At 40.7% G+C, this 72,089-nt stretch overlaps 1 protein-coding gene and 1 non-coding gene across 3 annotated transcripts; both read right to left on the bottom strand.

Annotated features, from left to right (window-relative positions):
• Positions 1–10,490: 10,490 nt before the first annotated feature.
• Positions 10,491–39,552, bottom strand: Ptp4a2 (protein tyrosine phosphatase 4A2). Of its 2 annotated transcripts, none has more exons than XM_063235972.1 (6): positions 39,368–39,552; positions 19,819–20,511; positions 17,851–17,943; positions 16,116–16,246; positions 14,671–14,745; positions 10,491–12,970 (listed from the first exon to the last, which is right to left on the bottom strand). In XM_063235972.1, exons 2-6 carry the CDS (start codon positions 19,912–19,914, stop codon positions 12,862–12,864), a joined length of 504 nt encoding a protein of 167 aa, XP_063092042.1. In that variant the 5' UTR covers positions 19,915–20,511; positions 39,368–39,552; the 3' UTR covers positions 10,491–12,861. The 2 variants fall into 2 exon arrangements, with proteins under 2 accessions (XP_063092042.1, XP_063092043.1); XM_063235973.1 differs by lacking the exon at positions 39,368–39,552 and adding an exon at positions 39,126–39,252.
• LOC111757224 (small nucleolar RNA SNORA29) lies at positions 14,342–14,480 on the bottom strand. The gene has a single exon (XR_002791602.1). It is a non-coding gene; the product is annotated as a small nucleolar RNA SNORA29 (small nucleolar RNA).
• Positions 39,553–72,089: the final 32,537 nt, after the last annotated feature.

Raw genomic sequence — 72,089 nt, forward strand, 5'->3', positions numbered from 1 at the left:
TGCCCTAAAAACAAGTCACAGGGCTTAGGTAGGAAAATGTTTTCAGAAAAGTGATTTATCTCTGCTGAATAAAAGCTGTACCACTGGCAGCTCAGATCCAGTTATGATTCCTCAAATATGTCCAGCCTGGTTATCTAATGCTTCTGCAAGAATGTAGGCCACGCATTAATGCACTGAAGATAAAATCAATTTGAAAATTTCTCAAATCAAATACCAATCCTGAAGTAATGCTCTGTGCAGGAGAAGCAGCCAACAGTAATAGGAAGCCAATTATAAACTATAAACCACTCCGCTCAAATATCCTGGTTAGTTACTGGCAGGGACCATTACACACCATTTATATAAGTTAAATCCACTGTCAAGTCAAAATTGCTATGGTATACACACACGCTGACACTCGAAGCTGCCAACTTCCTCCTGCCCCCCACTGAAAATAGAAAAGCAGCTCGATTAACAAGATCTCTTAATGAAGGCAAAAACCCACAGAAACATCTTGAGCATAACACTCCACAAATAACTTGCCACTCTACGACAACAGTACAGTGAGAAATGAGGTACTGAGTTTAGAATGGGCCCCAGATTTGAATACTGGTCTGCCATCCACTTGCTACTAATTCGCTTCTCAGTTTCCTCATCTGTGTAATGGGATTAGCAGTGAGGCCTATGTGGAAATCCATGACGATTGAATCTAACCAGCCACGTAAAATTCTGGGCACAGTAGTACTCAACAGATGTTGGCTAGTATTATGTCCTTGTTTCTCTATCTTCCTCACTCCATGGCTCCCAAACAGAAGAGGAGACACAAGACACAAGGCTAGTAACACATTGTTATCACACTTGCCACTTGCCAGGATGACTGGCAAGGGCCTGAGCAGTGAAGATTTCTAATTGCTTTCATTTGCATGTGTGACTTGCAGGGAAAATCAGAGGTAGGTAGTGATAGTAGGGTGCTTTTGAGTCTTTTCCGTGGCCTGGGTGGCCTGGCCAGATGATCCAGCTGATGCTACTCAATCCCCTGCAGTGTGAATGTAGGTATACTGAGGTCATGTTTTATGTAGATCTAGGCTCTACTGGCCGAAAGTCATGTCTCCTACCATATTTCTCTACTGCTCCCTTAGTTGAGGCTCCAGCATCTCTGTCCTGGATTACTGCAATCAATCATCAGCAGGCACCATCTATAAAGGATCTCTGGGCTGCTCCCTCTCACTCTCACTCATTTAATTAATATTTATTGCATACATAGCGCAAGTCCGACAAAGTTTGCAAGTATGGTCTCTAATTTAAGGAGGTTCTTGGAATAACTTTTTGAGGATAGATTTGACCATGTAACTGTTATGCTTACCAACATTTAGTGGCTCTTCATAGCTCAAAGCAAAAATTCACAAGTGATCTCAAACCCCACCCCTAGTGCTAGGAATTGAACTCAAGGCCTCTATTATGATTTAGATTTTAAATATTTCCCAAAAGTCTCATGTGTTCAGAGGTAGACTCTGTTTTGTTTTGTTTTGTTTTTAACGGTACCGGGGATGGAACTCACGACTGCCTGCTAGCAAGGTAGATGCTTATGCCGCTAAATCCCCAGCCCCCAGAAGTAGACTCTGTTGGAAAAGGTGGGTCACTAATGTTGTGCCCTAGACAGCTGTGTTCTTGTTTTTTAAATACATTCTCACTTTGTAGTTCAGGTTGATCTTAAATTCACTATATAGCCCAGACTGGCCTCAAACTTGCAACGATCCTCCTGCCTCAGCTCCCAAGGGTTGGAATTACAGGTGTGTGCCATACCTGGCCTAGAAGGGTATATTCTTGACCCCAGCTCCTTACTCGTGGTCTATTTCCTGGTTGCCACAGGTTGGGCAGTTTCTCTACCATGTCTCTCTGCCTTGGAGGCAATCAACCATGGACTGAATCCTCTGAAAATCATGAACCAAAATAAACCTTGCCTCTTTGAAGTTGCAGATGACAAATATTTTTTCCTAACAACAGGAAAGTCATCAATATAGCCTCAAACCTAGCTATATCCCGAGGCTTTTTATTTTTTATTATTTTGAAAGGTCTCACTAAGTCCTTCAGGCTGTCCTCAAACTTGTGATCTTCTATGTCAGTCTCCCAAACAGCTGAAGTTATAGGGATGTACTATCCCCCCAAGCCATAATGCTATTTGTAACCACTGTCACAATCCCCTTCCTTGCTTTATTTTCTTCCTATCCTTACAGCCCTGATCCCTACTGAAAAATAATTTAGCTATTTATTCTCCATATTCTCCAACAGAATTTCTTGCTTGTCACCATATCCTCAGTAGCTAGCATGCTGTGTAGTATGTAGCACTTGGTCAAATAACTTTGCAAATATGTCAGCACCCTTTCTGTAGACACCAGGTATAACACTTCACAGGATATCTGTATAATCCCTTCGTCACACCTTCTTAGTTATTAAGAAACTGACTAGAGGCTGGGGATTTAGCTCAGTGGCATAAGCGCCTGCCTTGAAGCAGGTAGTTGTGAGTTCGATCCCTGGTACCAATTAAAATGAAAAAGGCAAAAAAAAAAAAAAAAAAAACTGACTCAAGCTACCTCAAACAAGAGGTAAGGAAAGGGGCAGAACCATTGAAAGGATGTCAGTAGATGTGCTGTGGGGCTTTGTGGGAAAGTGGAACTCTGAACTCAGCTATACGCAGGACATGTTTCCTTACTCCCAGGCCCGTCTCACCTCTCTGCTCCTTTGGGCTGCTATTCTACCCTCCTGCATTGTTATGGTTTGTGTTGGGTTGTCCTCTCAAAGCCTCATGCAATCTTGCATCAGTGAGTTTTTTGGAGGTAGCTAAACCTAGAGTTTGTGATTGGCGTATGAGTGCTACACCCACCTTAGGATGGGTAGCCTGCATACAATGTAAGGGAGAAAGAGAAGCTTGCTTTGTTTTTTTGTTTTTTAATACCAGGGATCAAACTCACAACCTTGCTCTTACTAGGCAAGTGCTTGAGCCACTGAGCTAAATCCCCGGCACATTTGCCCCTCTCTGTAGCTCTTGTTGCTTTTGCTGTCTTCCACCACCATGAACTGTTGGCTGCCTGCCATGCCACCCTGCTTTGAAGCCAGCTGATTATGGACTGAAACTTCCACAAACTGTGAGTTAAATAAACCTTTCCCTCTTTAACTTTGGGTCTTGGATATTTTGTCCCAGCAATGAGAAAAGTAACTCAGACATCTATCTTTTATCTACTCATCTCACATGACCCAACTTAAGCATGAAAGCTACATCCAAGTTCCCCTCATGTGAAATAGATCTATTGGCCTGAAAATGTGCTGGTTATCTCTGGGGCAAATGCCTACCCCGATGCAATAAGTTATGGCCTGAGAACAGAGACACAACTAGTCTGATCACAACTGAATCTGCCCAAAACAAATCCATACTCTCCAAGACAGACCAAATTATGAGTACTCCCAAAAATATCTTGCTGTATTTCCATTCTCTTGTATTATTTCCTCTGCCTGAAATGTACCTTGCCCACAACTTTCCTGTATGTTAGCATAATAGGGAATAAACATGAGGCCTCATGCTAACTGTGCACTCTATCATGAGTTGTATCCCTAGCTGATAATCAGAAACAGGAAAACAGTGACCCACTGCCTTCTCTGCATTCAGTTGTGTGCACAACACCATCCTGGTGATTATTCATATTTAAGTTTAGGAGGTTGTGAATCCTGAGGCAGCATACCATTAGTTCCAACACCAGTGAAAGATGTAATGAGATACTTGGAGTCAGAGGCGTCTGACCACATGGGAGGCATGTGACATCAGAGGTGCCTGACCCTTTCAATACTGGAAGCCTAGTTGTATTGAGGCTTGAGAGTTCCTCTTGTTCTTGTTCCTGCTATCATTCCATGACTCTCAATAAACATAGCTACTTACTCAAAGGTCTACACTTGGCAATTCTTCCCCTATTGTATACAAGAAGCTGGTAGTTTGGTCCATTCTCTATAACATAACCTTTTAAGTGCACAACAAATGGCATTTAGAACACTCACACTGCTGTACAACCATCACCACTGTCTTATTCTAGTTTCATAACCTTCAAAAGAAACTCCATACTCTTTAGCAGTCACTTTCCTCTATCCCAGCAACATCTGTCTTTATCTAAGGTTTATACCTAGAAATGCATATTAAATATACTGGAATTGCTGGTTCATATGGCAACTCTTGGTTCAACTTTCAGAGAAACTGCCAAACCACTTTCAGAAATGGCTGCACTACTGTTCTGCATTACCACCAGCAACGTATGATTGCAATTTCAACACAGCCTTGACAAGAGATGATGTTGTCTACTTCTTTATTACAGTCATCTTGGGAATGTGAAGTTTTTTCATTGTGGACCAGCCTCTTCCGCCTCATTATTCAAAATCCAGCCCCAGCAGGGCGTAATGGCTCACGCCTGTAATCCCAGCACTCGGGAGGCTGAGGCAGAATTGTTTCGAGTTCGAGACCAGCCTAGGCTACAAAGTGAGCTCAAGGCCAGCTCGCTTTGTGAACTGCACAGCGAGACCCTGTCTCAAAAAGACAAAAAAAAAAAAAAAAATCCAGCCCTAATGTGACCATTATGGAGTTTTATAATGTGCTTCAAGACAGTTATCATTATCCCCTAATACCACAGTTTGCTTAGGCCTCTGTCGTCTCCATTCATGTCCTACAGTACTGGGCAAGCATCACCCAAGGTTCTAAAATAGGACAACCATCCCCTAATGGAGATTACATTCTGGTGAGAAAAGTACAAAGTCTGTGAGAAGTGCTATGGAGAACACTAAAGCACAGCAGGGCAGTAGCACACTAATGACATGGTAGTGGCAATTTTAAGTAAGATGATCACAGAAGCCTGACTGAGGTTCTGTCTGAGAGGAATTAAAGTGTGAGGTGTTAAGGAGGCATTGGACATGGATCTAGAGTCCAGGTAGAGAAATAAAGACACTCATGAAGAGTCAGCCCAAATGAAGTATCCATTAAAGTGTGAAAACTTCCACACTTGTTCTAGTTTTCAATTGTTACTTTAACAAGTTACCCTAAACTTAGTGATTTAAGACAAATTATTTTACAATTCTGTAGAAAACCCACACGGGATTAAAATCAAGGGGTTGGCAGATGAATCCCTTCTCAGACTGTTTCCTTGCTGGTTCCAAGTTCCCCAGGTTGCTCAGTCTTTCACTTGTGGCTCAGTCCTCCATCTTCAAGCCACCAGTGCTCCACTCTTCTAACCTTGGCCAGAAAATACTCTCCTCAGAGCCCATGCTATTAGATCAGCCTCTCCTCAATTGCCCAGGATATTCTTCTCATCTAAAAATCCTGAACGAGGTGGGAATATACCTCAGTGGTAGAGAACACCCTGGTTGCAATCCCTAGCAATGTAAGACAAAATAATCATCATCCTAAACTTAATCACATCCTTTAGATTTCTCTCACCATGTAAAGTAATATTCACAGGTTCTAAGGATTGAGGATGTGAGCATCTGGAGGAGAAAAACTGTGCAAATTAATCTAAGCATTTCAAAGGAATCATCAACTATGTTGTGTTGGTAAGCCAAAAAGTTATGAAGAACTGGGTGTGGGGGCACAGACCACACCACCATGTGATGTTCCACACTCAGGAGGTAAGGCACAACTACCTTGAGTTCAAGATCAGCTACATAGTGAGTCAAGGCCAGCTTGAACTACAGAGGTAGACCTTGCCTCAAAAAATAGAAAATTAACCACTAGGGGCGAGGGATTTAGCTCAGCAGTTCAAGCACTTGCTTGGTAAGCACAAAGTCGTGAGTTCAATCCCCAATACCAAAAACAAAAAAAGAAAAGAAAATTAACCACTGGACTAAGCACAGATTCTGGCAATCTATCAGCAGTCCCCATGAAGTAGAAATCCTCTCTGGAGTGGGTTCACAAGAGAAATGTAGAGCATATAGGTTGTGTTTTGCTATAAAGGGAAGCAAAATGGTAGGCAGATCTGGGGTCAAATGAGGTTTCTGATATAGAAGAATTAACAGCACATTTATAGGCTGATGGGGAAAATCTAGAAAAAGCTGATGACAAGACAGAAAACTGACTAAATCTGGGCCCTTTACACAGGTAAGGGGTGGAATGAGGTATACAAGTGGAAGAGCTTGCCTTAAATAAGGACAATCTGTCTGTTATAACTAGAAAGCAGCACAGATGCATGTGGGTTGATAAATGCAATGATAGGAGCTTTTTTTTCCTATTTGGCTTTTCCTATTTTCCTTTTTTTCCTATTTTCCAAATTTAAAAATAGGTAGGAAACTGAGTGACAATGGAAAAGGTGCTAAAAATTGTAAGTCTTAGCAGACATTGTGGAGTATGCCAATAATCCCAGTTACATGAGAGGCTGAAGCAGGAAGATCACAAATTTGACAAAGAAGAGATATCATAAATACATATGCAATACCAGTGCACCCAGCTATATAAAATGATTATTAATGGACATGAAAAAGCAAGTAAACCCTAATACAATTGTATTGGTAGACCTCCATACCCTACTGTCACAAAAAGACAAATCAAATAGACAAAAAATCAGTAATGAAATATTAGAACTAAATCAAACTTTTGAGCAAATGGACTTAGTAGATGTCTATAGTGTTTCACCTCCCACCATCAGAATATATATTCTTCTCAGCAGCACACGGGACATTCTCCAAAATAGACCATGTACTGGTTTATAGAACACAATTAAGTAAATGTAAAGGAGTTGAAATTATCCCATGCACATTATCGGACCATAGTACAATGAAATTGGAAATCCATGCCAAAGGAAACCACAAGAACTGTATCAACACATGGAAATTCAATAGCACCCTACTGAACCACAAATGGATCACAGATGAAATTGAAGAAATCAGACAATTTTTCAGAGCTGAATGGCAATACAACATTCCAGAACTTGTGGGACACAATAAAAAAAGTTTTAAGATAGAAATTTATAGCAGTAAATATCCATATTAGGAAAAAAAAGGCAAGCACGTATAAACAACTTAATAGTGAACCTCAAACTTCTAGAAAAAGAGCAGGCTAAACCAAAAGCTCATACAAGGGAAGAAATTATATAGAGATCAGAGCAGAAATTAACACACCTAGAAACTAAAAAAAAAAAAAGCAAAGAATCAATGAATTGAAGAACTGGTTCTTTGAAAGATTAAACAAAATTGACAAACTTGTAGCTAACTTTATAAAAAGAAAATGACTCAAATCCACACAATTAGGAATGAAAAGGGTGAAATCACAACAGACCCTGCAGAAATTCAGAAAACCTATACCTACTTTAAAAACTTGTGTTCTAACAAGATGGAAAATACAAAAGAAATGGGAAGAGCCTAGATACATATGAATTACCAAAGGTGAATCAAGAAGATAGAAAAATCCTAAATAACCCAGTATCAATAAATAAATCAAAGACGTAATTAAAAACCTATCAACAAAGAAAAGCCTAGGCCCTGATGGATTCCCTGCTGAATTCTACAAGAAATTTAGTGAAGACCTAACATCACTACTTCTCAAACTCTTTAATGGAATTGAAAGGGAAGCAATACTGCCAAAGTCATTCCTAGAAGCAAGTTCCAAAACCAGAGGAAGATCCAACTGAGAGAAGTACAGGCAACCTTCCTAAAGAACACTGACACAAAAATCCTCAGTAAGATACTGGCAAACAGACTGCAGCAAATCATCAAAGACTGTACACCATGGTCAAATGGGATTCATCCCAGGGATGCAGGATGGTTCAACATATATAAATCTGTAAATGTAATACATCACATTAACAGAGTCAAGGACAAGATCAATGGAATAGATTCGAAGATGCAGAAACTACTGCAGACACACTAAGCCACCTTATCTTTGACAAAGGTGCCAAACACATTCACTGAAAGAAAGACAACCTCTTCAATAAATGGTGCTCGAAAAACTGGCTCTTCACAAGCTGAAGATTAAAACTGGACCCGTATCTTTTACCATGTACTAAGTTAAAATCAGAATGGATCAAAGATCTTAATATTAAATCAGAAATATTAAATCTGCTGGAAGACAACAGGTAAAACTCTTGGAAGACACTGTTGTAGGCAAAGACTTAAACAAAACATAGGAACACAATATAGGAACACAAAGAATCAACAACTGGGATCTCACCCTATTGAAAACCTTTTGCACAGCAAGAGAATCCACCAACAGTGAAGACAACCCACAACATGGGGGAAAATGTTTGCCAGCTGCTCCTCAAAGAATTACTATTAAGAACATACAAAGAACTCAGGAAAAAAAAACTCAGTCCTTCCAGACTTAAAGACCCAAACCAAAAATGAGCATAAGATGAATACTCACTTCTCAGATGAAGAAATACAAACAGCGAGGGGCTGGGGATTTAGCTCAGTGGCATAAAGCGCCTGCCTTGCAAGCAGACAGTCATGAGTTTGATCCCTGGTACCGATAAAAAGGAAAAAGACAATAAAAAAAAAAAATACAAACAGCAAATAAATACATGAAAAAATGTATCACTCAAGAGATGCAAACTAAAACAGAGAACTCATCTCACTCCAGAAAGAATGGCTAAATTCAGGAAATCAAAAAATAACAAATGCTGGGGGGTGGGGAGGAACCCTTTTCCACTGTTGGCAGTAATGTGCAGACTGGTGCAACCACTGTGGAAATCAGTGTAGAGATTCCTAAAAAAAAAAAAATAGGATTGGAGTTCCCATTCAACCTAGCTATTCCCCTGCCAGGTATCTTCTCAAAATTAAAACCATCACACCACAGTGATGTATGTGCACCCACACTTATAGTAGTACAGTTTATAATAGCCAGATCTTGGAAACAACTTAAATGCCCATCAACTGAGGGATGGATAAAAAAGATGTGTTTTTATACAATGGAGTACTACTCAGCTATAAAGAATGATAAACTGGGCACTTTTATAGGTAAATGGATGCACCTTGAGAACATACTCATTAGAGAAATGACACATGTAAACATCGTAGTTTCAGTAGTGTGACAAACTGAAAACGTATACATTTATGTATATATAAAAAATTAAGATAGTTATACTACTTTCTCTGAGCTCACTGAAGAGAAAGATTTGCACTGATATTGTTTATACAACTGAAGGTAGATGCCTTGTGCTCTGTGTGATTTGGGGATGACAATGGGCAATGTAGGTACCATTGTTGATCCCTGATTGACATGCTTTGAAATTGTGGTGTGACTTGTTTTCTTTTTTTTTAGTCTTTGAATAAAATGGATTTGAAAAAAAATTTTTTTGAGGATAGTCTGGGCAATTTAGCAGGACCCTGTCTCAACTTACAAAAAAAAAAAAAAAAAAGACGATATATAGCTCAGCGGTAGAATACTTTCCTAATCATGCACAAAACCTAGGGTTTAACCCCCAGCACACATGTCCAAAACAAAACAACCCATGTCTTTTAAAAAGCAGCTAAGGGGGCTGGGGATTTAGCTCAGCGGCATAAGCGCCTGCCTTGTAAGCAGGCAGTCGTGAGTTCGATCCCTGGTACCTATAAAAAAAGCAAAAAGACAAAAAAAAAAAAAGCAGCTAGGTGTGGTGGCACATGCCTGCTATATAGGAAGTTCAAGCCAGCCTGAACTACACAAGAACATTTCAAAAAAAAAAAAAAAAGAGCAAACAAACAGGATACAGCTATGTAATAGGATGAGATGATTCTAAGGTTTATATGAGGTAAAGACATTAGAGATTGAACTAGCACATTCAGTTGCAAAACTGTCTCAAGTACTGAGAAAATGGAGTACTGAACTTAACTAAAACTGAAGTTTGGCAGTGAAATAAAGAGGCGAGGCAAGGCAATTTTCTGGACAGTCAAGATTATCAGAACAGACTATAGAATCTAAGCTTGGTAAGAATGAGGTAAAATAGGACAGGGGATTTAGCTTAGTGGCATAAGCGCTTGTCTGGCAGGCTCTAGGTTGTGAGTTTGAACCCCTGGTACCAAAAAAAAAAAAAAAAAAAAAAGAGTTAAGAACACAAGTTCAGAATCAGCAATAAGACCAAAGAACTGTAACGAAATACCGCCCATTTTTAACTACTTATGTCTATATATCTGATTACCCTCTCTAGACTGGGCAAGCTTCCCCAAAGTGGCTCATTATCTTAACCACATAAATTTGCTATCTGGGTGGGTGGGCGGTAAAATTAAAAAGGAATCCCCCAAGGTATTTCTAAAACTCACTTGGAATGAGATGCTGAACTCATACTGTATCCAAAACCTGAACTAGAGAATATACCATTTATATCTTAACTATGATAAAATTTGCCTTTATTAAACAACTGGGTAGCAGAATTCTGATCTTCCCAATCTTTATTTTAATTCCTTGAGGTAAATTTGCAGGACTCAAAACAGGGCTTGAGAATTAGGAGGCAGAGAAAGGAGAGGAGGCTCAAACAAGACTCAATTTGGGGGTAGAGGGGGGAAAAAAGGCACAAAAAGCGTGTAAAATATGTTTTATTGTTCTTTAAAAGGATTCAGGGTTTGGTTTTAAATCAGGCTGCACACCTTTCATCAGTCTGACATCTCTCTTACCATGTCAAACTGGCTCCAGCTAACAATACTTCATTTAAACCAAAAGAAAAAAATTGCTCTAATTTTTAGGGAAAAAATCCAGTTCTGAGGACAATTAACATTAGTCTGTAATTTAAGACAAAATGATGGCTAATGTTTCATGTTGCTTTCTACACACTCCTCACACAGAACCAGGAATGTAATTCAACTCAGGCAGGCATGGATACTGATGTGACACTATGACCCACACACACATGCATGCGCACGTGCGCACACACATGCACACACGCACGCACATATACCTCCTCCAAAGAACAAAATTCAGAGCATGTCAAATAGAAAAGGTTTGCGATGGTGTTGAGCAAAACCCTTGGAGTCAACAGCCTACCTGAAATTAGAGGGTATGCTGTTTTGATCTTGACTCTACGGTAAAGAAATCTACTGTCACATTCAGAAAAAAATATTTTGGATAGTACCATCATTTTTTACTTTAAAATTCTAGAAACAATGTCAAAAAGCATTATTTTGTTTTTCTTCCTGGGACGAGGAAGGAGAGAATCTACAGATTTGCATTTAGTTAAAAAATCAAATGAACTCCCGCAATAGGAAATAGGCAGTTCACAAAGCCGGCCAACGTCTGAGGTATCATCACAATGTGAGACAAGGTCCCAGTCCATTCTTATGGGTCCAAATAATGCTTACAAAATGGGACCCTTTGGTTCTGCAGAATTTCCAGCAGGACAAGATGACTCTAAGCCTGTATTCAGAACCTCTGAAGGAGGGCACTATTAAGTGTATAATAGTTAAGTGAAGAGAGTGCTTTTAAACTCTGAAGGTGATTCTCGGTTTGCTGTCAATACACTCTTGTTATAACTGCCTTCCACAAATAAGGACCTAAACAGCTCTTCTAGATCAACACATTGAATCCAGCAGGGACTTTTCAAGAAAAAATTCTACTACACCATTTCATAAACACTAGGTCCCTTTGCTACTCAATGCGTTACTTGAGGCCTCTCTTCTACCCTATTACAGGCTGTGGATACTTACACACCAGGCATTGATTCTGAACCAGTGATTTTTTTTTAAAATCTCAAAAAGAATCTAATAAGAAAAATAACAAGGCAATCTGGTTAGATTGAACTGTGCATATAGAGAAAAGTCTGGAAATAACCCCCACAGACATTTCTCAAGAACAAAATACAAATTTGCTGTTGCTCCTTTGACCGTTTCTGAAAATTCAGAATACAAAAATTTCTAAAATAAAAATTTTAAGCTACCAGAATTCTCTGACATCCTAAGACAGAAAATCATAGCAGTGCTATAGCCCACGGTTGGATGGTCTGTAGACAGTGTGCTAATTCTCTGCCTGGATATATCTTTAATGACGGCTTAGAGTCATCCTCTTCAGAAAACAAGTTTCTGCAATACCCACTGTTAGCTTTATTCACTGGGAAAGAAAACTCTACTCTTAGCTCAGCTCCTTAGGAGAAAGACTCAGCTTCAAATGCCATTCCCCCACTAATTTACCAAAACAAAAGGTGCTGGCTACTTTGCCTCATGTTAGATCAAAGCTTTGAAGAAAAGAAAGTAACATGAACACCCCATCATCAATAAAGACTAAAAACCACCTGGATCATATAATATAATATATATATATATATATATATATATATGCCATTGCTTTTTTTTTTTTTTTTTTTGGTGTTTTTGTTTTTTTCTAAAAGTGCCCAGGTGGGCTTAAGGCTGCCAGACTGCACGCAAATCTACAGCAACAAGGGCTTCTCCTATTCCATCTACAATGTATCAGGGAAGGGAGAGGACAGGAGAAAGGAGAGAAGGAGATAATATATCTTACTTCCCCCTAAAAAAAAAAACCCACCACAGAGAGATCTATGTGCCGAGCACAGTGGAAGAATGTACTCCTCCAAACAGATGGATATGCAAAGGCTAATATTTTGCTGGTTTTCTTTAGAGATCTATTTTTGAAAATGTTAAAAAAAGACAAGAGATTTTGAAATAATTCAATTCTGGCTGAAATTAAAACTCCGAAATTAGGAGCAAATCACCCTTCACTGAATTAATCCCTTTTCTTTGTCTTTTTCTTTTCTTAAACATTTTATTTATGTTATTATAGGATTTCTATTTTGTTTGCTTTTTTCCGATCATTAGGAGTGGTTGAGGAGTACTGAATCCATCATCACTACTTTGATGACACAGGTAAGATTTCAGATTCACATTTCCAGGTAGCAAGAGTCCCCTCTAAATGCCACAATCAAGTAAGCCTTCGTCTGTTTCTTCCTACTGAACACAGCAATGCCCATTGGTATCTCTGAAGCGTAATCGCATCTTAGGTCGGTATTTCTCCAAGTAAAGCAGCTGTTTGGAATTGAATGCTCCTCTTCTTTTTCTGAAAATATAAGAATGGCAAACTTTGTTTCTTAAAAAAAAAACTGAAAATGCATTATTTATGGTTTAAGGTTTTTCTACTATTTACCTTGCTGAAATGATCATATTTCCATAAGACATCATTCTTTAACAACCTAAACTGCAGTGTAAATAAAACTTTGTGCGCCTTCTTAGAAAGATTAGAAAATCTTTGTGTGCTGACATTAGTCTGTTCAAATAAACATTAGAATGGTTTATCCAGAGACATCTGACTATACCCTTCCCAATTAGATTAATGTATCTTCTGATTGGCAGCAAATATTTAGTAAAAAAAAAAAAGGACATTGTGGCATATACCTGTAATCCGAACACTTGGAGGCTTAGGCAGAAGGATCACTGCAGGTTCAAAGCCAGCCTGACCTACATAGCAAAACTTTTTTTGTTTGTTTGTTTGTTTTTGAATGGGGCATGCTGGGACACACCTTTAATCCCAGCACTCTTGAGAGTGAAGTAAAAGGATCATAAATTTAAGCCTAACCCACAGAATTTAACAAGATCTTGTCTGAAAACAAAAATTTTTTAAAAGGCTGGGGATGTAGCTCAGTGTGAAGACCCTAGGTACAATCCCCAAATACACACCCCCATACACAAAGACAAAGCAGCAGGTTTAAGATATATATTGAAATGTTGGGTCTGGGGATTTAGTTCAGCAGCATAAGCACCTGCCTTACAAGCAGGTGGTTGTGAGTTCGATCCCTGGTACTGATAAAAAGGAAAAAGACAAAAAAAAAAAATGTTAACTATGCTAGAGTTACTACCATCATGCCCTCTTTCAGTCTTTCCTCTTTTTTTTTTTTTTTCCTTTTGGTACTAAGGATCAAACTCATGACCTCACACTTGCCAGGCAGGTGCTTACAACACTGAGCTAAATTCCTGGCCCCTCTTTCCTCTTTTCTTAAGGGCTAAAAGAAAAAGGCAAAACGACAACTGCCAAAGAATTCTAGACAATGGAGCACGGCCTATTACGTCTGACCAATGCCAAGGTTTTGTCTGTACACTACCATCCAGATTTTGTGCAGGGACAGGTCCATTAGGAGTCCCAAGTGACTGAACTGCTCCTCTGCACATTCTTCTTGCCTCTTGGTAATACAAAGCTGCACGTGTAAAATACTCTGGAATCTCTTGAAAGGGGCACTAAATCAATGAGATGTTATCTAACTGTTCATTTTTCAAGATTCTCAGACATTCAAATAATATAATGGATATACCTCACAATGCCCAAACTTGACACCCATCTCTAAGCCTAGGAGTCAGCACACTGAGTTTCCTTATCACTTGCTCTACTTTTTCTCCTTTGTGGTGCTGGATCAAATCTAGAGTCTTTTTTTTTTTTTTCCTTCTGTTCAGCCATTTCATATAGGAGGAGGGCACGGAAAAGCCCTCCCTCTTCAGATCATGGCAACTTTCATCTATCCCATAAGCATAGACACTAAAATCTATCACAAGAGAAAATGTGCTAGTCAAATGGGAAAAAACCTAGAGTCTTATGCACGCTAGTGCTCTTCCACTGAACTACAGCTCAACCCTGCTCTACATTTTGTACTATCTTCTATCAAACAATATTGTAAGTTATTTTACTTGCTACAAATAGATACTTGCCATAAGTCATTCCTCATGTATAATCTTACTTTATGTGTCTCTGCACTAAAACCTCATACTCACTGTCTTATAAACTGAACTGCATCTTCATACTTCATTCCACATTCAATCAAAGCAAGTGCAACCAACACAGGTGCCCTGCAAAAAGAAACATATTTGTAATTATCCATAAACCTTTGAAAATGAAGAATTTCATAAAATCTGATTTTTTATGTTACCAAGACAAAGCAAAGTTTGTGCTTTTGTTTTCCCTGTATACTAAAATATCTGGTATTTTCCTATGCAGTAAAAATAGCTCTACAACATTTATGAAATTATCGTTTTTACTATCACAGTAATTTCTAAATTTGAGAGATCTTTACTCTTTAAAACATCACATTACAACTCAAACTTCTCATCATTATCTATCATCAAAAATGTACTGACTTTTAACCATTATTAAGGTAAAATAAATGGCCAAACATATCTCTCAAGGGTCTCAGAATATTCATTACAAATTGACTTTAGTGTCTCCTTAGCAAGGAACTGGGCTTTTACAACTGAATCCTCTTGATGAGCTAAGTGAGTGCCAGAAAATAATTACGAACAGTTCTTTCAGTATTTTCTTAAAATTTAACAAAGAAAATTATGTCCTGTGATGTTGTTTTAGAGATAAAGTCTCACTATGTAGTTCAAGCTTGCCCTGAACTCATTATTTAGCTCAGGCCAGCCTCACACACACTCCAATCCTCCTGTCTCAGCTTCTCAAGTACTGGGATTATAAGCATGTGCCATCATTCCTGGATTGGAAATTGTATTTTTTAAAAAGCCTACTTTTTAAAAACGTTGTGTACTACTTAACTAGGATAGCTACTGCTAATAAAATTTCCCCAATTAAAGTTAAAACCCAATGTACAGCTTTCAGGATAAGGACTCAAACTTCTGACCTTATGAAGCTATCTACACCACTTCAAAGGAACAAAACACAGCTAACAACCTGAGTCGCCAACACCTTGAGACAATGATAGCATATACTACTATTGTGGGTCAAACTGCACATCACAAAGTTGTATTGAAACTGCTACTAATAATTAATGCAATGCTATCCCAAAAATGCTTAGAGAAAAAGCAATTCTCATTGTCTATACATCTGCTTTGGAAAGTTTAAACTTTGGTGATCTGTCCTCTAGCTATTAACTATCCATTCATCTCAATCCAAAATTAACATGTATAGACTCATTAATCTCTAAAATGATTTTAATTTCCTTGCCAATTTTAATGACCTAAACCTTTGATTATTTAAAAATGGGGAAACATTTTCTAAACTTTATTAATATAGTATGACATCAGAATTAGACAATCAAATGAAACACAAAAGACTGTTTTGAAAAATCCTTACACTAGCTTTTGCTCTCTTTCCAGTAATTTAATATTATTTAGTATAATACAAGCAAGTTTCTACAAAGTGAAATTTTTAAGTGGCTTACTTAAGTATGATAAATGATCTCAGACAAAATATAAAAGTTTACCTTCCCAATCCTGCAACACAATGCACTGCTACACAGCAACCTGGCTCTTCACGAAATTTGGTTTTTAACAGGTTCAGCCAATCATCTACTATCTGATTAGGGGGTGGAGCTCCATCATCAAATGGCCAATCCTGAAAAGAAATGACGTTTTACATTAAATTGGCATTTTCTGTACTACTAATATCCTAATACAGAAGAGTTGTACATCATGGACAAGGCAGGCCTAACTGAACTATCTATACTATATATCTGTTATCACAAATCTGATCACTGCTGAAAAATTACCCAACTGAATTTAAATGTGTCAAGAAAATCAGTCTCCTCAATGAAATGCAATCTGTGTCACGTGTATCTAAATTTATTTTATAGAAATCCCTATCAGAGTCATTATGAATAGTAATTAGACGTAACAGAGAAAGCTACAATTAAAGCCAAAACCAAGTAAAACAGGACAAACACATGCTAATACAATTTTAACGTCCACTCTGGCAAAGAGGACCACCTGCCATCTCACTGGTCTCTACAAGTATTTTTGATTATCTACCAAATGACTCAAAATATTATGTTTTCTTTAGAGAAAGACTCATTACTATTTCCAAGAACTAGTGAATCTAGGCCATGCATGGAGGCTGAGGGAGAAAAACTGCCAGGAGTTCAAGGCCCACCTGGGCTACACAGTAAGTTCAAGGGCAGCCTGACCTACATAATGAGATCTTGGATCCAAAAACACCAAAAAACAAAAAATAAAAATAAGTGAATGTAACAGAAACACACTCTTTGTGTTTATTACATTAAAAAAAAGGCAGGTACCCAACCTTTAAACCTCTGCCTATGACATACATATCCCATTTAACAAAGACAACGCCACATGATGGAGGCCATTTTCTCAAGCAACCCTCTCTTTTTAGATTCATCAGTTTGAGTTGTCCTTCAACCCCATGTACATCTATTATAGGGACATAAACTTATCTTCCTTGCAAGAGATCCTAAGAAATCAATACAAATGGGTGGGACTCATTTTATAGATTCTCTTCTCTGAAGAACAGAAATACTAGTTGGAAACTTTTTAAAAACATAAAGTTACTCTACTGAGTCTGAATAAAACACTTTAAGATACTAGAGAAGGAGCAAGAAAGCAACAGTGCACTAAATTGATTCTACATTCATTATTGGAACCACTAGAACACTTCATGAAGCCCATTAGCCACAAAAGCACATTATGTTTCAATTGTCAACTACGCCCCATAATTAAAGAGCTGCCAGTGCTATTACAAATATCACTACAGTTTAAATAGCAATAAAATCTGTAAGCACCTTAGTCAAGAGTCTCCTTTAACACTTCCTAAAATGCACCTAAGAAACAATTTATCTAAAAAAAGGGGGGTGGGGGGGCTTTTTATTTGTTGAAAATACTCTGCATTTGTAGATTTTTTTTTTTTTTTTTTTGTCTTTTTCCTTTTTATCAGTACCAGGGATGGAACTCACGACTGCCTGCTTGCAAGGCAGGCACTTATGCCACTGAGCTAAATCCCCAGCCCCCATTGGTAGATTTTTAAAGACACAAGTGAAAAAAATTGTCAAAGCAGTAAGCCAAATAAATTTTAAAAGAGCATTATCAATACTTTATCTATCATAAACTTTAAAAAAAAGCAAAATTCCTGGGCCTCAAGTTACATAAATATCTTTGAGAGATACAACTTATTTGTAGTGAAAAACTACAATACTACACACTTACTAGAACATGGATTCCTTCTTTTTCAACTGGAGCTTTATCATACGTAGCATCACAAACTCGAACCAAAGTTGTCACTCCATACTTCTTGAGTTCCTTTAAAGAAAAACATCAGGGAACTTACTTTTGGAACCTGAAACCAAAGCTTCAGAAATGTACCATTACAACTTAAAACAATGAGATACCATTCTTATATGAAGATTAAAATTGTTTTCATTGTTGTCAGATATGGTGGCACATGACTATAATCCTAGCACTCGGGAGGATCACAGTGTGTTAAAGGCCAATCTGAGCTACATAGTGAGTACAAGGCCAGCCTTAACAACACAACAAGATCCTGTCTCAAAATCAAACAAAACAAAGTATCATTCTCATTAATTTATATATATATATATTCTCACAAGTTATTCTAATTGCTAAAAGACTGATACAAAAGTGACAATATTATATTGAGTTAAGAGTTTTGTTTTTCAAAGTGTAAATAAAATCATATTAAAATGGCCAGGTGTTTCTGCCCACGCCTGTAGTCCCAGCACCTGGGAACCAGAGGCAGGACTGTCACGAGTCCACGGCTAGCCTGTGCTACATAGTGAATTCAAGGCTATCCTGAACTATTCAGATGAGACCTTGACTCAAAAACAACAACAAAATCACACTAAAATGAACTTTATAGTTTTCATTCATTGAAAGGCTACTTTTTTATGGTAAGCATTTGTGACCAAATTAAAATCTCTTTTGGCCTCAGTTTTGCCTATGTGCCTTCCACCCTATCTCCCTGTAAAATGATAATTTCTAGATCTTCCAGTTTTCTATGTCAACTCCATAAATCAACAATCACATTTAGAAAAAAAAAATTAGGGGCTGGGGGTTTAGCTCAGCGGCATAAGCACCTGCCTTGCAAGTGTGTGGTCATGAGTTCGATCCCTGGTACCAATAAAAAAGGAAAAAGACAAAAAAAAAAAAAAAAAAAAAAAATCACATTTAGACTGAAAAACCTGGAAATGATTTACAAGTTTACAGTCAAATGTTTGCCAAATGAATAATTTCTCCAAAACTAATATAGGAAAAATACAATTAAGGATCTGACATGATGCTACCTATAACATGGAATAAAATGGTTCCCCCAAGTTTTCAGACCTTTGCATATAACTGAGTAGTTCTGGGGTGACTTTTCATCACAGGTGGTTAAAATCTTTGATGTGTACCATGACCATTAGTATGAGAGGACCAGATTGTCAGTTCTAATGCATATAATCTGCCAAAGGTAAATTACTAATTGGCTCAGAAACTCAGTTTTGTCATCTGAAATAACCATGGTACCTATATTTGTGACCTTAAATACAAACACTGCTTACTGCAATGTTAACTACATATTGTGCTCAATAAATGTTATTTTAATAAATGTAGAAAGAATACATAAAAATCATAGTACTAGATAATTTCTACAATATTCCCAAATTCCATAAGTGCTGTTTCAAAAATTCACTAACTAGGGCTGGGGATTTAGCTCAGCAGCATAAGCGCCTGCCTTGCAAGCAGGCAGTCATGAGTTTGATCCCCGGTACCGATTTAAAAAAAAAAAAAAAAATTCACTAACTCAACACAATGTGAGACAGGATTGGTGGGCTAGCCACCCATATTCCAATTACAGATTTTTTTTTTTTGGTAATGCTAGGGATTGAATCCAAGACCCACTGCTTAAAGTTAGGCAGTTACTTTACCACTGAACTACACCATAGCCTTCCAATTACAGGGATTTTTGTTCCATTATGGGGGATATTTTTGAGACAGGCTCTCACTATGTAGCTCAGGCTCGCCTCAAGGCCCTGGCAATTCTCCTGCCTCTGCCTCCTAAGTGCTGGGATTACAGGCATGAACCATCACAAACGGCTGAGATTGTTTCTAAACATTAATTTCCAAAGGATTTTTAGCCTAAAAATCAATGCCCAAAAGACTAAGTCACAATCTTACCTCTGTGAATTTGTTGAGAGTAGCATTGGTAGGGTTATGAGTTATCAGAAAACGCATGTTCTCATAGGAGATCTCCACAGGGGCTGGACGGTTCATTATGGCAAATAAAAAGTGTGAGCGTGCGTGTGAAGTGTGCGATGGGGAAAATGGGGGGAAAAAAATCAACAAATCTTGAAATGTTTCACAGCAGAAAACATTAAAAAGACCACTAAAATGCCTAACATCAATCAATATTTTATCTATTCAACTTGTTTATTCTTTACGAGGCTTCTCTTCAAGATAAGCAAAAGTATTTAGAATCCACTTGAATCCAAATTCAAATTAGGCCTCAATGTCTGCAGATGGATACCTTCAGACTCCAAAAAACTCCAACTACATACAAAACGTAAGCAGCCTTTACTACATTTAGGCACTAGTGAGACAAGTTAAAAGTGTAGGTCGTTTTCCACTTTTGTTTACTTGATGCTTAATTTTACTGGAGTCATTAAAAAGAAAATGTTTGCAATTAAAAAAAAAAAAGACAATTATTTCTGAGGCCAGTCTTGGTATCCAGAGTCTTCAAGGCAATGTTAATTATGGCACATAGAAGCCCCAAGCTCACTTGTCAGCGAAAACGCTGTGCTGAGCCTGGCAGAAGTCTGCCCTCACGCTCAGAATCGCCATAAATGTGCAACGTATATTCCAACGAAAAACCTGAGGGAAAAAAGCATAAAGAAAATGAAATAAGGTTGATAGCATAGTGAACACAATTTCTTAAATCAAGAATAAATTATTTAAGAGCCAAAGACATGTGAAATGTTACTAATTCTAAACAACTATGGAGAATAGGATAAAGAAGTATACCAACAGTTTTAAAGGATTAGAAACACAAAAGCATGTCTTTCTTTTTTTCAAAACTGGTTCAATCACCAACCATGGTGGTACACACCTGTAACTCAGGAGGCTAAAGCAGAGATTTGCTGCAAGTTCAGACCAGCCTAAACAAACTGAGTTCGAGGCCAGCCTGAACTGCATAGTAAAACCCTGTCAGAAAGAAAGACAGAGAGACAGACAGACAGATAGATAACTTTGTGGAAGGCAGTAATGAGAAAATAAATAATTTTTGTTGTTGCGTGTTGAGATATTGCTAATAGTCGAGGCTGGGCTTAATATTTTGACCCAGTAGGTATCGTGGCAAATGCCTATAATCCTAGCACTCAGAAAGCTGAGGCAGAAAGATGCTGTGAGACCAGTTTGGGCTACATAAGCAAGTTCAAAATCAGCCAGCACTACACTAAGAGACCCTGTCTCCAAAGGGAAAAAAAACACTGTCATGATCTTCCTGACTCATCCTCCAATATCCAGGATTATGGACATGCTCCACCACACCCAGCTCTTTGTGAGCTTTTATAAAAACAGGTCCGTGGAGGGAAGACTTCTTAAAAGTACCTTTTACCATTTTTTAATTTTTTAAATTTGGGTGTGGCCTGAGCTCAAATTCAAACTGAAGTTTGCCAAAGTATACACCAATACCTGCTGACTCAACTGGTATATAAATCCCACCTTCTCATTTCTAGTCCAATTTACCTTTATTATTTTTCACATTACTGCCTCAAGAGTACAAAATTATTCAAAGGTCACTGATTCACACAGCATTCTGCCCCCCTCCCATATAAACCCTACCAAGACACAAGGCAAGAAAAATAACAAAATTTTAAGTATTATTTTAGGCCTGCTGCTCTGAAACACAGTCATCTTTATAGCTGGCTCAGTCTGAGACTATCAATATAATCATAAAACTCCTCTGAAACACCAACAAGGTCTAAATTCTCACAACTTGCCTCTTCCTTAAACTACGGATAAATGCTTAAGTCATAGGGCTGGGGACATAGATCTGTATAGAACATTTCCTTTGCCTAATAAACCTAAGAACCTGTTTACAGTTGAGCGTGCCAAAAATAGTCCCAGGTTTTTATGTACGACAATCTAACTGTACTACCTGCATCTGATGACCCAGCACCACAAAAATAATAAAAAAAAGTCTCTAAAAACAATTGTGACCAGATACAAAGAAATGAAAGATATTGGCTATTTCAGTAAGAAACAAAATACAAACAAGCACCTAAGGCCTATCAACTTTCAAATCTATTCTAGCCTTATTTTAGTGATAACTTTATAGGTATTCTTGGCCAGGGATTTAGCTCAGCGGCATTAAGCACCTGCCTGGCAAGCACGAGGTCGTGAGTTCAATCCCCAGTACAAAAAGAAAACCTTATAGGTATTCTTAATGATATTCTTATTTTATAAGTGTGGTATTACCATGGATACAAACACAAAACTAAAACATTCCTAAAATATAGAAGAGACATATAAAATTCAAAAGAATTAAGAACTTAAATTGTGCTAAGGATACAGCTCAGCAACACAGTGCCTACCTGGCAAACTCAAGGTCCTGAGTTCAATTCTCAGTACCAAAAAAAAGAAGAGAGAAAGAAATAATACCAGCCAAACATGGGTCATACCTACATCCCAATCCTAGGAGGCTGAGATAGAAGGATCACAAGTTTGAGCACAGCTAGGGTAACTTTGGGATCTAGGGGAATCTTTTATCAAAACTCAAAAAATTTAAAAAGGGCTGAAGATGTAGCTCAATACAAAAGAAAAATTTCAATAATACCTCATAAGTTACGCACTACTGTAAAAATATAAAACTTTTGCTCAAAATTAAGATAAACAAAATATATGGTACTTCTCCTAACTGTAATTCCAACTATAACCCCAAAACACCGTAGATTATACACAAAAATATTTTAGAGTACTCCACATATAGTCAAGGAATTTCAGAACTAGGAGAAAGGTAAAGAACTACTCCTAGTGATGGAACATACCTATACTCCCAGCCCTCAGAAGGCTGAGGCAGGAGAATCAAGGCCAGCCTGGGCTGTTCGAAGTAGTAAGTTCAAAGCCAGTCTGAACTACAATGAAGTACTCAAACTTTTAAAACCCAACATAAAAACTTTCAGGGCTCAAAAAGGTTAAAGGTAGTTAAGACCATACTACTAACTATAGCAAATGCAGGACAAGATCTCTGGTCGTCTTCTCAAAATTCTGTTCTTTCAATTATGGAAGTAGCTATATATTTTTCAAGTCACAGTCCTTTTTATGTAAGCATAACTTTCTTCAATTATCTGTTTGGATGATCACATGCAACTCTGTGACCTTGTAAGTGGGCAAGATTACTAAAATAACTACCCAAAGAATGATGGTTTGTATGCACTACACAGCAAAACACAAGGAAATTCTAAGCTGTTTGAACCTTCTGGTTCGATGATGTTATCACACCTAATATGTGTCAGATGAGTAAAGGCACTGAACGACTCACACTAGAATGATGACCGGCCTAAAAAGTTACAGCTCTAGCGTTTCCACTCAACAAACAGAATAAGCTTTATCCCTTTTTGCTTCTTCAACCTCATTTTGGAAGAATGACTTTCTTTTCTTTTTTCTTTTTTTTTTTTTGGTGCCGGGATTGCGCTCACCACCTTACATTTGCCACTTAACACCACTGAGCTAAACTCCCAGCCCTGGAAGAATGACTTTCAAGGATAAGAATAATTCATTATTAGATTTTCAATTTCTAATACTGAGAGCACCAACAAACAATTTTTCTACCAAAAGAAAGTATGTCCTATCAATGATAAATACATGATAAAAAGCAAGGTTTATTGGGCATGGATGGTGTGGCACATGCCTGTAATCCCATGCTCGAAAGCTCAGGCAGGAAGATGGCCATGAGTTTGAGGCCAACCTAGACTACACAGTGAGATTCTGTATCAAAAACAAAACAAAAAAGAATCTCAACCAAACGCAGGGGGGGGGGGCAAGTCTTTGTTCCCTCCCCCCCAAGAGCGCCAACTATATAACAGTAAAATTTTTGCACCTGTCAGTTCAGCTAAACCAACTTAAGTGTGTCTGGTGACACATTTAAGAATACAAATTAAACAGCCTGTAAAAAAAAAAAAAACAAACAACCTACCACAGCTGGCAAGTACTCACAAGTTACAGAGTCTATATTTTAGTGTAAGTTCTGCACCTGCACAACATTCAGGAAAAACGTTCTTGTAAAGTTCTCTTTCTCCTCTGACGTTAATTTTGCTCTACCTATATAAGTAAAAACTGATTACTGGGCTGGCATGTGGCTCAGTGATGAAGTATGTGTTCAGCAGATTCAAGGTCGCAGACTCAATCTCCAGTATCACTCTCCCTCCCCAAACCACGTGGTGTTATACATTATACATGACATACAATGTAATGGCAATCAAATTCAAATATGCATCCAAATGTTCTTTTATCTTTCATAGAGCCTATCTTTTAAAAATGTTTTATTTGGGACACTTCATTTCCGAGGCAGTATTTCAAATTTCAATAAAAGAATGTAAAAAAAATAAATAAATAAAATAAAAGAATGTAACTTCAGTTGTGAGTTCGATCCCCGGTACCGATAAAAAGGAAAAAGACAAAAAAAAAAAAAAAAAAAGAATGTAACTTCACTGAAGATTAGAAAAGATAATCTGTGAGAGATATTAAATACTCCCTATTTGTCCTGAGTAGGTATCTGTCCTTTCCCTCTCCGTACTGCCCCCCCACCTTCAAATAAATTGTCCTTTATTTAGAAAAAAAAAGGGAAGACATAAAGAGAAAAAAATGAATAAAAGGAGTTGTAAGCACAGTCCCAACAAGCTGACATAGTGTACTGACCAATAAGACGAAGTTCAGTGACATGAGATTACTTAAAACTGCATAAGTATATGCCAGAGTTTAAACGTGTAATGTCAAAATTCTACCATTAAATCTACCTAGATAAGAATGTAAAATCAAATGCATGAAACAATACAATAGCTATCATTTAAACATGGCACAACAGACTGGGGATTTAGCTCAGTGGCATAAGTGCCTGCCTTGCAAGCAGGCAGGCGTGAGTTCGATCCCTGGTATCAATAAAAAGGAAAAAGACAAAAAAAAAAAAAAAAAATCTTAAACATGGCACAATCTTAAAATGGAAAACTATACAGAAGTTAAAAATAAAACAAATCTGTCAGGCCTGGTGGTACATGTTTATAATCCTAACTATTAGGGACCACAAGTTCAAGATCAGCCTAGGCAATTTCGCAAGACCTTATCTCAAAGTAAAAACTTAAAATCAGCTAGGGATATAGCTCAATGAGCACTTACCAAACATATGTGAGACCCTGGATTCTTAGTACCATATTTTTTAAAAACCTATAATGAACTAATATGGAAAAAGGACTAAAAGATACTACTAAATAAAAAGACCAAAGTGGCTGATAGTATGAATGGTATGTTTAAGAAATATCTGTGAGTACTATATATGCTTTCATAACAGTGAACTATCTGAAAGATTACAAAGATAGAGTAACAGTGGTTTCCTGGCAGTGGGGAGGACAGGATTGGAGAAGGAAGATCAGAACCCTAACTTTCTTTATGCTAACATATACTTTTAAAAACTGCTTTAATTTTCTCCATATATGTATATTACTTGTTTAAATTCTAAGTTGATAAGAAAAATCAATAATGATTTAACTTTTTTTTTTTAATCGGTACCGGGGATCGAACTCACGACTGCCTGCTTGCAAGGCAGGCGCTTATGCCGCTGAGCTAAATCCCCAGCCCCTTAACTATGTTTTTAACAATGCTATAATCAGAGTATTAACAAAGAGGCAATAGAATGGTTCTGTCCCCAAACAGGTTCCCAAGCTGACCCATAACTACACAATTCTATAAAGTTTTCATTTTGGTTAAAGATAATAAATAAAAGAAATTCATACCCTGCATTATCAAGCATTAATATAGTAAATTCAAAGGTATGAGGGAATTTTATAAAAGCAGCTCTAGTTAACTTAACTAAGCCTTACTGGGAATTCTTTTAAAAATCCTATCAATCCACTTTCACCAAGTTTTCCACAGAGAAATCACTCTGCTAGCTACAAATTAAAGGATATAACAAAACTCTTTATTTTAATGGAGTAAGCCAGTACTCATCAAATTAAAACAGGACATAATAGTAAAAATACATAATAAAGGAACTGTAAGTGTGAGAAAATAAAAGCAAAAGTCAAAGAAAAAGCAAGGGCAGGCATGGTGGCACACACCTGTAATCACAACACTCAGGACACTGAGGCAGGAAAATCTCTGCAAGTCTGAGGCCAGACCGGGGTAATACAGTGGGTTCAAGGCTAGCCTGACCGGAATACTGAGACCCTGTCTCAAAAACAAAAACCAACAACAAGCGAACAAAAGAAAAGCCTATGTTTATTGTATTACTTTTCTTACCAGAAAGTCATAAAAATTTGTGTCAGCTTAGTTTCTACAATCGGGCAACACACAAGCATAATATGCACTGCATATTAGACAAATCTTGCAACAATTTTTTCCTAAAACAACTTCATTTTACATCAGTACACACCTGTACTTCCTATCAAAATAAGTACAAATAAACTTTCAATAGTAAAGAATTTATCCAAATAAGGAGACACATATTTTCCTTGAAATGTCTAGTTAAGAACAAACTCAAGCGTCTACTGGACATATATATCACGTACTTTTAATAGGGACATCAAGACCAATTTAAAAAAAAATTCCTGTCAGATGTAGGTATAGGTAAAGACTTTCTGAACAGAACACCAATGGCACAAAATATACTGGAAATCCACAAATGGGGCCATACTGCTGGACACGGTAGCACATGTCTGTAATCCCAGCACTTGGGAGCACTGAGGTAGGACTGCTGCAGGTTCAAAGGCAGCCTGAAATGCATAGTAAAATCCTGTGTCAAAAAGACAAAAACAAGGGCTGGGGGTTTAGCTCAACGGCATAAGCACCTGCCTTGCAAGTGTGCAGTCATCCCTGGTACGATAAAAAAGGAAAAAGACCAACAACAACAACAAAAAAAAAAAGACAAAAACAAAAAACAAATGGGTCCGTATCAAATTAAAAACCCTGTGCAATTCAAAGGAAACAACCAACAACGAAGACAACCTACAGAGTGGGCAAAACTTTTCCCAGCTACTCCTCAAACAGAAGACTAACACCCAGAATATATAAAGACCTCAAAAAATTAGACACTCCCCAAAATAAAAGACCTAATCAAAAAATGGGCAACTTAAATGAAAAGACATTACTCAAAAGTTGTTCAGATGGCCAATAAATACATGAAAAAATGTTCAACATCACTGGTCATCAGAGAAATGTAAATTAAAACAACATTGAGCTACCACCTTATTCTAGAAAGAATGGCCATCATCAAGAAATCAAATAATACAGGGGCTGGGGATTTAGCTCAGCGGCATAAGGGCCTGCCTTGCAAGCAGGCAGTCGTGAGTTCGATCCCTGGTACCAATAAAAAAAAGAAAAAGACAAAAAAAAAAAGAAATCAAATAATGGGCTGGGGATTTAGCTCAGCGGCTTAAGCGCCTGCCTTGCAAGCAAGCAGTCGTGAGTTCGATCCCCGGTACCGATAAAAAAGGAAAAAAAGACAAAAAAAAAAAAAAAAAAAAAAGAAATCAAATAATACTACACTGGTGTGCAGTGGAGGGGGGGATTCTACACTGTTGATAGAAATGTAAATTAGTATAACCACTACAAAGATTCCGCAAAAACACTAAAAATAGAAATTCCATTGGACCCAGCTATTATCCTTCTAAGAATCTTGCTGTTAAAATCATATTACAGCGATACGTGCTTATCAATATCTACAGCAGCACAATTTGTAACAGGTGAGTCTACACACTCTGCCATAAAGAAGAGTGAACTTGAGGTATTTTTAGGTAAACAGATAATGTTAAAAACACAATTTTAAATATCACATGGTATTAAACAAATCACATGGTTTCCTTTAAATGAGAAACCCAAAAATATAAAGAGCAAAATAAAAGATAAATAATAGTAAATAGTTATTTTTGAACGGGAAGGAGAACAAGAGATGGGATGGCAGCAGAAGGGAAGAGAGGGGAGAGGGATTTAAAAAAGAGAATTGAAGAAGATAAAAATGGAAACAGCTTTCTCAAATTGGAAGGAGAACAAGAGTTGAAGGGGCAAGGAGAAACAAAGAATTAAGATGTATTATATACATGTATAAATTTCCCACAATAAATGTACTCTTGTACTAATAAAAATTAAATTAAAAAAACTCCTGTTACGACAGATCTTACATTTTGTAGGAAAAAGGGGGAGGAGGGGGCACAAACGTCACTACTAGGGGAAAAAATGCAAAGTAGGGGAATCAGAAGTGCCAGAGGGGAGGAAGGACCCTAAATTTAAATAAGCCTATCAGTAATGGCCTTGCAAAAACAAACAAAAAAAAGTGACATTTTATCCATGACCTGAGAGTGTGAGCCAAAAAGATACTTGGGAGACCGTTTCAGGCACCAGAGATTAGACAGAGTAGATTTTGAGGTGGAGACATGCCTGGAGGGTTCCAGGAACAAGGGGGCCACAGTGCTAGGGGGGCAGAGGACAAAGGAATGAAGAGTCAGAGGAGACAGCCTTATGGGCCACTGGCTTTTATTCACAGGATGGTACTCCACAAGATGCCAGTAGAAGGGTTTGAATCAACACTGACAATTTATGTTTTAAAAGGATCACTACAGCTGCTGTGAAAAGAGAGATTATAAAACAAGTAAGGGTGGTTTAGGGAGATGGGACAGAAGGTGATGCTATAATCCAAGAGAGATAATGCTAGCCTGGACCAAGGTAGTAGCAACAAACAGGATAAGAAAGGGTCAGTTTCAAGATAAATTCCAAAATACAACCCAAGGACTGTCCATGGAAGTTTGTGGAAGGAGACAAGGTCCTAAGTAACTGTAAGAACTCACAGATGCCTAATTTAACATTCAGAGCCTGTTCAAACAGTAGACAGTTGAGTAGGGGAACTTTAAAAAAGTATTACTATATTTACTACATTTTGATCCTTTGAAAAAGTATCTAAACGCTTGTAAACTGGAGAAAACTTACTTTTACTAATTAAACATTTATGTTCTGGTTAATCTCAAAACAAGTTTTGTTTGTTTTTTGGTTTATGGTTTTTTTTTTTTTTTTGTACTGGGGATCAAACTCATGACTTTGAATTTACACCACTGAGCTAAATCCCTGGCACAAAACAAGTTTTTTTTTCTCATAATTTACTCCCAACTCATCAGTGCTCTCCAGAAAAAGCTATATATCCTCTGTGTTATCTACTTTTTTTATCTTCTACTGTTGCACTGGTCAAATTAATAAAGAATACTTCTGGCTTCTTGAAACTTAGAAGTCTGACTCAAATTATGTCTTTCTCCTCCGTCACTGAATAGAGTCCTAGTGAATTCATAGTTTTTATTAGTTATCTGTCATATACAAAGATCCAAGATATCTATAAATTTGCTAAAAATAACAAGTTTTAGAGGCTGGGGATTTAGCTCAGCAGCATAAGCACCTGACTTGCAAGCAGGTAGTCGTGAGTTCGATCCCTGGTACCGATAAAAAACAAAAGGACAAAAAATAAATAAATAAATAACAAATTTTTGTTTTACCACTTAAAATTTTTTCCATTACTCCCTGGGGTATTTCTACTTTTCTACTTTCTCATTTAAGGAAAAAATTTGAGAATCAAATTCCAGTACAGAAATCAATAATCAGTTCTATAAAATAGAACTGTGACCTTGGTGTCTTAACATTTCATAATCAGCAGAAGACAACAGGGCTTGACACTCAGAAAGGAAAGCAAAGCAATTAACCAACAATCACACCTGCTTCTGAGACCAGTGACAGTAATTTACTGAAGTCCTGTAGGCCTCGATGCCACCCAAATGAAAAAGAGGTGTGTTCCCAATTTGTGTGTGTACCCCAGTGATTAGGAGTAGTCCTTTTCTAGAAATTTCTATCTTTAAAATTAGCTTTTTTTTTTTTTTTTTTTGAGGCAAGGTCTCACAGTATAGTGCAGGCTGCCCTTGAACTCACATATCTTTATAATCGCAGCACTTGGGAGGCTGAAGCAGTAACAGGCCAAGTTTGAGAACAGGCTGGGCTAGTGAGTTCAACCCAAGTCTGAACTAAACAGTGCGACTCTATCTCAAAAAACAAAAACAGGGCCAAGGATTTAGCTCAGAAGGTGCAAGGTCACAAATTCAATCCCTAGTGGGGGTTGGGGGGCAATGTAGATTCCTACAGACCCACCCCAGAATTCAGCTCAGTAGGATCTGAAATAGAGTTCAGGAATCTGCATCATAAAAAATAAAAAAAATTTAAAAAACAGGGCCAAGAATTTAGCTCAACAGCGTGAGTGCCTGCCTTGCAAGCACAGGGTCATGAGTTTGATCCCCAGCACTGTTAGAAAGAAAAGAAAACAACAAAAAACTGTATTAAGTACTTTTAATTCCGTACTTCATTATTTCCTCTAAAATTAGCAACTCTTCAGACAAATCTGTCCAAATGTCATTTCTTCTTTCATAGTATTTGTTTTGTTGTTTTATGAGCCAGGGTCTTGCTACGGAGTGTAGGCAGGCCTGGACTGGCCTCAAACTCAGTGTTCCTCCTGCTTGATTCTCTTGCCTGGGACTCCCAAATGCTGGGATTACAGGCATGTGCCACCATGCCCAGCTATTAAATAAAAATTAAATGAAATTAAGTGACACTACAGAAAACTTTCACTTTCCTAAACACAAAAATTTTTTATACTGGTTAATGACATTAAAATTTCTAACCACAACCGGGCGTGGTGGCTCATGCCCATAATCCCAGCACTTGGGAGGCTGAGGTGGGAGGATCGTTGTGACTTCGAGACCAGCCTGGGCTACAAAGTGAGCTCAAGGCCAGCCTGAACTGCACAGTGAAACCCCAATACAAAAAAAAAAAAAAAAATTTCTAACTGCACAATCCTAATAGTGGGTATTAATCTAATTGCTTTCAGTTAATCTTTTGAAAATTACACTGAGTCGTTCTATTAATTTGATTCTGTGTTGATAGTTCTATTTCCAGGCAAAGGTATCATGATTACCCCTCTTATGGGCTTTAAGTTTTAAAGACTTGAACATTTCAAGAATCCCAAAGCCAGGGATATAGCTCAATGGCACAGTGCCTGCCTGGCAAGCACAAGGTCCTGAGTTTAATTCTCAACATACATATACACACACAAGGAATCCCAACTCTCATTTTTTTTTTTTTTTTTTTGACAGGGTCTCATTATGTAGCCCAGGTTGGCCTCAAACTCACAGCAATTGTCCTGCCTCAGCCTCCCAAGTGCTAGTATTACAAGTGTGCACCATCATACCATGCTTCTTGCACATTCTTTTCCTAAACAACTGTGGTAATCTCCTTACACAGAACTACCACCAATTAAGGTACTCTCCCATGAATTAAATCTGTTTTCCCTCATCGATTTACACTTCTTTCTTAACTCTCAAAAGCTTATATAATTTTCCTGGGGAACAATTTTAAGGTTTTTTTTTCTTTTTTTTTCTTTTTCTTTTTGCCTTTTTCCTTTTTATCGGTACCAAGGATCGAACTCACGACTGCCTGCTTGCAAGGCAGGCTCTTATGCCGCTGAGCTAAATCCCCAGCCCCCTTCTTTTTTTTTTTTAATTTTTTTTTTGTGGTACCAGGGATTGAACTCACAACCTCGTGCTTGCCAGGCAGGCACTTATGCTGCTGAGCCAAATCCCTAGCCCCCAATTTAAGTTTTTTAATCTTTTTATTCAGTTTCAGCATCACTATACATACATACATTAACCCAAGAACTACTCAATGAAGCAATTTTTTCCTTAATAAATACATTTAAGATTCTAAATTTTAATTGTACTAAAGCAAATTCAGTAATAAGAATTTGAAAGGACACCTGAATTCAGCCTATCCACACTACTCTGAAATGTTTTCTCAACTAGGTCAGGACAGTTAGAATGACATTAACAGCTGCAAGTTCCTGAGGTTGCAAAATAGATACTTGGGAAAGGTTATTTGAATCACCTTTCAAAATAACCTACAGCACAGGAGCAGCATGCAAAGCAAAACTTTCCAGGCTACTGTTAGCATTATTTAAAATATACCATGGTTCAGAACTTAGTATTTTATGAGTCAACTTAACTTTCACTTCCCATTTTGTCCAATGTATAGAAAAATACATTTTGTCCATTATCTATCCCCCCAAAATGGAGAAGGAAACATGTACAGTATACAAAATAAAGCATTCCAAAACACATCTTGTCAGCATAAATTCTTTTGTTTTAGCCCCAGAAATTTTTCTGCTGTCAGGGCATTTTGGTCTAAATTTCCCCTAAAGCCAATTAACTTACATTTCACTTCCTCTCCTATACCTGCTTTTTATTAATCACAATTTATATCATAAACATCTCTGTATACATGCTGCTAGTGGCCTTTTAAATATACTATTACCTATTATGTTTATTTTCACAAAAACAGAAACACTGACCAACTTTACAACTCAGAGTAAATGTTTTCATGCTATACACAAAATGTACAGTAAAAATGGTAAAACATCTCTATAACATCATTGTCAAGAGATTATTATTCTTTTCTTACTAGCTTAGTTCAAATTCCTCTTCTTTTCAATTAAAGAATATAAAATTCTCCAGTCATGGTGACATATGTCTGCAATCCAGCACTCTGGGAAGCTAAGGCTTCAGAAGGATCAAAAGTTTGAGCCCAGCCTACACTATTTATCAAAACCCTGTCTCAAATGAAAAAATAAAAGGATTGGCCAACAGTTGTGGCGCATGTAGTCTGAGCACTTGGGAGGCTGAGGCAAGACTACTTCACGTTTGGGGCCAGCTTGGGCTACACAAGTGAACTCAGGGGCAACCTGAACTACACAGCAAGACTGTCTCAAAAACAAAACAGGAGCCAGAGATTTAACTCAATGGTATAAGTGCCTGCCTGGCAAGACTAGGTTATGAGTTTGATCCCTGGTACCAACACAACCTTGCAAAGAAAGCCGATACTGGATTGAACTAGTGGCCTTATAGATAAATATTAAAACACACACACACACACACACACACACACACACACACACAACTAAATAAATAAATAAAAGGTCTAGGCCAGGGGAATAGCTCAGTAGGAAAATCCTGGGTTCAATCCCCAGTACCTAGAGAGGAAAGGGGCTACAAAAAATTCATTCTCTCCTCTTCTTTCTCCAAATGAAATATGTAGCACATGTCCTCTTGAACAGGCATTTGCAGAGCTCTATGTGCATACCATACAAACATTATCTAGGATCCAGCTCCCAGAAGAATCAATAAGGGTGAAAAACACTAGACAGAAATAAATTTTCAGAGGCTGGGAATTTAGCTCAGCACGAGGTCATGAGTTCAACCCCCGCCCTCTTAACAAAAAGAAAAGAAAAGAAAAGAAAGAAATTAAGTTTTCATATTAATGGAATACACTTTGAAAAGACTAACCATGAAAAGAGCAGAACAGAATTAAAGCTACTGTTATAAATAAAAAGCAAAATAAAAGATAGGAAGTAGGGAGATAGAGATTTCTTAAATAGGAAAAGGATCAAGAAATTGAGGGAGGGGTCAGGAAAAGGAGGGCAAGGGGAGGAAAAAGGAATTAATTAAGGTATGTTATGTACATTTACCAACTTCACATGAGTAAAAATTATGCACTGTACACATGGACTTAATTAATTAACTAATGGATTAAGGCCTCTGCTGAAAGATATCTGTAGGGCAGAAACTGGCAGAAACAGTTGGTGGTATTTTAGTGTGACTCAAATGAGGAGCTTAACCTTTGGTTAGGTAACTCTGGGGAGGCCTTGACCACATTGAGAATTTCAGACCAACTCAAGTTACTAAACTCTTAGGAATTTAAATACAGAGGAGTAGCCATGAGGAAAAAATACAAATACTGCCCCCTTTTTAGGATATGTTACAATACTTAATAATTGTGATCATCTTGGTGAATTAGTACATGCTCATGTTACATAACGTTGCCATATTGGTATTGTCCCTTCTCATCTGAGCAGCTCCACAATTACCAAAAACCATAACAATATTAACTTCTTAAATCCTGTTTGATAGTTAAACTATTTTCTCTAGCAAAGAGATGAAATCAGTTTAATTATACTCTACTGACTGAAGACTTCCAAATGGAGATCCCGCCTCACTTGAAAAACAAAGGACAGTATAATCTATGACTTACATGTGAAGTACTTTTCACTCAGAAAAATCATAATTTTCATAATTTAAACTAATCACCAAAAGGAAACTTGTTTGTAGCCAACTGTGGAATAAAGAATAATGTCACTAGAATCTATTGTTTCTCTAGCATACCCTTCTCATTTTGCTGACAAATCCTACTGATGACTCATATCCTTCTGTACTAACTCATCATTCTGTTCCCTCATGATAGAAATTTCACCAATAGAAAGCAGAAAACACACCAATTTGTCCTGCTACTAAGAACAATAAATATCAAATATGTACATAAATCCAATTTACAAATACAGTACAACCTAGCAAATGTGTCCCATAAAACGGGAAAAAGGATGGACAAATTTTAACTAAAACTAGAGTACAATTAAAAGACAGCAGACCTGATTGAGAATTTGAATTTCTGTCAAATAACACATTAGTTAAGAGCCAACATTTTTGGCCACAGAAAAAATAAAAGTTAAAGTAATTTATCTGATATGCTAAAACAAATGAGTGCATTTCATGCCCAAAGAACCAACATTTTCTGAGAATGAAATTTTAACTCAAAAATACTGGGACAGAAATTAAATATACCTTTTCTTGAAGGGTAAAGACTATTCTAATGTCCCAGATATTTCTTCAAATCAGGATCAACTAGCAAAAAAAAGATCACAGGAAAGCCTAATTTTAAAATTCTCCAATTTAGACCCGGGCCTGGTGGTGCACCCTTGTAATGCAAGCACTTGGGAAGCTGAGGCAGGAGAATCACCACAAATTCAAGACCAATCCTAACCAAACAGTGATTTTCAGGCCCTGAGCCAGGCATATAAGTCAACAGACAAGAGTACCTGTCCAGCATGCATGAGATCCTGAGTTCAATTTCTGGTACCAAAAAAAAAAAAGAAGACTCTGACTCAAAGAAACAAAAAAATTTTTTTCTAGAGTTTAAAAAGCCAACATAGTACTTATAAATTTACATTGAATTTACATTGAAATCATGAAATGTAGTTTGTAGGCACTTAAACTTGTGGTGAGTTTTTGGTTCAGCCTCTACAATTCCAACAAGGTCTGTACACAACATCCACTTCAGCTCTACACTAAGCACTCCAATAAGGCATCAAGTCCCAAGAGAGTGGGCAGGAAGTCAACTGAACCAGAGAACATGGTTCGGATGATAAGATAAATATATATATTGGGCATATCATAATGGTTCAGAAAGTGAAAATGGAGGAGAGATGCTAATACCCCATGGATTAATATATTCAGGTCACCATTTATCAAATTATCCCTGTTCCTGACAAGAATTTAAGTACCATAAGCTTCTAGAGAAAAAAATTACAAAAATAACCATGGTTTTATCTACTGCCGTCTACTTACTGATATCCATTTACCTAGATTCTAAAACTTGGAATTCAACAATTTACCTATAAATCAATTTCCTTAGGCATGAAGTTAAAAGAATCCTTATAGATACTAAGTTTTAAATGAGATGACTGTGATCCAGCACAAAGATTCTCAAGAAAGAAATGTTTAAGTATTCAAATACTCTAAGATAAAGAGGTCTCTACTCCACCCTACTCATAAACCATAACTATCTACCATATTAAAACTATGGATCCATGTCGGGTGTTATGGTGTATTCCTGTAATCCCAGCACTTGGGAGGCTGAGGCATGAGGAGCACTGTGAGGTCAGCCTGGGCCACAAAGTGAGTTTAAGGCCACCATGAACTGCATAATGAAATTGTGTGTCAAGAAGACAAAAAAATAAAATAAAAACTAATGGATCCTGATTTCCAGCTACTCAAAAATTTATAAAGATCCCCAACTTCTATTTAACAACTCATATAGCTGATGGAATTGTACTTACCAGAAAAAGAAAGAAAAACACTATTTTAGGGATTAGGGTTAGTATTAAAACTCCAAGTTTTACTCTTCTAAGAGTCAAAACTTACGTGCTATTTCTGATTATTTGTAAATACTTTTCTAAAAAAGTTTTACTGATTACCAACCCCACAAACTACAACACTACTGCATTTCAACTGTGTTTCAAAACTGTAAAGTGATCTACAATTACTGCATAAGGAAATACTACCTTTAAAGGAGAAAATGAATAAAACTATCAAGAAAGGAGCTGGAGATAGTAGCTCAGTGGCAAAGCTTAACTAGGCTTCTGAGTTCAATATCTTGGGGGGGGGGTTCATAGGGGACCCTCAAGAAAAGTAAATCTAATTTTTAACTGTTCACAACTTTTTCAAGTAAACTATATGCATATGTGTTTATGTATGTGTGACTTTTGGACTTTTTAAAAAGTTGCATGCAAAAAGCATTCAAATATTTACTCTTCCCTAGTGCCACTAAAGCTCATGATGTTGTAAATGGTTTCTGCCTATAAAGTTAGTTCACTCGAATTAAATATTACTTGACTGACTCATGCAGGGAGTGGTCTAACTTTTGCTGTTGAATCAGAAAATATCCCGTTCAGCAGTTCTACACTATTTTTCCTTTGTAAAAGTGTTCTAAAATACTACTAGCCTTTTCTAGCTGCTAAATGTAACAACTAAACTGTTGCCTTAGGAGAAAAAGTCTTACTGGTAATATTACTTTGTGTCTGCAGTTCAGTTTATAATTAACAAAGTGCTTTCACATGTCTTCTCACATGCTCCTCACAAACTCCTGATTTAAGCATCCCACAAAGCTCAACAGAAACTTTCACAAAGTGGCAACTTCCAGGTGACTCTTAGTTCCAAGAAATACCCTTTGCCCCACCCTCTCCAAAATAAAATACATAAAAGGCTACTACATTTCTTTAATCAGACTTCCCTCATCCAGACATATCCCAGGTGCCTCATAAAAACTGTCTCAAATCACACACCCTGGGGCCCCAAGCCAGTTTCAAGACAAAATCTCCTCCCACATAAAAACATAGCTTAGGCCCCAGCAGGCCTAAAGTCAGCATTTCCTAACCCATCCCTTTGCCTCCAGCCACTATCTTCTCCTTTAACTCATATAGCTCTCATCTGTACCAGCTTCAAGAACACTGCACAAAGTGAGACAACACCAAAAGTACTAGAAGTCCTGCAAAAACAAGTGTTTTACAGTCAGACAGACTTCAATTTTTTAAATATAGCTCCCATCTTGTTAGGAGCCTGAGCTAGGACAAGTTACTTAACCTGAGGAGTCCACATCTTCATCCCATCACTGTTAAGTCTATGGGGTTTTATTACCATATCCCTGATGGCTGCAGACTGGAAACCAACTCAAAATGTGCCAAGTGAAAGCAAATGAAGATACCTACCCACTTGATTGTGGCTGTGAGAATTAAATGAGAACATAAAAACACCTGTAGCGGGGCTAGGGATTTAGCTCAGCAGCATAAGAGCCTGCCTTGCAAGCAGGCAGTCGTGAGTTCGATCCCTGGTACCGATAAAAACGAAAAAGACAAAAAAAAAAAAAAAAAAAAAAAAAAACACCTGTAGCATAGTAGGCACTTAATACTAATTAATCCCCCCCCTTCCACCAAGCATGACAACACGATTTCTGAAAGCACAACATATTAGTGATTGGGAGAAAAAGTTCTCGTAAGAAAAATGTAATTCAGACTGCTAATCTGAATTATTTCAATAATTTGCTCACACTTCTATTAAGTCCATTACCAAAAAAAAACACCTTTAAGTCACTTTGAAAGATTTCAACTTCTGAAACATCACTATCTTCTACGACAGTCTCACTGAAACATAAAATCCCTCTTCAGGTACTCTACTAAGAATCCCTACTTTTACAACACCAGATGGGAAAAACCAATGACAATGATTAGTCCATTAATAAGCAACTTTTAAAAAATCAGGATCAGCCAGGCACAGCAGCACATGCTTATAATCTCATCTATTCAAGGAGGCTGAAACAGGGAAGGTCAGCCTGGCAGGTTAACAAGACCCTATCTCAAAATAAAAATAAAAATAAAAAAAGGACTGCGCTTAGAGCTCAGTCTTACAGCACCCCTGGGGTGGACCGCTAATAGGCGATGGGGAGTGGGGAGGGTCAGAATCCTGGCAATTTCGTGCGGTTTTACTAATTCAATGGTATACCAGCAAGTGATTCTGAGATTCTGATGGGTCCTCCTGTACTCTTAATTCCCTTTCACACACTTAACAAGGCATAACTCCAGTCACTTCCTGTCAGAAACTCTACCGTAATACACAGCATGGCAACAACTACCATCCACTCATCAAGCAGTAGTTACAGCCTGGTGATTCCAAACTGACAAGCATTTGCTGAATGCCTACAGTGATGCCAGAATTGGTGTCTACTAATTCCTTGACAAATACCAGGAAATAAACTAACATATGGTTTTTCTTCATCAATGTTATACTGTTATTACTTCTTATGAGCTTTTCTCCAAAAAAATAGGAAGTCACTATCCAAAAGATACCACTTCACTTTCTCATTTGAACTTATCTAATAATACAAAACTTTTCACCTGAAAAATTAGTAGTACTTTACCAAAAACAAAAGGAAAAAAAGTTTATGCTTCTGAACACAGGCAACAGCACACTGGGCAAGAATCAAGACTTAGCTCTTAGAGCCGCCAGACTAAGATGGGATGACAATCATATCCTTGACAATTTCGGAAACTCATGTCAATTTCATGAAACGTGGCAGCAGGGATGGGGGGAAATTAAAGAAAAAAGTCACATCCGTTGGGGAGCGGAGATCCCAGCGCCAGATATCACTGTGTCACTAGAAGACTCAGATCCTTTCCTCGTTCTTGAACACAAGGACTCAGTGACAAGATGTGCTGCTAGAGATAACTACTTTTTCCAGGATACCTGAATTCACTATCCCCACACACAAAGACCAAGGAGCAAGACGTCCAGGATACCTGCTCGCACGCTGGACAAACGCAGGCACAACCTTGCACATTCCCCCATCTGCCACTCACCTCCCGGACGCTGTCCTCACGATATCCCCCCACGCCACACCCTCCTCCCCACTCGTGCCCACACGCTGCCCCCCTCAGGTTCCTCCCCGCTGGATTCGCTCCCACTCACTCTCTTCACTCTCCCACTCTCATATATGCCCCATCCGGCTCTCGCCCCCTTCCGCGCACCCACAAGGACACTCACCTTCTCCCGCACCACACACATTCGCGCTCTACCCCACGCGCTCAAGCACCCCACACTCCTCCACACAGGATCCTGTCCGCTCCCTCACTCCCCGCCCGCCCGCCGCCGGCCCAGCCCGGCCCGGCCCGGCCCTCCTTCCGGGGACGTGTCTCAGGCCTGTACTAATGGCAGCGGCGCCTCCCGCCCTCCCCTGCCCGAGGCCCCGGGCGCCGGCGCAGGCCGCCCGGGAGGGGCGCACTCACGCTGGCGAGCTGGGGACTGGGCATTGAAGTCCGGAGGGGGCGGGAGCGAGGAGGCGCCTCTCTCCTCAGTCACCTCGGCGGCGGCGGCGGCGGCGGTAGCGGTGGCGGCGGCGGCGACGACTCCCCCCCAGCCTCGGCGCGCGACACCCGGCCCGGCCCGGCGGCGGCGGCGGCGCGTGTCCACGAGTCCGTCTTGCTGCTGCTGCTAGGGCCGCCGCTGCGTCTCTTGCTGCCGCCGCTAACCCCGCTGCCGCCGCTCTCCTGTGGCGTCGCCTCGCGCCGTTCCCGGCCGCCCTGCCGCTCCAGCTGCTCGGGACAGGCGACGGTTACAGCCTGGCTGATCGCTCCGCCGCCACCACTACCACCGCTGCGCGCGCAGCCGGAACCAGCTCCCGCCGCCGCCCCTCAGGGGGCGCTGCGGGGCGCGGCGCGCGCTGCCGCTGGCCCGCCCTCGGCGCCTCTGACTGGCTGGCCGCCGCTCGCCGAGCAGCTCGCCCCGCCCACCTTCCCCGCGGGGCGCTGACCTACTGCCCTCGGCACCTCCTTCTCTGGTTCGCTCTGCTCCACGCTGCCGGCGACGGAAGGCGGGTCCATGTGACCGGCGAAAGGTGGGGGGGACGTGACCCCGGGAGTCGGCTGCCCTTGCGACGCCCAGCCGGTCCGCACCTGGGCTAGGGCAAGGGCGCGCGGCCGCTGGGTGACCCGCAAGGTCGTCTGGCTTATTCTGGCTCCCTCGCGGTGCGGCCTGCGGCCAGCTGCTGATGGGATGGGGCGGCGACCGAGTCCTGTGCTTGGGGATTTCCAACTCACAAGTGGAAACCATGCAGCTGAGTTCTTGGCTGCTTTGGAGGCCTCAAATGCCTTGTCGGGTCTTTGCGAAGGACAGTTTAGTGCTGCTCCCTGCCTCCTTCCTTAAGGCACACTCCCAAACTAAGAACCCTCACTGACAGGCCAAAATTCAGACTTCAGAAATTGCGAAGTTGGACAGATGATCTCCTTGCTAAGCATTCTCAACTAAAAAGTAGAAATAATAGCTATTTGATGGGCTTTTTTCACTTATCAATAATGTATGAAAGAAACGCCTGATAAAGAGAAGACTGTGAATTTCAAGGTTTCTACCCTCGTGTCCCCTTTAACGATGCTGATTATCCCAGAGGAAAGGTTTTTGCCTCTTGACTTTGGAAGCTGGCCCAAAATTTGCAAGATCATTAGTTGTACGTTTTGGTTTGAAAAAAGTGATCAGTAGTGAGTTGGGAGACTGATCTGAGCCACTGCGGGTAGGCAGCCAGAACAGGCCCTGAAAGGTGGCTTGGAAGAAACTGGGGAGACTCCTACTTGAGAGATAGGGGCAGCAGGGGTTATGTGTCCACACACACACACACACACACACACACACACACCACTCTACCTTAGGTATTCTCACCTACCCAGAACAGGCAGTTACCTAAAAAGAAATGAGGATGCCTCTTTCCCACCTCTCCACCACGTGTTCAACCTGACCTAGTGTGGAAAAGCAGTAGTCAGACACCACTAACCCTTTCCCACAAGGTTGAGTTGGGGCCTTGCTCCTGACCAGAGGCTTCCATTAGAGCTTCGTTGCTGAAAGAAAGGTCTTATGACTCAGCCACATGAAGCCATAGCACTGAACTTGGGCTGTTTACCACCAGGTGCCCCAGAAGGGGATTTTTCTACAGCAAGCCTGCCTGGCAGAGCTGTGTGGGAGCTGAGAGGCCTTGAGCAACAAGAAGCAGATCAGAGTCAGCCTCTGGAGTGAAGAACACATTTTCAGCAGCTGCATGTATTGTACTCTGCCTTTGGCAAGTAGCATTTTCCACTTCCTGGAAGCAGTCTGGAATTGTAGAACTACCTCCTCTGCAAAACTTTTGCTGTGTGGCCTGTTAACTGACTCTCCCTTTAAAGCCTCAAAACACCTATGCAGTTCCCTACCATAGCACTTATAGCATTAAGCTTTAAATGCCTGTTTTCAGGATTGTCCTTAGACTGGCCTACTTTGGATAATCTAGTAGACTGCTGAACAAGTGAATGAATCTTCCTTCCATCTGGCTGTTGATGTGGCCCTAAAATATCAGTAAATAACATAACAGCATAAGGATAACAGTAATGGTTACAATCATGGCCATTTTTTGAGCATCTCCTGTATTCCAAACCCTGAGGAAAATGTTAAATATACTATCAAGTTTATGCTTCATAATAACCCTGTGAAGGAGGTATTATTATCCCCATTTTAAAAAGGAATGGAGGCCAGATATATACCTCAGTGACACAGTACCTGCCTGGCTAGGGCTAAGTCATGAGTTTGATTCCTGGTACAAAAAAAATGGAGGCTCAGAGACATGATATGATAGAATCAGATTCTGTCCAGGTTTTGTCTACTTCCAGAGCCCAGTTGACCATGATGTTAGTCTAACGCCTGTCAATAATTGATATCCCTACAAGTAAGCTAGAAACCCTTCTGAGATGCTGGAAAAACATTAGCCTCTAAGAATGAAAAGCCTGAAACCCTGGTGGCACCACCTTCCCTTACACCATGACCAGCAGAGATACCCTTGCCCAGTGATAGCAATTATAGGGCACACATGCCACAGCCAGCTGTTTGTTATTTCTGAAAGCTCAAAAAGGTTTGGCATCCTATTAACCTATGCCGTCCAAATGGTTCCCAAAGAGGGCTATAAGGTAATGTGGTTATACTTCCTCTACACTTCAAATAGATCAGAAACTGGGCTTCAGGCCCCTTGTTAAGGCATGAACTGCCCTTGATAGTGTGTTTCACACTAAGTGCCCTGAGTTTATTCAGGGCCTCTGCTGAAACATACCAAGTACCACTGACAGTAATTTTCCTAGCACTCCTGTGAGGCAAAGCTGGTGGTATCCTTAGCTGATTTTACAGTGTTGGCTCCTTGGTAGCAGGAGCTGTGTAGACCTGCCATAATTAGGAGTTAGAGAAAGAAGTAATAGTAATATAGCAAAGAAACAGACCCTGAGATTGGGACTCAACCCAGGTGCCTGGTTCCTACCCTCAGACTCTACATCGTTTCATCTGCCAGCCAGTAGCTGTGTAACTCTGGGAAGTTACTTCATCTCTCTGCAAATGAGTTAACTCATCTCTAAAATAGAAAAGACAGCCACGTGTGGTGACACACACCTGTAACCTGTGCACTCTGGGAGGATGAGGCAGGATGATTGCAAGTTCAAGGTCCATCTGGGCAATTTAATGACTTAGACCCTATCTCAAAATGAAAAGAATTTCTTTTTAATTTTTTAAAGGACTAGGGATGCCAAGTGTGGTGATATATGCCTATCTATAATCCCAGCACCCAGGAGGCTGAGGCAGAAGGATTGACATAAATTCAAAGCCTGCCTGGGCTACGTAGTAATCCTGAGGCCAAGCAAGACCTACATAGCTTGAACTATATAGCAAGACCCTCAAAATAAATAGTATGAAGGATATAGCTCAGTGCAAAGGTCATAGACTCAATCTTTTATCCAGCACCTCAAAAATAGATTAAATAAATAAAATAGAAAATTTAACATTATTCAATTCATGAGATTTTGTTTTGTTTCTGTAACAGGATCTTACTCTGTAATGTAGGCAGGCCTCGAACTAACTTACATAGCCCAGGCTGGTCTCAAACTTATGGTAATCCTCTTGCCTCAGCCTCCCAAGTATTCAGATTACACAGGCATGAGCCACCACACCAGGCCTTATAGAGTTTATTTTAAAGTACAGGCTCGAAAAAAAAAAAAAAAAACAGGCTGTAGCTGGGCACAGTGTCATTTTTATATAGTTCCGGACATTGGAGAGACTGAGGGGCAGAAAGATCAGTTGAGCCCAGAAGTTCAAGGTTATCCTGGGGAACATAGCTATGCCCTGTTTCTTATGAAAGAAAGAAAGAAAGAAGGAAGGAAGAAAGGAAGGAAGGAAGGAAGGAAGGAAAGAGAGAAAGAGAGAGAGAAAGAAAGAAAAGAAAGAAAGAAAGAAAGAAAGAAAAAGAAAGGCAAGCTAGCTACAGGCTCTGCTGCTATTAGCTTTGTGCTCTTGGACAGATGTGTTCACAAATGAAATTTTGTTCTCGCTTAGCTATGATAGTATTTGATTGCTCTGAAATGAAGAATTTTGGGTTGTTTTTGTTTGTACCAGGGATCAACCTTGCACTTTCCAGGCAGGCACTTAGAGCACTGAGCTAAATCCCTGGCCCTGAAATGAAGAGTTTGAAAGTGCCTTAAATACTGTCAAGCAGCTATTCCCCTTCTTGGTATTTCCCAGAAAGAATGAAAAAGATTGTACCACAGCAATGTATGCACATGTATGTTTATAGCAGCGCAGATTATAATAGCTAAATCTTGGAAGCAGCGCAAATGCACATCAACAATGAGTGCATAAAGTTTTTTAACACGATGGAGTGCTATTCCACCATAAAGAAGGATAAGCTTGAGACATTTCTAGTTAAATAGATGCACCTTGAGACCACACTCTTAAAAGAAATAAATCAGACTCGTGTAAGTACCACATTGTTTCTCTGGTGTGAGAAATGAAAAGTGTAAAAAAGAATCAAAATGTATAATATGGAAAAATGGAAAGAAAATGTTCAAATGGGAAGGGGAACAGGAGAGGGAGGGGGAAAGAAAGGAAGGGACAGGAAAAAATAGAAGAGGGCTGAGGATTTAGCTCAGCAGGGATAAGCGCCCGCTTTACAAGCTCATGGTCCCAAGCTGATCCCCAGTACCCCCCCCCAAAAAAAGGAAATGAAGCTTTTGTAAATAAAGAGAGGAAGAGGAAATAAGAGAGGGGAGGAGAATGGGAAAAAAGAAAAATCAAGATAGATCATTTGTACAGGTACAAATTCTCTATGATGAACGTTACCAATATTCATATCTAAAATGTACCAATAAAAAAGCACTATAAAGACATTAGCTGTGGTTTAAAAAGAATAAAAGCATAGCCTTCATAGTATGACTGTCCAGAATTCTCCATCCTGTGCCTTAAATTCCTGACCTCTACCATTTCATCATCTTTAATGTAGAAATTGTGATCACATCAATTTCATGGCAATGTTGTGAAAAAATCCAGTGATTAAAGACAAAACATGCTGGATGTAGTAGCCCACACTGGTAATCCCAGCACTGAGGAAATCAAGAGTTAAAGGCTACCCTGAGTTACATAGTGAGAGGCTGTCTCAGAAACGGGAAAAAGAAAGTTGGTGTACATCTGTAATCCCACTCCTAGGGAGGCTGAGGCAGGAGTATCACCACAAATTTGAGGCCAATTTGAACTACTATCAGCCCACTCAGGGAGCTCCAGGGAGATTTTGCAGGTGAGATCCCAAAGTTAAGGAGCTCAGATGCAAGACATCAGCAACAACAGCATGCAGCATGGAGCAGAGCAGGGAGCTGCCTGTCTCTTTATTGTATGATTCTTATACAGGTTGTTATCTCATGTTTACATTCTTACATAGTGCTGTAACCAGCATATGCATGTTTACATGTGCTAAGGCATGATTACATAACTGTATCACACTGTATACTTGTGCTAAACAGGTGAAGTCACATACTCAGGTGTCCCTAGATGCCCCTGAGCTTCAAAGCAGTTTGAGTGGGTCCCCACAGCTACATAGTGAGTTCAAGACCACCTTGAACTAGATAGCAAGACCCAGTCTCAAAAAGAAAAAAAAAAGCATGGCAAGTGTATGGGTACAATACATTTATTTATTTTTGGCTTTTTGAGGCAGGGTCTCATCATGCAGTTCAGGCTGGCCTGGAGCTCACTTTGTAGTTCAGGCTGGTCTCGAATTTGCAACCCTTTTGCCTCAGCCTCCTGAGTGCTAGGATTACAGGTATGTGCCACCACACCTGGTTTGGGTATATTTAAAACAACTGGGACATACCAGGCATGTACATGTATAATCCAAGCACTCAGGAGGCTGAGACAAGAGGATCACCACAAGTTAAAGTCCTGCCTGACTACATAGCAAGCTGAAGGCCAACCTGAACTACACTGCAAGAACCTGTCTCAAAACAAAATGACAGCCAAAAAATACCTCATTATAAATAAGATGATTTTATTCAGTAACTAACACAGTGGGAAATGGCTCATAAGTGTGATATCCCTCACCCCTAACAAATTTTGTCAGCTGGGGAACGTGGCTCTGCACTTGAGCCCTTGCCTAGCACACCGAAAGAACTGGGTTCAATCCCCAGTACAAAAAAAAGTCTTGATTTTTAGTGACCTTAAGTAAAGGAAGTGACAGGGTGTGGTGGGAAATGTATGCAAGCAACAGAGCAAGAGCGGTTCCTGGCTCCCCAGTGTGAAACCTTGGGGAAATCACCCATCCTCTCTGAGCTTTCAGAAACCTTGCCTTTTATGCTAAAGATCTTAAAAGAGCTAGTGGTCTTACCTCATACTTGGGACTTGCTCAATAAATTCAAACTACTAACATGCAGATTCAAGCCCATGAAGCTCTATTAATGGAAAGGACCCAGTTGGAAGCGACAAAAAAAATTTCCCCACTTGAAACCAAATGGGGTCATGAACTGCAAATAAGCGGTACAGGCTCCCCAAGTTCTGATGCGCAGCGAGGTTCCGCATAGCACTGCTTAGCTGGTCCGCAAGCAGATGGTTGACTGTCAGAAGAAGGCGGGGAGGATCACCCCCATCCTCCCCCCACCCACCAGAGCATGATAACCGGGGTGAGGGAGGAAAGAATGTACTGATTCACCGCCCCGCCCATCCCCTGCCTCTAATCTCTCTTCCGGAATTTTATAGCCTCTTCTGCAGGGCCGAGGGCGGAGGGCGGAGGGCGGAGGGCGGAGGGCGGAGGGCGGGACGCAGGTTCCAGCCTGCAGAGCACCTTCCTGCCCCCAGCCCGGCCTCACTGATCCGGATCAGCCTAGAGGAGTCCCAGCAGAGCCGGGCGTGGGTGCTCGGAGCCAACCCAGATATCTCCCGTGCTCGCGATTTGGGGGAGCCCGATGGAGATCGAGGGAAGCTGTCATCTCGGGGGACATCTCGGTTCGCCTAGCCGAGTACTGGTGTCCTCGGGGTGCGGCGCTCCCGGTGTAAATGGGAGGGAGCTGGACAGCTTTAGGTGCAACTGGACTTGGGTAGGAGATGACTGCAAGGCCTCGGCCTCTCTGGGGACCCTCTCAGGCACTCAGCGGTCGGGATCCCCATCCCCACCGCCCTCAGGTGTAGCTGGATTTCCACCAGAGAAGAAAAGGGCTTCAGGACCTGGCGAGAAAAATGAGAAATGTGGCTTATCCTCCTCCAGTTTTGTCTTACAGATGGGGCAACTGAGATGCAGAGCCACAGTCCACACCAGGATGGTACCTGCTGTGGTGCTGCCCTCCTCAGTTGACAATATTCCCTGTTATGTTGTGACTCAGTTTCACCATTTGGCAGTAGGAAAGAGCCAAAGAATTTTATTAAGAACTGTTGGAAGTGAAGCACAAATTTCCCTGTAATGGATTGTGAAGTGATAAGTAATGGTGCACACAGCTAACATTTATGAAGCACTGATGCCAGGCCCTGTTGTTCTAAGTACTTTATTTATTAACTATTGTAATCTTCACAGCCCTGGGAGAGGGGATAGTGTTATTCCAGTTTCACATAACTATCCCTATCCCTACTCCATTTTCCCATTTTATGAAGAAATTGGAATGAATAACAGCAAAAAACAATTTGACAAAGGTCACCCAGGTAGTTCGTGAGAGAACGGGGAGGATTTGAACTCAACAAGTATTTTTCCAGGAGATTCCAACCCAGAGAGTATTTTTCCAGGACCCACACCCTCAACCACTAGATGTTGGCCTTTCCTAAGGAAAGTGTGTTTACAGTCTACTACTTACATTCTGGATGTTGGGTTGGCAGCATAAACTCTTCAGTATAGAAACTTCTCTCGGAGTGACTTACATTATCTGTGCCTATATAAATGTTTAATTTATGCTCTCTGACCAGATAATGTTTCTACACAGTGAGACCTCAGAGCACCAGGTCAAATGGGGCAATCAAGGTCATGTTGAATGTGAGAGGACACTTTTCTTCTAAGGTAAAAAGCTTCCTTAATTCTGTTAGATCCTATGACCCCACCCCAACACACACGCGTGCACACACACACTCACATGCACAAGGTTCTATTTTGCTAACTCCAGTACCCATGACCACCATCAGTGACTCTAACTGGACTACTGCTATGTTGTCAAGTTAGTTAGTTAGTTCCATATGCCTGGAAACTACACAACTGCTTGGTTGAAAGCCACATGGCAGCTTGTCTTTTATAAAAATGCTAACATCACCAGATGGGGTGATGCATGTCTACAATCCCAGCTACTGTGAAGGCTGAGGCAGGATGATTACAAATTCAAAGCCAACCCAGGTAACTCAGTGAGACCCTGCCTTAAAATGAAGAATAAAAGCTCAGAAGTAGAATGCTTGCCTAGCATGTGTGAGGCTCTGGCTTTGATTTCTAGCACTGAAAAAAATAAATGAACAAAAGTAAACATCACAAGAGAAAAAGTAAACTGGACCCCATCAGCCATTTTCATGTCATGAGAATGAGCTCACCAAAGTCTTTCCCCTAAAAACAAGTTTTGAGAGGGGAAAGCCCAGAACGACCTGCCTACCTGAAAGAACTTCTTAAGTCACCCAGAACAAGCCATCTTTTTAAAGGCATAGGTGAAGGCAGCCAGGAGTGGTGGTGCACGCCTATAATCTCAGCTTTTGGGAGGCTAAGGCAGGAGAGTCACTGTAAATCGGACGGCAGCCTGAGCTACACAGTGAAACCCTGTTTCAAAAAACAAACAAATACAGTTCTGGGTGAAGAGGAGTTTCCCAGTCATCAGAGAGACTGACAGCCTGAGCAGGGACTAGAAAGGAAGGGACCAAGTTGTAGGGAGGGCAAACAAAGGGACAAGAGAGAAGGTTAGCTTTGAGGTCAGAAAGATTTTCCTCTATGTACATTTTAAAAAATATTTCCCCCCTTCCACCTGAAAAATAATACATGTGTTTTATGGTATGTAAATTATATATAATAAACATGCTGCTTATACTTCTTAATTAGAGATGGATGCCTAGTGAAGTAAAAATCACTTAGAAATCTACCTTGAGAAAGAACCACTGGGCAGGGGTGGGGGGTGGATCAAGATCTCACTACGTTGTTCAGGCTGGTCTCAAACTCATTTTGAAGCCCAGGTTGGCCTGGAACTCCTAGAAATCCTCCTGCCTCAGTCTCTTGAATGCTGGGATGATAGACATGTGCCACCATGCTGAGCTCCAAGACATTCTGTTAAAGATAAATCATATTTTTGGCCAGGCATGGTGGCTCACGCCTATAATCCCAACACTTGGGAGGCTGAGGCAGGAGGATCGTTGCGAGTTCAAGACTAGCCTAGGCTACAAAGTGAGCTCAAGGCCTCAAGACTAGCCTAGGCTAAAAAGTGAGCTCAAGGCCAGCCTGAACTGCACAGCGAGACCCTGTCTCAAAAAGACAAAAAAAGAAAAAAAAAATCATATTTTTGTTAAACACACATACATGAATATTTAGAAAAGAATGAAATACAGAAACAAATCTTAAAGGGCAATATAACCCAAATTTAATGCATGACTGCTGTCCCAGCACTGGGGAGGCTGAGGCAAGAGGATCACCGTGTGTTTAGAGGCCAGTCTGGCCTTCAGAGTGAATTCAAGGCCAGCCTGAACTACATAGTGAAAAAAAAAAAAAAAAAACATGTATGTCTTGAACTATTTTATATGTCAGTACATTTAAATATATCTATCTTATTCTTTTTAAAACCTGCCTACATAAGATGGCTGAAGTATAATATATTTAAATGTTCCCTATTGACAGATATTGCAGTTCTTTCCAATTTTTTGCTATTACAAACAGCACTGCAATAATACACATATAATGAAGACTTGAGACAGGGTCTTGTTATTTTTCCAGGTTGTCCCCAAATTTGTGATCCTCTTGCCCCTGACTTCCAAGTACTACAGTTATGGGCATGCACATCACACCCAGTTGCAATAGACATTTTTGCACATAAATCTTGGGGCATTTTTGTTGTTTCTGTTTGTATTTGTTTGAGACAGGGTCTTGCTCTTAATTCAGGTTGGTCTTGAACTCACTATGTAGTTCAGGGCTGTCTCTATTCACGGCAGTCCTTTTGTCTTCCCAAATATTGGGATTGCAGGCATGCACCACCTTGGGAGCACTTTTAAGGGAATTCTATAGGATAAATTCCCAGAGAAACTTCCTCTAAAACATACTTCATCAATTATACTTTTCATTTTACTCCAAATGCCTTGACATAAAAGCATGTTATTGATCAAAATCACATAAAATGCTTAGTATATAGTACACATGAAACAAATGTTCACTTATTTTCCTGGCCATTGTTACCACCATTTCATATCATTAGTCCTGTGAATTAAAGTTCATCCCTTTGGGCCACAATTATTGTTTTGTTTGGGTCAGTCTGGAACTTAAGGTATAGCCCAGGATGACCTCAAATTTATGGTGATCCTCCTGCCTCAGTCTCTCAAGTGCTGGGATTACAGGTGTATGCCATCATAGCCACCCTGCTCAACAGTTATTGATGAGCCCTGCCAGGTGCCTGAGGATTTAATATTAAACAGATGTATACCCAGGTGGGTGATACATTCCTGTAATTTAGCATTGGGGCAGGCTGAGGCAGGAGGATCACTAATCTGAACCCTACATGGGCAACATAGTCTCCCAAACAAAACAAAAAGCCTGAGAATGTAGCCCAGAGTTAAGGTCCTGAGTTCAATCCCCAATACCACAAAAAAAAAAAAAAAAAAAAAAAAAAAAAAAGAGAGAGAGAGAGAGACAGTTGTAGACTCTGCCCTTTGGAAGTTAGCTTGATGATGTGGCAATTATGATTCCCTGAAATGAATATGCCAAATTGGAAACTGTGGGAGAGATAAGGACATAAGTACACAGGAGAGTCACCGACCTGTCTGAAGAGCAGACAAGAGAAGATCTAAAAGGAGTGAGTAAATAGCTCGAATCATCTGAACAGGAGAAATAGTGAGCACCCCAGCTGCTGAAGGTATCCAAGCAGGGGCCAAGACACTTTCTCCAGATATGCTGGAAGGAGTAGTTAACCAGCTGGGCGTGGCGCTCAGCACTCTGGAGGTTGCAGTTGGCAGGAGGATTGTCAAAACATTGAGACCAGCCTGGACTACATACTGAGTTCAAAGCCAGTCTGATCTACATAACCCCTGTCTCAACAAGAGAACAAAACCAGTAAACCAGGTCAGTAGTTCTTAACCATCCAGCCTCAGACTGGAGTTAGTACATGGAAAAAGGGGAAAAATATGAATAAAATGAAATTTTTTCAGTGTTGGGGATCAAATGCAGGGCCTTGCACATTTAATCAAGCACTTTACCTCTGACCTAAAATCCCAGCTCTAAGAGGTGAATATGCATGTGCTAATTTTTTTAATGGTCTCTTAATTGGAAAGTATATACTCTTCCTATTTTAGTGTTAAAATGTGAAACAGTATTTATAGCACAAGGAACTTGGGTTCCTTTAATGTTCTTGTTTGGACAAACTAAAAGCTAGAAACTCTTATCTCAGTCTCCTTCCTCATTTTTCAAACTTTGAACTATTGATAATATCTAAAAGTCAAAGGCCTTCTGGGCCAGATGACTTCTAAGATTGTTTCCATCCCTGTGATTATAAGATTCTCTGCTCACCAGTGATTAAGGCCTGAAGCTAAATTGAATTTCAACTCTGTGAGCCAAAGCCTTTTCAACAGACACAGGGTAAAAATAAGAACATAAATGCATGAGTAAGTTAAAAAACAAAAGCAAGAGAGAGAAACAAGAATTTAATATCCTCTAAAACTCTTTGGTTTTGGGTTCCCAAACCACAGCTGAGTACCTCAAGTTTCCTTATAGACCGATTCCCCTACTTTCAGAAAATGCAGTACTGGAGAGGAAATAACAGGCAGAGTGATATGGGAAAAATCAATTTGGTGCAGTTTTCGCAAACTTTTAAAACAGAGCGATTTAAGTGATGATGGGGTTTCATGACCAGCGGCAGCAGAGCCTCTGAAAGGAAGGCCTGTGTTTTCTGGCATTTCTCTGAGTGGGTGGACAGGGAAGGAAAATGAATTTTTTTCCTCCCTTCCACTTATAAGAAAATGGAGGCAATGTAAAGCAAAAGTCTCCTGGAATGGCCCATGAAGGAGAACGATTGAAACGCTTCTCCCCTGTCGTCAGAAAAATGCAAACCCTCAGACAGGCACTGGGCGGGCCTTCTCCTCCAGGCCGGGATGCCATAAAAACTAAATATTCACCAGCACACCTGGCACTGCTGTTACCATGGTAACCCCTCACCTTTTGCATTCCTTAACTTGGGGGTTGAAAGTAGTGCAGGGCCCCATTTAAGTTTTCCTATTTCTCCTTGGCTTTCGGAAAAGGAAAGGGGAGGAGAGAGGGAGAGTTTAAACAGGCTTGCCCACCTCCTTCTCTTTGCCTTGCAGCCTGTGTGCCTAGGCCTCACTAGGCAGGGGGCAGGGTGCAAATGATCCTATTGGAGCCCAGCAGGCCTAGGTTCAAATAGCAGGTCCTCAGGAATACTTTTCTTTTCTTTTTTTCCACTCAAACAGCCCTTCCTCTGGACCCTTTCTCAGGCACCCAGTGATGGAATAGCCAGAGTGGGAAGGATGATCACAAGCCAGCTGATTCCTTCATGGGGAGGCACAAGAGCATGAAACCCAAACTTCAGGGAGAGGACTCAGGAAGACTTTCTGTACTTAGGCACATTTGGGGGCCCACAAGTGTTCAGCATGGGGAATTCAAAATTAAGGAGGAAGAGGAAGAAGAGGAGGAGGAGGGAGACACTCTGACCACAGTAAAGCAGTTCACTCTCCAGAGCTTCATGTCCCCCACCCTGACACCCAGAACTAATACTAACTACCTTGTTCTGGAGAAGATTATATTAATACATAAGGATAAAGAGAAGAACAGACAGACCTGTACCCGAGGCCAGATTTCCAGTGCCCAACTGAGATAATTTGAACTTTAACCCCTCTAAGTCTCAGTTTTCCTACTTATAAAAGGATAATCATAATCACACTAACACATCAAAGTCCAGCTAGGAGTCAAGGAGACAATTCTTGTAAACCATATATGACAAGCATCAATAAAATAATTATAGAAGCAGAACTTCTGATGGAGTGCTCAGTGTGGCAGAGGCTGTATGTCGTCCTTGTTACTGTTGTTACACACACACAGAGCCTGGCCTTTGGTTGACATTCCACTGACATTACTTCCAGCCTCTTTGGATTCTTTCCTCAGCCCAGCCCACCTTTGCCCTCTCTCCAGTTTTCACATGTGTCGATCAGTTCCTTTCCAGGCCAAGCAAGGTACAGCTTCATCTGTGTCCTCTCCCAGCATTCCCCGTTTCACCTCAGCCTTGGCTTTTCCACGAGGCTGAATGAAGGGGAGAGGGTTTGGGCCTGGCCCGGCGGCCTGGCTCCACAGAGTTCCTCTAGAGACTGAGGTGGGGGAAGAGGCAAGGCGTGCGTCAGCCATGATGCAATTGCAGCCTCATGGCTTGGCCCACTTCCTCCTCGGGGTGTTTACGGAGCCTGGATTCCACAGGAACCTTTGGAAGCATAAGCTACCAGGAGTGGGCAGAACGCAAAACTGTCTCTGCTCCAGGGATAGTTTAGAAAGAAAGTGACATTGTGTCCCCTGGGCCTCATGTGTCCTGGGCTCAGGGACACAGCAAAGAGATACCAAGTGTCATGTGGAATTCAGGGGGAGGATGGAGAAGGGAGGCTGGGGACAAACTTCAGGCTGTTGCCAGGCCCGGCTTCCAGCCTCAGCTCTGGGAAGGCTGATGAATAGGCCCTTTATCTAAGCTGGAGGTGGGGGGAATCGTAGAAGGGGGTCTCAGGTGACGGGAGCCTCCACATAAGCCCAGAGACTCTCATCTCTTCCTTCACAGCAAAAATCCTAGCTGGAAAGAAGCTTCCCCGAAGGACTTTATTTTCCAGCCATTTGCTGGGGACTCTCATTTGGGAAGCCCCTCCTTCACCTCCCAGGCCTTGCTTGGAAACATTCTAAGAAGCACAGTGTCCATAGTGGTTAAGGACATGGACACAGCAGCCAATTTTCAGCGCTTCCAGTTACTGGCTGGAGGCCAAAGGCCAGACATTTTACCTGACTTGCAAACTTCCTCTTGGCAAAGGAGGATTCTAAGAGAGCCACCTCACAGATTAAGCCTCTAGGCCTGCAGCACATTGCCTGGCAAAGGTAAAAGCTCTCCAAACTGTTAGATGCAGATATTTTTTAAGAATAAAGACTGGAGAGCCTTGTCTTCTGAAGCCAGGGCCCAACTGTCCTGCTCCCTTCAGTATCTACTGACTGTTTCCCAGTTATCAGAAAAGACTCAGCGTTCCCCTCCCCCAGAGCTGTGAAACTGAGTAGCAAAGCTTGTTCAAGCTCCTGAGTCATTCAGCAAAACCAGCCCAACATAATCAGTGGATCAAGGAAATTAGATACATAGTGGGGAAAACCCAGCCATAGGGCCCGGGCCTCCTCTTAGGGGCATTTCCCTCATCCAGGACCTCTGCTGAGCTTTCACCCCGAAATCCACAAACAAGACAGCACCTGGCACCTGACAGCCTCTCAGGCCCTGCTGTCCCCAGGATGAGTCATTAGCTACACGTAGTCCCTAGGACTTTAATCCAGCATCTTGTATGACAAAAACTCTGCCTTTGGACAAACTTTCCTTCTCTCAGTCCAGAGCTCAGAGAGTAGACACCAGCGTCCAGCCTTGCTGCCCACTCATTTCCAAGCCCTTGTCCTAATTTACTGTCTGCCCAGCCATTCCACTGGCACTCTCATTACCCTCACTGGTGACCCCGCCCCACCCCCAGTACTGGAGACTGAACCCAGGGTGCTCCACCACTGAGCCATGCATAGCCTAGTCTGTCATAAGTTTCATTCTGAGACACAGTCTCACTAAGTGGCCTCAGACTTGCAATCCTCCTGCCTACCTCCCAAGCAGCGGGATTATAGGCAGATAGTTACATACCACCATTATCAAAGATCTCTTTCTTTCTGTACTGGGGATTGAACCCAAGGCCCTCATACTGAGCTTCACACACTGTTTTTTGTTGTTGTTGTTTGTTTTTCTTTTTTCCGGTACCGGGAATCGAACTCACGACCGCCTGCTTGCAAGGCAGGTGCTTATGCCGCTGAGCTAAATCCCCAGCCCCCACACACTGTTTTTTTTGAGACAAGGTCGTGCTATGTACTTCAGGGGGGTCTTGGTCTCTCTATGTAGCCCAGGCTGGCCTCAAACTCAGGGCAATTCTCCTGGCTCAGCCTACTGAGTGCTGGGATTTAGACATGTATTGATGATCTCTTAAATGCCAAACACAAAAATCTGTCTTCTGGCCTTTCCTTCTTGCTTCCCCTAAATATTTGGTGGCTTCTGACTACTGTTTCCTTTACACTGTCCTTCCTGGGCTCCTGAAAAGCTTCCACTCCTTTCTCCAACTTCTGCAACCAGCACTTTTGGCGGTTCCCCACTTTTTTTTTTTTTTTTTGGTTCCCCACTTTTTAAGCCTTGCTCGCCAGGGTTCTGCTGTTAGCCCTCTTCCTTCCCTCTTCCCCACACCCCACCATTTAACTGCAGCTGTGTCTTCAAAGCTTTCCTCTTTGCCAGTAACTTAATCCAGACCTCAAGCCCACATCTCCTCCCACTCCCCAAAGGCACCTGCTCCCAAGCAGCTCTACCTGCATGACCCCAGGCACAGCTCAGCCAGCTTAAAATGGCCAAAAGTGAACTCTTGCCTGCTCCACTTGGGTTCTGAATCGTGATGACTACTCTACCTTTTACCCTGTTTCCCAAGCCAGAGCAGTACATTCCCTCAGAGCCCAGTCCATGAAACACCCTGTTCTTAACATCTTTTAACTAAACCCCCCTCCGCCCTCTGTGCCCACTGTTTCAGCAGAGGCCCTCATCATGGCCCACAGCCTGGATTATTACATGTCTTGTGTATTAAGTGGGCTCTAAACCTTAATTTCCTCCCGCTTTGTACTACGCTCCTCTCAGACTGTCTGCTCAATGATACAGCCTTTTTATGGGAACCACTGTTACCCACAGACCTCGTTGCAGTGGTGCCCCTGCACCAGGTTGACCTCACTACTTTGGCCACGGTGCATCCAACCAGGGACACACAGCTGACCCAAGCTGGGCCAATTTCTGTCTCCAGGGACTCTGAAACTGGGACATAGTGACTCTAGCTCAGATGCCCCCAAGGGTCACAACAGTAAAGAAAACAAGTGAAACAGCCCAGTGAGGGACACAGGGACTAACAGCCATCGTGACGATGGAAAGTGTGCCTGGGCTACAGGCAGCAGCTGCTACTCCGCTCTAGCAGACGGTTGCCATGGGAATATAGGCCCAGAGTTGTCAGATAGTCTCATTTTTATGTGAAATTTCCCAATTTTTGAATTTTGGGCACTAATTCATTCTTCTAAATAGCACAGTATAAGCATATTTTTTGCATCCTATTTGGCCTGCGGGGGTAGCCAGTTTATAAGGGATGACACAGAGTCAGGTTTAGACGCTGGACAGACCCAAAGCTGGAAACAGCCTCCTCCTGCACTATGCACAGAAAGCCCTCTTCGAGGAGAGCACAAAGCCTGCCCTGGCTGGCTCCTGCCTCCTCAGTTATGCCATGAGTCCAAATTTCCCAGACCAACACCTCCTGGTCTTCTTTCCAGGCCTAGGATGATATAACAGCTAAATGGCTTGAGCTCTAAGCCAGGCAGACTCTGTGACTTCCTGTCCTCGTGAGTAAGCCATTTGCCTCTTTGAGCCTCAATGCTTTCCTCTACAAAACAGACCATTTTCCTTCTCGAGTTGTTATTAGGATTAAATGAGATACTGTTCTGAGCATGTTGAGTACAATGTTTGGCCTCCAGGAGGCATCCACTGAATGTCAGCCACTGTTGTTGGCAGCAGCAGTAGTAGCATTCTTCCTTATCCTGCCTGTTCTTCCAGAACACTCTCCTGTTTGTGTGACTCTCTGGGCATTTGCCATTTGCTCTCTTTACTTATCATTATTTTATCTGCGTTGGTATATTGTAAACCTCTTGAGCAAAGAACATTTTCTCTCTCTTCAAATAGGGTGGGCAAAGAAATGAGGTTACAACAGTGTTTTGTACATAGTAGATACTCAAAAAACGTATCAGTACTTAAAATTTAAGCACCAGAGCAAAGATCTGGTTGGAATACTTGACTCCTCAGAGCACAAAACCAGGCACATATTGGACTCTGGATAAAGGTCTATTGAATTCAACAATAAAAGGCTTCTCCTCACCCTCTACCACCCTCTTTCAACATATCCTTGGAGAGCACTGGTACAAATCTCAACCCACTATTTCTAAATAATAGGCTCAGGAATCCCTGGGGCTTAAGGGGAATGTTTTTGTTTGTTTATTTTTTGTGGTACCAGAGATTGAATTTAGGGCCTCACACAAGATAAGCAGTCTTCTACTACTGAACTATACCCCAGCCTTTTTTATTTTAATAAAATATCACTAAGTTGCCCAGGCCGGCCTTGAATTTATGATCCTGCCTTCGCCTCCCAAGAAGTTGGGATTACACTACCATGCATGCATGGCTGGAATCTCTGTTAATAGCGTCTCTTTTCATTTAAGGAAATCTCCCTTCCCTACTCAGGGTGCCTAACTCACTTCAGTTTTGGAGTGATCATGTGACCCACAGCTAGCCAAAGAGAGACAGCTTCTCCACCAGCCACAGGGATTCCTTCAGGAGTGCTACAGTTCAGTCAAAAATAATCAGAACTGAAACTGATAGAAAGGGGAACCTGCTTTCTTCTAAGGAAGTTCTGTCATGAGAACAGAAGCTAGAGCGGCTAGTGGTCAAAATACCACTACTAATGATAGGGAGAAATCTCCTTAGGAATAAAGCACACACACAAAAAGACTTAACTGAGCGACAGGAAAGAGATAGGTTCCCAGCAGTGTTTTTGAGCAAGTAGATCCAGCTGAGCCCAGCACTAAGCCGTTGACTTTTCTGTTCAAGATAATAAATTCCTTTTCGCATTGAAGTCAACTTCAGTTGGATCTTCATCACTTATATCCAAAAGAGTCCTGGTTAATATTTGTGTTTTATAGACAGAAAGCCACAGTATATCCCTACCTTCACCTTTAGAAGAATCTGCCAGCCCACGATAATCCCCTTTCTCTAAGAACTGGCCCCTACCCACAAACTAGACCAACACCTGGCCCCGGCTCCATGGCTGGTTGGGATCAGCAGAGAACACTTTGCACTGCATAATTCTTTCTCTTGGAGATTTGGGTTTAGGACAAGCGATTCTAATTCAGTCTAGGCTTCAGGCTTAAACAGGGGAAGCAAAATTGGGAGCTAGGAGAAAGTGGTTACATTCATGGTACAGCAGTGATGCCGTCTGCTGAAGAAGAATGGCACTGATACACTTGAAAAAGCACAGGCTGGAGGCCATGCTTTCAGAGAGAGCAAAACAGAGAGTGCGCTGCTTCCTCATCCCTCATGAGACTAATTACTTCTGCTCTCGGGCTCCGTGAGACTTCGTGTTCATGACATTCCCTCCCCCATCATTACTCCTCCCTTTTTTTTTTCAAACTTAAAATAGCTCCACTGTTGTTTTGGGTTTTGTTTTCGCTTGTAACTAAACGATTTTCAGACAAATATCCTAGGAAAAAAGACTGCTGCTAAGCTGTCGTGTTCACTAAGCTGCCAACAAACACCCCTGGCTCCCTGAATTTAGACACCCAAACGTTGATTACTACCTGTCGAACTTTGCCCAAGACACCTGGGTTCCCAGGACTGATTTCCTGCTCTGTAAAATGAGAATTATAATGCCTGCTTTACCAGGTTGTTGGGAAGACCCATGAGGTAAGGCAGAAACAAGAGCTTAGCATAACAGTAGGCTCAGTGAAGCCAGGTAACCAGCTTGTGTAAATGCAGAGAGGCTGGGTCCAAACCCAGAGCCGCTGGCCCAGCCAGGCCTAGAGAAAGAAAGAAGCCTAAGGGCACAGCCTTTCTTTCCCAAAGCACTGAGGAGCAAGGGAACATCTTTATTATCTTAAAGTGCCCATTCTGGAATTCTTTCCTAATAATATAACCAGACAAGAGAAAATACCAGCCACAAGGATGCGTGTTTCAATAATGGTTATGTTAGAGAATAATTGCAAATGACTTAAATGTCCATCACTGTGTTTTGCCTTTTATACAATGGAATGTTATGAAGATGTGGAGGAGAAAAGACACAATATTTTTAAAAATAAGCATGGAGGGGCTGGGGATTTAGCTCAGCGGCATAAGCGCCCGCCTTGCAAGCAGGCAGTCGTGAGTTCGATCCCTGGTACCGATAAAAACGAAAAAGACAAAAAAAAAAAGCATGGAGTAGAATGCAAAATGTTATGGGGTATAATGCAAAATTTGCCTAAACATTTTAAAGTAAAAGCCCAATTTTCAAAGAAGTTTCTCCTCCTGGCTTACCCTCCAGCCCCACACACAATCTCACACCACCAGTCTGGCAAATCATTCATCTTCGCTGCCTTTGGGGTTAGTTGGGTAGAAAAATTTATGAAGCATTTATGTAAGTACAAGTCCTGAGACCTCAAACATTAAAGGTACTGACAAGGATAGACATCTACAATATTTTCTGAGTTTAAAAAAAAAAAAAGCATGTTATAGAAATATTTCCAAAAAAGGGAACAGTGGTCATCTTGGGCCATGGGGTATCAAGTGATCATTATACTTTTTTATTTTGTTAGAAATGTTCATAATGTGCATGCATATTAATGAAAAAATATAATAAAGCTATTTTCCTTGGAGGTGGTCAACCTTGATTTTATCTTCCCCTATAGTATTCTTAAATCATATTCAACTATATTTCCTCTAAAGTATCTCCCTTCTTGAGGAATAGGAGAAATTACCTGGCCACCCAGGTCTCTGGGAAGCAGCTCCCAACAGGAGTTCCCTGTACTCAGGGAGGAGGGATTCCTTCCTGGGCCTGGCAGGAACGCTAGGTGGCTCATCACTGCCCTCTCGTGGTCAGAACAGGTCACACCCGATCTAACTAATCCGTGCATCCTGACAGCCAAGGTCATCATCCCCAGAGATGACTTCTGGTTACCCCTACAGCCAGCGCTGCACACCAGCATCCCTACCTCAACATCCCATTCTCAATCAAGTCACAGTCTTGGCTTAGGCAGGCTGGCACCAACGATGACTAACCCATTTGGACAATGCTGTCTCCTCCAAGCCAGATCCCAAAAGCTACTGTTTTCCTGCTACTAGAGCAAAAGGTGAAAGCTTTCCTGTCCATCAGAGAGCAGTGATGCCAGAGTCGGTAGAAGGCAAGATTACAGGAAGACAACATCAATCATCCTTATCATAAAGGTCATTGCCCTTGAATACCTCTTTTTCTTTTTCAAAGTATTTCCCAAGACAGCTCGGCATGTGCAAATAACTTCACATGAGGATCTTTGCCAAAGAATTGCTGATAGCAGCAAAAGATGAAATAACCTAATGTGCCTCGGTACAATACTGTTTCAGTAAAATAGAAAAGTATGCAGCTGTTAATACAGTGAGGTAACACCTGGCAGAGTGGCACACATCTGTAATCTCAGCTACAAGGGAGGCTAAGGCAGAAAGAGAAAGAGAGAAGGAAGGGCTGGGGGGTAAGCTCAGTGGCAAAAGTGGTCATGAGTTCAATCATGAGTACAAAAACAAAAGAGAGAGAGAAAGAAAGAATGAATGAAAATAGAGGGGCTGGGGACATAGCTCAGTGGCAGGGTGCTTGCCTAGCATGCACAAACCCCTGAGTTCAAAGCCCAGTACCAAATAAATAAATAAATCAAAGAAAATATAGTAGATCTAGACGTGTTGCTATGGAACAACCTCCACAATTCATTGTTCAATTTTTTTAAAAAAATGTATAATAATCACTAAGAGTGTAAATGTGTGTTTTTTTAAATTTTATTTAAGGAGAAAAAGAAAAAAAAAGCAGAAAAAGGGTACAAGTTATACAGAATTTCAGAAAAAAATAAACAGTAGGAAATCACTAGTTAATGGATTACATATTGTCATCTTAGAAATATTTGTTCAAGTTACAAAATTAAAGCATATAAAGTGGACATTCAAACAGTGAGACTGCAAACAGTTCTGTTCAATGATCCAACAAAACTCAGTAATATCATTGTCTATCTTATACACTTAAATATACATGAAGTTATATCGTTTAGAGCACTTTCTTTTCCTCTCTTTTGTACAATGACTATTACACTTTTTGGGTTTTATTACTTCCACAGTTCTTATTACTTTTTTTGGAAGAAAGTAAAATCAAATGTGACATAACAGAACAGAGTCAGTCAAATCACAAGGGTGGACATAATAGATAATGTAAAAACATAATACAAGGTGATCAACAATGGTTACCATAATGCCTCCCACTATCTCCAATAGAATTGCCTATATCATCAGTTATAATAAAATTGAACAAAACAGTAAAGAACGAAACCAACAGAGCCAAAACATTGGAGACATTACAGGTCTTCAAAAGTAGATGATAGTCAACCAGAATGGGCGTCATAATGAATCCCACTATCTTCACAGCTGTTGCCTAAACTTTCGAACCTGGTACTATCAAGCAAAACAGAATAGAGGGACATCAGGCAAAACAAGATGGTGAGAGCAATACAGGGCTTCAAATCAAGTTAATAGAAAATCAAAGTGGGTTGCTATAATATATCCTGCTATTTTTTAAATTTATTTTTCCCTTAATTAAAAGGATAAAAATAAAAAAGTAAATAATAAAATGGAGATTGAGATAAAAGAGGGCATAACAACAAAACAGTGCAGATCAAAACATAACCATTTAAGCAAAATAGTGTTTCACCACAAGATAATCCCGACATAAAAGTAGTTAACATATTGTCTCTTTCCTTGAAATCTTTGAGTATAACTTTGTATACTGTAGCATCAAATATATCAAAATGTGTAAATGTGTTTTTATCATTATTTTTCTCACTAGATTTTTGAGAGACTCACTAGATTTTTGAGAGACTCTTATTATGTAGTTCAGGCTAACCTTGAAGTTACTGTGTAGTTCATGTTGGCCTCAGACTCACAGTGGTCCTCCTGCCTCAGCCTCCTGAATGCTGGGATTACAGACATGGGCCACCGTACCTGGCTCTGTAAGGATTTATGACTATAGATTTACGTATTGAGATATGAATAGAATTTACTGAAAGGAAGCACCAAAACTAATAATAGTGACTGTCTCTGGTCACGGGACATAGCAGTAGGAAGGACTACTCCTCCCTATGTAGCCTCTCATGCTGTTTTATTATTTATTTTTCTTTGTTCTTCTTTTTTCTATTGGCAGCTCTGGGAAGTCAACCCAGGACCTTGTGCATGTTAGACAAGGACTCTACCACTGTGCTACATCCCCAGCCCTGAAATTTGTATCATGTTGCATGTATTACTTTTTCAAGGTAAATAGTTTAAATCTTTGGATAATATTTTCAAAAGACTTGCCAACTGTATGATCTTAAATGAATCACTTCGCTATTATGAACCCCAATTTTCTCAGCCCTAAAGTGGAATTAGTAACATCATTTTCATAACACAGGGAAATTGATTTGGCTGGTAGGCGGTTTTTTTTTTTTTTTTTTTTTTTTGTCTTTTTCTTTTTTGTCTGTACTGGGGATCGAACTCACGACCACACACTTGCAAGGCAGGTGCTTATGCCCCTGAGCTAAATCCCCAGCCCCAGTAACATCATTTTCATGATGCTATTGTGAGGATTCAGGATGAGCATTGGTATCAGGACAACCTCACTGTACACCTCCAAGGGCCATTATTCATATTGTTTTCCATACAATTGGTACCCTCTTGGGTTATAAATTACAGTGGCCCTGTTGCCCTAGGCATGATACACGATACAAGAGGAAAAACATATTTTTCACATTTATTATCTCATTTTAATTTATTCAGAGAATTTTGTACCTGAAAAAAAACAGAAAAAGATCACCACTCAGAAAATTGAAAGCAGAACACTTGAAAGTTTAAAGGCTATGCGTGAGATGAACTAAAAGATGAGGTAAGAACTAGAGATTATGGGGTCCAGATTGGAAAAGAAGTGGTAAAATTATCCCTATTTGTAGATGACATGATTTTTCTTTTTGAGACAGAGTCTCACTATGCAGTTAAGGCTGGCTTCAAACTCACAGCAATTTTCCTGCTTCAGCCTCCTGAGTGCTGGGATTAATCCACCATGCTCAGTTGACATGATCTTAAAAATAGAAAATCCCAAGGATACACAAAAAAATCTATTAGAACTAATGAACAAGTTCAATAATGTTGCAGGATACAAGATCAATGCACCAAACTGAGTTGAATTTCTGAACACTAGAAGTGAGCCATTTGAAAATAAAATTGAGAAAATGATTTTACTTGCAACAGCATCACTTATACACTATGAACTGTAAAATGTTGTTGAAAGATACGAGACAAGACCTAAGTGAATGAGGAGGCGTCTCATGTTCATGAATGGGAATGAACAGATAGCATTCTGGGGACGAAGGTGGCAATACCCTCCAAACGGATCTACATTTCCAATGCAGTGTCTGTAAAATTTCCACTGACTGAAGCTGGGGGCATAGCTCAGTGGTAGAGCACTGGCCTAATTTGGATGAGGTCCTGGGTTCAATCCCAGAACCATTTTGTTTTGTTTTGTGTGTGTGTGTGTGTGTGTGTGTGTGTGTGTGTGTGTTTAAGTAACAAATTGGCCCAAAAACTCATATGAAAATGCAAGGGACACACAATAGTTCAAACAGTCTTTTCCCCAGATACCAAGGAGAGCTCTATCACTAAGCTACATCCCCAGATCTTTTTAGCTTTTCTTTTGTAAAATTTTGAGACTCAGTCTCACTAAGTTGTCTAAGTGAGACTCCAATCTGCAGTCTTCCTGCTTCAGGATCCTAAGTGGTGGGACTACAGCTGTGTGTCAATATGACTGGATTTTTGTGTGTGTGTGTGTTTCTTTTATATTGGTACCAAGGATTGAACTCACAACCACACACTTGCAAGGCAGGCGCTTATGCTGCTGAGCTAAATCCCCAGCCCTGACTTTCCTAATTTCAATACTTACTATACAAATTAATAAAGAAAGTGTGGCCAGGCCTGGCCTGAAATCCCAGCATTTGGGGAACTGACATAGGAAGATCAGTTTGGAGCCCAACATAGTGAGTTCAAGGCCAGTTTAAACTACATAGCAAGACCCTCTCTCAAAAATAAGCAAGTAAAAAAAAATAAGTAACTTGAAAGAAAGAAAGAAAGAAAGAAAGAAAAAGAAAGGAAGGAGCCGGGTGCGGTGGCTCATGCCTGTAATCCCAGCACTCGTGAGGCTGAGGCAGGAGGATTGTTTCGAGTTTGAGACCAGCCTGGGCCACAAAGTGAGCTCAAGGCCAGCCTAAACTGCATAGTGAGACCCTCTCTTAAACACACACACACACACACAAAGAAAGAAACTAACATGAGAATAAAAACATGTAGATTAATGGAATAAAAATGAGAACCCCGCCAGATGTGGTGGTGCACACCTGTAACCCTAGCACTCAGGAGCTGAGGCAAGAGGATCATTTCAAGTTTGAGACCAGTCTGGGCTACAAAGTGAGTTCAAAGCCAGCCTGAACTGTATAGTAAGACCCTGCCTCAAAAAGACAAAAGAAAAAAAAAAGAGTCCAGAAATAATTCATAACATTTACGGTCAATTTTCAAAAGAAATGTGAAGACAACTCAATACCCACATGCAAAAGAATGAAACTGGGCTTGTGTTCATACCACATAATTTAAATCAAAATTTACCATAGACATTATAAGAGCTTTAAGAAAACATACAACTCTTTAAAAAAAAAAACACACAACTGTTATAAGAAAACAAAAGAAAAAATAGATAAATTAGCTTCTCCCCTCCTTTGATACTGGGGATCAAACCCTCTCCTTTGATACTGGGGATTGAACCCAGGACATTTACACTGAACTATATCACTAAGTTCCCTAGGCCAGGTTCAAACTTTCTATTTTTCTGCCTCAGCCTCCTAGAGTGCTGGGATTACAGGGGCCATGTACCACCATGACCAGCAGCAAGACAACACCTCTTGATAGACAAAAGACAACCCACAAAACAGGGTGAAATATTTGCAGATCATATACTGTGTCAGAAAAGAGGTTTACATCTAGAATATATAAGGAACACTTACAATCCAAAACTGAATTTTTTAGTTTAAAACTGGGCAAAGGGCCAGTGATACAGCTCAGGGGCAAAGTATGTGCTTAGCATACATAGGACCCTAAACTCAGTCCCCAGTGCTAAAAAAAAAAAAATAACCCAAAGGATTGGGAAAGACATTCTCCAAAGGAGATATACACATTCCTGGTAAGTACTACGTGTGGGTGCCATTTAGCAACCCCCTCAGCACTGGAGGTCTGGCCTGAGTTCAAACAACAGCTACAAGTATGCCACGGTGACCTTTAGCTTGGGTTAGGATTAGCAATTTACTGAGGCTATAGATTTCATTTCTTTGCCTAAATTATACACTTATTATTCATTCACTTATTTATTTTTGAGACAGGGTCTTCCTATATAGTTCAGGCTGTCCTTGAACTCACTATGTAGGCTGGCCTCAGACTCAGGCAATGACCCTGTCTCAGCCTCCCAAGTACTAGGATTACAGGTGTGGGTCACCACACCCAGCCTATTTATTCAATAAATATCAAATGCCAAGTATGTACCAGGCATTATTAAAGGGACTGGAGAATCAGGAATGAACAAAACTGGTCAAAATCCTGTAATAATGGATCCTATGTTTTAGTGGAAACACAGACAATCACCATAATTAGTATCAGTATTTTACTAATGCTGAGAAAACAGCATTTGGCTAGTGACCTGAACAAGAAGTGGAACCAGTTTGTGGGTATCTGTGGGGGAAGAGACTTCCAGGAAGAGTCAACGGCCACATGAAGGCTCTGAAGGGAGTGCTCAGTTTCACAGAGTGACAGGAAGTGGCCAGACTGGGGAAAAAAGTTAGCCCTACCCCCAGGAAGCCAGCTCAGACAATGCCTTGTGGCCTGAGTAGAGACTTTGGCTTTTACTCATCTGAAGTGTTTCTAGCAGGGAGCTGACACATCTGATTCTGTTGAAAACAAATTAAAGGAGGCAAAAGCAGAAGCTAGGAGACCAGTGAGATTACTGTAACCATCCAGGTGGCAATGACAGTGGCTTAGGCCAGAATGGACCCACAGGAGTGGCCGGTGGTTGGTTCAGAGGGTGTTTTGAAGTGAGAACTGATGGAGTACACACGTGGATTGGAATTAGGGTGGAGAAAGATGTTAAGGACAGGTCAGTGGTTTTAACTCCAGCAGTTGAAAGATGTAAATGTGATTAATGACAGGTTAGAAGGAAGTAGACACCAGGAATCCAGTCTTAGGCATGTTAGTTTTGAGATCCCATTGGATACTCATGTGGATCTGTCAAATAGGCCATTGGACATGCAAGTCTGAAGTCCAAGAAAGGTCCAAGCTACGTTCTAGTTTACCGTTTGGTCATTTGTAAACACTGTGACTTTAGACTAACCATACTTTTTTTTTCTGTGAAATAAAATTAGTATCCCTAACACAGTTGTTGGGAAGATTAAACTTGACCAGTAAAATAACAGTAAAGAAGGCTCTGAATAAAATATTATTATTAAGTACATTTAAGCTGAGCTTGGTGGCATATGCCTGAAGTCCCAGCACTTGAGGGGCTGAGGCAGGAGGATCATCATGAGTTCAAGACCAGTCTGAACTACTACACAGTAAGGCCTTGTCTCAAATACATACACATATACATACTTACATATGACGTGTAAGTTTAGCCAGGCTTGGTGGCACATATCCATAATTCCAGATACTGAGGAAGCTGAGGCAGAAAGATCACAAGTTTGATACCAGCCCAAGTTATTAGCAAGACCATGTCTCAAAAGTAAAATTAAAAAGGCTGTGGATGGATCTCAGTGGCAGAGCACACTTGCCTAGCATGAGCAAGGCTGTGGATTCAATCCCCAGCCCTGCAATTGATTAAATAAATAAATAAAATAAAATAAAATAGCATTTTGTTGTTAGAAATACAAAAACAAAAGATACAATCCCTACCCTCAATTCTAATGAAGAAAACATGGTGAATTTTTTTCAACAAACATCTCAGGTGATAAAAATCACATGAGAGAATCAGCAAATCCTGGCACTTTTCAGGCAGAGCATGAAAGAAGAATCGAAGATAGTGAAAAGGTAGGCTCAGGCTGGAAACCATCTGGGGGACTGGATGGGAAACCAGAACAAATATCTACTTCTTACAGCAGCTTTGACAGCCTTGAGCTCACGAATCCTCTACCTCTCACACCCACAGCAGGGTAAACCTCATCACCCCAGAAGAGATGACGTGTCTCAAGTTGCTCAAGGAGAAATTATGAGGTGTTGTGATGCCAATGACATCACTTTCTGGTGCCAGTCTTCCCAACCGCTCTCTGCTGATGGAGTCCTAGCTTCCCACCTTCTGGAGTTTGCCAGGCAAAGAGAGCAAGTGAGGAGGAAAAAAGAAAGGAAGAAAGAAAGAAAGAAAGAAAGAAAGAAAGAAAGAAAGAAAGAAAGAAAGAAAGAGAGAGAGACAATACTAGGTCAAGATGCTTGACCCAACATGGAGAGAAAGTCAGGGAACATAAAAGAACTATGACAGAGCTCCTACAGGGCAGGGCTGCATTAGATGTTTGCAGGAACGGGAGCGTCCTTGGGAGGGTTAAATATCCATCCACACAGAATATCTGGCTCAGGGTCTGGCACGTGCAAAGATCACACTAAATAAATGTTGGCACAATAAATATTGACTGTAATTTTTCATTATATTTCTTTTAATCCTCAACTCTGCAAACTGCGCTGTCTCTGAAAGGCATCTTGGCACAGTGATGGGTACTTTTGCAAATCTGGATGCAAACTAGTGCCACATCTGTTTGTTTGGGTTTTTTCTCCCACATCTGGTTTTTGTGGCCTAGGAAAGCCCTTTTCTGAGGACTTTCTGAGTCTTGGTTCCTTTATCTGTAAAGTGGAGGAAATAATGGTATCTGCCAAATACTCATCTGAAACACTTACCATCAGGCCTGGCCCACCAGCAATTATTCAGTAATCATTAACCTTAGTAGAAATGGAAGAGAGGACTGAGAATTTCCACAGGTTTGGTTTCTTATCCCAGGTCCCACGGCCAAGTGGTTTTGATCTGCTCAGCATCTACATCTCTTCTAGTAGAAAGTATCTTCACTTTCTTTAGAGAATCATCTCCCTCTACGCTCAGGCCATATCCTTTAGGTGGGTAAATAAACGCCAGTGTGTGACCCAAGTTTAGCCAGGTCTTTATTTCATCCCTCTGGCCACAGTGATTAGATTAAGAGTGGGCTTGCAAGTCAGTGAGAATGCTGGAAATTTGTTGAATCTATCGGGAAAGAGATGAACTTTCCGTTAGACTTGACTCTGGAAAGAGAAGCTTGGAGCTCCTAGGAGCACCTAGACCTGAATTCTTTGAGTGCAAAGCAAATCCAGAGGAAACAGAGCCAAATGATGCAAAGAGCCTACAGTCTGCAAGTCTTTTTTTGAGACAGGGTCTCTCATTCCAAGCTAGCCTCAAACTTGCAATCTTCCTGCCTCAGCCTCTTACGTACTGGGTTTGTAGGCATATGTTACCACACCCAGCTGTGCCTAAACTCTTGACCAGACTTGACCAAACTGTGCATCAGGATTTAGATATATGAGGCAATAACAAATTCTGTCTCTGACTCCCTTATGACAACCAAAATAATCCTCATTTAGCAAGTGTATGAGTCAAGGTCTCAACTGAAAACAGATGGCACAATCATTAAAATAATTTGAAAAGGGTTTATTATGAAGGTATAGGAGGGTGTAGAAGAACCACAAGGGATGGTGTGATGACCTGAGGCTACTAACAAATGAGCAGTTGTCACCACGGAGGTCTGAAGGGAAATAGTTATCTGAGCTCAGAAGGAGTTTGTTTCGGGAACAAGGCTGCTTTAGAACAGTGACTCAATGGAAGAGTGTGTCCACCTGGGGAGGGAGCCTGGTAAATAAACACGGACCTCTTCTCTCCTGCCTCACCTCCCAGGCTCCCCATTGACTGAGTACAGCTGGTAGCCAGAAGGTACAGGAGGCTGCTGATGTGTTTAGACAGGTCAAGCCTAGAAGAGGATCCAAAAGGGTGAAGTGCAGACCTGAGAGGCGATCGGAGAGGGCAGGTTCATCCAGAAATTGATAACCTGGTCTACTTATCTCCCTCAGCTCCAAGACGCCCATTTGGAACCTCATGCCAGGATTTTTTCAAAGTTTTTAGATTTTTGAGACCAGGTGTCTACGTAGCTCTAACTGGCCTCAAACTCTTGAACTCTTATTTCAGCTTCTCAGACTTGTGGGATTAAAACCACGCACCACCACACTCGGCTCTGTTTTACATGTACATATGTACAGCTGGGAATCAAACCTAGGACCTCATACATGCAAAGTATACACTCTAGCAATGAGATAAATCCCCAGTCCAAGATAAAACAGCATTTAAAATCCATCATTGTTCCCTTTGGTCTTTCCTGTATAATGTTCCTTCTTCCTGCCTAGAGAAGACCCTGCTGAATGGCAGATAGGGAGCTGAGATTCTGAGTACCCGGAAGCCACTGAGTGAGCCCTGCTGACTTTGCAGGGGGGAGAAGCGTCCATCCCAGTTTCCCCCATAGCCAGAGAGCCCTGAGCTACCCTCAGGCCCTCACCACGCCAGCTCCCTTCCCTCCACAGAAATCTGTCTGCTAACCTGTGCGTCCTCAATTGCAGGCACTACCAGACAATACCTCTGTGACTTTCCTTCCTCTCTGTAGGAGATGTCTGTTTCCTTCTTCAGCCAAGCCAGAAAAGCGTCTGGGATTCCTTAGTACTGGCAGGCACCCAATAGTGTCCTGAGGACAGGGCTGAGCTGTATCCAAGTCTCATTTTGGTCACACAGACACCTGTTCTTTCTTCCCCAAATACTCGTTCTAATCTCTGCCAAAGTGAGTTCCTCCTTATTCAAGTCCAGTTTAGATTTTAGAGTCTCCTAGAAAGCCTCCCTCATGAACTCCCTGTCTCTATTCCCTCTTGCTACTACGGTGATTATTATCAAAAGTACTTCTGCACATGAAATACCAAATAATAACACCTGCTATACACGGAATGCTTTAGAGCTATCCATTATTAGCTAGATCCCTTATGGAAGCCGTCTCAGTTCATCTTCACCACAGTTTTATACAGTATTTGCAGAGCTAGGTTGGTGGTATGCACCTATAATCCTAGCACTCAGGAGGTTGAGGCAGGATTGCCAAGAATTAGAGGCTAGCCTGGGCTTCCTGGTGAGACCCTGTCTCAAAACAAACAGACAAAAAGGAGATACAATCAGTGTATAGAATAAGTTGTATATAAGCAATTTTGGGAGTGATTACTGTACTTTGTCTGTTTCTACAGATGATAAATTGAGGCTCAGAAAAAGGACATATTACTTAAATTCACACAAGCAAGCAGAAAGTACAGAACACTCAGCCCAGCTATGACCAGCTGTAAAGCCCATGCTCTTGGAAGTGCAGTGTTTCATTGCATCCTGGGTATAGGCAGCCCCAGAGGAAGGAAAGGGTGGAAGGAGCTCCTGAATTTTTTCTGTAACCTGTTGAAATGACAAGCAGCAAGCCTAATTATTACAGAAGTGAAATAAACACTGCAGCATCAACAACACTATCAAGTTTTTATAGCCAGCACCACCATCATCCCTTAGTAACTACCAGTCTGGCTCTTGTCCCATGAATGATGTCAGTGTGAGATTAAGAACACATGACAGATGAAACAGACAACAAAGGAACTTGCTGGAAGCTTCTGATAAGATGCTCAAGCTATCACCCTGCTGCATTTCCCACTGCCAACAAAACTATCTTTAGCTACTTGGAAATCTTTAGCCTTGTTCTCATGTCCTTTGTGAACATCTCATGTGATATTTTCCTTCCAATATAAACATCTTTTAACATTAATCAATTCATTTAACTCTCATAACAGTTCATTTAATTCTCAACTCAACAATTCATTTAATTCTCATCTCCATTTTATAGATGAGGAAATAGAGGCACAGAGAGGTTAAGTAATTTGCTCAGCATCACATAACTGATAAGTGAGCGTGTTGGAGCTGGAACAGGAGCCAGCCCCAGCATATATGCTCCTAATAACAACAAACCTGAGTGAAGACAATTAGAAAATCTGAGTTGACTCCTCTAATTCCAGCACTCCCGGAGTCTGATGCAGGAGGACCACAAGTTTGAGACTAACCTGGCAATTTAGTGACTCAAAATTTCAAAATGGGCTGTGGATGCAGCTGAGTGTGAAGGCCCTGGGTTCTGTCCCTAGGACCATGGAGAGAGGACCTCCATCACAGTGTTATCAGAACACTGGCTTTTGATTCTCCTGGCTGGCTATACCAAAATGTTAGTGGGCATCTCCTTTTAAAAGTGGGTCGCTCACCTCTCTTTTTGGAGTTAGATTCCAAATTCTTCCCATTTCAAATAAAGAATTGAACAAAACAAGCAAGAAGCAATGACAAAGTCTATTTGAAAAAAGTGAAAGTGAAGAGTGAGGGAGAAACTGGCTCTGCAGAGCAAGCTTGGATAGAGTAAAAGGGGAAAACATAAGATAAAAGTATACACTGAGAAAACAGGGTGGGTTAACATGAGGAAAGCCACGATAGCAAATCTACTTGGCAACCATGTCCTTTCATACTATCCAAATCTCAAGAAAACCTGTGAGAACGCTACATATGGGTCCCAAGAGGCAGCCCTGGCAATCCCACTCCTCGTGCTGACTTCAGGGCTAGACCATCCTATGGAAATCCTGCTCGGGTTCCCAAGAGAAGTCCACATGCAGGGCTTTGGGAAATATTCTGCACTTGTGTCTGGGATATTATACTTAACAAGTAACCTCTACTTCCCTAACCAGCTTTGCAAGCCCTAATATCTCCTATGTCTGTTGCATTAGAGATGCAAAAGGGTCGTGGAGGAGTGCTTTAGAGTAGTATGGAGGGGAGATTCCCCACATGGGGACAAGAAATATAATTTGTCCAGTGTGTGCTACGTATGCACAAGGACATCTGAATTAATTAATTAATTTTGATACCAGGGATTGAACTCATGACCTCATACTTGATAGGCAAGTGCTTGTGCCACTAAGCTAAATTCCTGGCCCTAAATTTTAATTTTTTAATTTTTATTTTTTAGTATCAGGGATTGAACTCATGACCTTGCACTTACCAGGCAGGCGCTTATGCTGCTGAGCTAAATACCCAGGCTGGAAATATGAATTTTCTGAATCCAGCACCAAGAAAAAATTTGTTAAACATAGAATATTATAGGCAAGGCTGTATGGGTCCCCCTTCTGGCTCTAGGCTTTCGTCTTGATGTGTCAGTCACTCCTTCTATAAAAGAATCCTTCTTTCCCACTTGTTTAGGCAAAAAATTCTAGGATTCAGTCTGAACATCCACTTTGCTTC

The sequence above is a fragment of the Cavia porcellus genome, unplaced genomic scaffold (genome assembly GCF_034190915.1).
Source record: "Cavia porcellus strain 051 isolate PalLab524CR breed Dunkin Hartley unplaced genomic scaffold, mCavPor4.1 scaffold_25, whole genome shotgun sequence".
NCBI lineage: Eukaryota > Metazoa > Chordata > Mammalia > Rodentia > Caviidae > Cavia > Cavia porcellus.

Excerpts from the sequence above, each read along its gene's own strand:
- Ptp4a2 (XM_063235972.1), bottom strand. The coding sequence starts at position 19,914 with ATGAACCGTCCAGCCCCTGTGGAGATCTCCTATGAGAACATGCGTTTT. Across the intron at positions 14,746-16,115 it reads TGTGTTGCAGGATTGGGAAG|GGCACCTGTGTTGGTTGCAC; the intron begins GTAAACTTTTAT and ends TTCTTTTTGCAG. Across the intron at positions 12,971-14,670 it reads GCAGTTCAGTTTATAAGACA|AAAAAGAAGAGGAGCATTCA; the intron begins GTGAGTATGAGG and ends TTATATTTTCAG.